Here is a 71,810-nt window from a genome sequence, read left to right on the forward strand (position 1 = left end):
ACCTGGTTCAATCGAGGGATGCTATGGTGTTTTTGGACTCTTATCATATTGCCCAATTTTTGAAGTAAAACGTCCACCGAAGGTACCATGGCCTTGCTTCCAAGTTGTCGCCAACATGCACCGTGTACCCAGAACAAGTTTGGGAAAATAACTAACTGTCACTCCGGGGACCCTCGATCGGGACATTCAGTAACGCCCGGTCTGGTGACATAGTAATGCTTCTCCCCAAACTACATTGTATAATATCTGCTACTTCCTTCCATAGTCTGCCCACTTTAGGACACTCCCGCCACATATGAAAGAATGTTCCCGGACGTCCACGGCCTTTCCACCATAAATCATCTGGGCTGATTTTAGCACAATGTGGGGTAAAATGCCAGCGAAATAGTACTCTGAATCCGTTTTCCGTAAGGGAAGCGGAAATAGAGCACCTTTTAGTATTCAGAAATATCTGCTCCCACTCGTCTTTAGAAAGAGATTTATTCAGGTCTTTCTCCCAAGCTTTAATATAATTGGGGCTACCAGTGTTGGCATTCTGTATAAGACCCATATATCTTGGCGAGCCCTCCCTTGATCCGATCTTCTACCTCACACCACCCCTCGAACTGCAACTTTCCCTGTTTCAGCTCCCCTTCTATAACTTCTTTCCGTATGAAATGACACATTTGATGATAGGGGAATATCTTGGTGGGTTGTAATTGGAAGAGATCTCGGAGGCGATTAAAAGGCATCACTCCCTCCCTATCCCACAACTGTCCCAAAATGAGAATGCCCTTTCTTTTCCATTCCCGGTAGAGGGAGGTATCCCATCCTGGAGAGAATTTCCTATTGTGGAAGTAAGCCCTCGAGCCTATTATTGCTTGTTTCCACTGTGCCCAAGCACGAAATGGGGTTTGCAGAGACGGAGTCATCACTCCCTGCATCCGCCACGTGTCACGCGGACACTTGGTGGATGCAGGGAGTGATCGGCATAGCTCCCAACGCTGTCTGTTCTATGTCCACTCATCGCTGTCTGTTCTATGTCCACCCATCTCGGGGGTTTCTCCCCTTTTATGCCATGCAAAAATCGCGCTGAGTTGCACCGCTGCATAATATCCCTGAAGCCGGGGAATCCCCATACCGCCCCTCAACTTGTGATTATAAAGCACATTTTGGGCTACCCGGGGGGGGGGGGGGGGGGTCTCCATTTCCATATAAATACAAATAAACATTTCTGCCAGCATTTTAGCATCTTTGTAGGAATATGTATCGGGAGTGATTGGAATAGATAATTGAATTTGGGAAGAACATTCATTTTTATCGTTCCTATTCTCCCTGCCCAAGCAATGGAATAATTCGTCCAATTGTTCAGGTCATGGAAAATCTTGGCTGATAAAGGGGTATAATTCAACTTAAATAACTCTTCCAGTTTATTACTGATTCAAATGCCCAAATATTTAATATGTTTCCCAGCCCATTTGAAAGGAAATCGTGTTTTCAAGCAGGCAAGCTGTTCTGCAGGCCGAGATATATTGAGCACTTCTGATTTATCAAGATTAAGGCGGAATCCGGACACCGAACCAAAAGCCTGCAACATATCCACTACTCCGGTGAGAGATTGTTGGGGCTCTGATAAGGTGAACAACACGTCATCTGCAAATAGGGACATTTTATAGTCTGTGTCCCCAACTCGTATCCCGGTAACAGATGCGTTGCCTCTTATACTCGTAGTAAACGGTTCAAGAAACAACGCGAACCACAAAGGAGACAGCGGACAACCTTGCCTCGTTCCCCTACATATAGGAAAAGGTTCTGAGTAAACGCCATTCACTTTAACTTGAGCCTTCGGGTCTTCATATAATTTAAACAGCCAATTGCCAAATTTGGGGCCAAAGTTCATTTTTTCTAAAGTTTTAAATAAGAACACCAGTGGACCATGTCAAAGGCCTTTTCGGCATCTACAGCAAGCAGCACTGCCGGTGTATCATGTTGTGTAGCCCACCAAAAGTAAGTCTATGATCTTCCAGACGTTGTCTGCAGCTTTCCTCCCTGGGATAAATCCTGCCTGATCAGGGTGTGTCAACTTTGCCATAACTCTATTGAGGCGGTAGGCCAAAGGTTTTGCTAGAAATTTTCAAATCGAGGTTAATTAGAGATATGGGTCTATATGACCCACACTCCATGGGATCCCGACCCGGCTTGGCTAATGTGGTGATCCCTGCCACATTTGCACCCACTGGTAGTGATTCGCCCCCTTGCAAGGCATTATAGACCGCCATTAGCTGGGGAACTAAATGGTTCCTAAACTTTTTATAAAAAAAAAGCCCATGTAGCCATCTAATCCTGGGGCCTTGTTGGTCTTAAGCTCTGTTATTACTTGCTGAATTTCCAAGGGGGATATACCAGTTTCAAAAAACTGTCTTTCCTCCTCTGTGAGCTGGGGTAACTCAATTGTGGCTAGATATGATGCAGATCTACCATCCTGGATATTAGAATCAGCTGCATACAAGGTGCCATAAAATTGTTAAAATCGCTCTTGGATTTCTGCGGTTTAGTCTGTATTGAGCCATCCGCGGCCCTTGTGCGTGTAATTTGGTTTTGGGCTATTTGTTTTTTCAGCTTGCGTGCTAAAAGTCGCCCGGCCTTATTTCCCCACTCAAAATGTTCTTGTTTTACCCGCTGAGGTTGAAAGGCAATATCATTGGCCTGTAACTCTCTCTGGCTTGTTGTAATTGGGCATAGATATGTGAGGATAGAGATAGTTTATGCTGCCTTTCCAGCTGGGAAATTTTAGCATTCAGTGTAGCTATTTTCTCCATTTTCACCTTTTTTCGGCAAGAAGCTTGAGATATGAAACTACCTCTGAGAACCGCTTTTAAGCAATCCCAGAACAAGGATTTGGAATCCGTGGATTCCCCATTAAAACGCTGATATTCCTCAATTGCAGTTCGTACTGTCTGGCAGAAAGATTCGTCCCCCAGCAAGGTGTAATTTAATCTCCAATATCTAATCCCTCCCTTTACATCTTGTAAATTAATTTTTAACCAAATCGGTGCATGATCTGACCACGTAATGGTACCTATATCCGTCTCCCTAACCATAAGGCAAATTACCCTATCCACTAAAAAGAAATCAATCCTAGAATAGGAATGGTGTGGGTGAGAGAAGAATGTGTAGTCCCTTTTTGTAGGGTTTCTATGACGCCACACATCCTGCAAGCCTCTTTCCTTAATAAGCGTCTTAAGGCGGGTTCGCCCCATCTTGGTCCCCACCCCACAGCCGGAGGAATTATCTATACGAGGCTGGATAGTGATTTTAAAATCCCCTTCTAGAAGCAAATGTCCCTCTACTACTCTCTATAACAGGTGCCCCAAGCGATAGAAAAAAATACGAAATGGTCAGAATTGGGAGCATATATGTTTAACAACGTATATTTCTCCTGATTCATTTCCACTTGCAATAATAAATACCACCCCAGTGGGTCTTCCAGAGATTTTAAGACTTGACACTGTAGGTCTTTAGGCAATAGTATGCCCACCCCTGAGTATCGTGACAATTTAGAAGCCGCAGCATGGTATTGGTGGGGAAAAAGAGGCCAACTAAGCAGCCGTTCATACCGGCGTTTCAATGAGTTTCTGGAGAAACAAAATATCAGCTCTCAAGTTTTGGGCCTCAGTTCTCAATAGTCGTCTTTTCTGTGGACTATTTAGCCTCTTATCATCAAGAGATAAAATTTGGATTGACATCATTCCTAAATTTTTTTATTTTAGATTTTGCTTTTTGCAGCACTTCAAAGTGGATTACATTCAGGTACTGGAGGTATTTCCCTATCCCCCAGAGGGCTCACAAGCTAGGTTTGTACCTGAGGCAATGGAGGGTAAAGTGACTTGCCCATGTGGGATTCTCCAGGTTCATAGCCCACTGCTCTAACCACTAGGCTACTCCTCCACTATCATGAGAAATGAGCCATCCATATTCTTAAATTCCATGCTGCAGCCTCCAACGCGCAGAGCGCCATCTCCCAGGCTGGCCTCACACCGCTGCATTCTTGCTGCCCATCTGTAAGAACACTGTGCATTTCTAACATGAAGATTGTTATCCTGTGTGACTATATAACATGCTAAATTCACATTTATCCCCATACCCTCCTCCCCCGCCCCCTCTGAACTTAGTAGCCCCGCATCCCAGTTCCCAAACCATGTCTGCTTGAGCTAATGAGGGCGTGGCCATCCACGGAACCTGCTCCTTCCCCCCGTGACCAACAATTATGAAACATCAACTGTAATAAACATAAATTGAACCTCTGATATATTGGGAAATATTTTATTTATTTATTTATTTATTTAACAGTTTTAATATACTGGCGTTCAATGGTGACATCACATCAGTTTACAATAAACAGAGAACTACGCTTAATTAGCACTTGACAGGGAACGTGAAAAGATCAATAACAAAATGTAATACTAAATAGGCTGTAAATATATACAATAATGAAATGTAATACAAAATAGGCTATATATATATAATTTACAAGATGACTAGAGCTAAGTTACCTATTAGTTACGATGACTAAGACTAAGTTACATGGAAAATATGTCCATAACGGAACCACTTCTTGAAGCTGATTCTCCCGAACTTGAACTGAACTGTCACAAACAATTTCTGTAGTGGCGACGTTCAACCTTTCCCTTTGTTCTGTTCCAGTCTGTCACCCTCAGAGTTTCTATGTGGTCTTTTTCCACCTTTACTGACCCGTTGCCATCTTGGAGTGTCCACTGGTGCCATATAATGACCTGGCTTCTCGGTCCCTGCCATATTCACCATGTGAATTGTTTTGGCTTTCTTAGTGATGCCTGGAATGGCCCTAGCAATGCCAAATAGGAATATCCATCTGTAACGTATTCCCTCCTTCCTCAAAACCAAAGTGATATCTTTAAAGTCCATTCTTCTTTTCAGGGTGAAGGGGGAAATATCTGCAAAAATCATTATACGATGAGATTCCCAATCCCAGGTCTGTTGTTTTCTGGCCACCATAAGAACATAAGAAATTGCCATGCCGGGTCAGACAAAGGGTCCATCAAGCCCAGCATCCTGCTTCCAACAGAGGCCAAACCAGGCCACAAGAACCTGGCAATTACCCAAACACTAAGAAGATCCCATGTTACTGATGCAATTAATAGCAGTGGCAATTCCCTAAGTATAATTGATTAATAGCCATTAATGGACTTCTCCTCCAAGAACTTATCCAAACCTTTTTTGAACCCAGCTACACTAACTGCACTAACCACCTCCTCTGGCAACAAATTCCAGAGCTTTATTGTGCGTTGAGTGAAAAAGAATTTTCTCCGATTAGTCTTAAATGTGCTACTTGCTAACTTCATAGAATGCCCCCTAGTCATTCTATTATCTGAAAGTGTAAATAACTGATTCACATCTACTTCTTCAAGACCTCTCATGATCTTAAAGACCTCTATCATATCCCCCCTCAGCCGTCTCTTCTCCAAGCTGAACAGTCTTTCCTCATAGGGGAGTTGTTCCATCCCCTTTATCATTTTGGTTGCATTATGACATTTTCCGTTCTATTAACCATTCCCTTCCTAATAATTCCTAACATTCTATTTGCTTTTTTGACTGCTGCAGCACACTGAGCCGACGATTTTGCCTAGATCTTTTTCCTGGGTGGTAGCTCCTAATATGGAACCTAACATCGTTTAACTACAGCAAGGGTTATTTTTCCCTATATGCAACACTTTGCACTTGTCCACATTAAATTTCATCTGCCATTTGGATGCCCAATCTTCCAGTTTTGGAAGGTCCTCCTGTAATGTATCACAGTCTGCTTGTGATTTAACTACTCTGAATAATTTTGTATCATCCGCAAATTTGATAACCTCCCCCATCGTATTCCTTTCCAGATCATTTATATATATATATATATATTGAAAAGCACCGGTCCAAGTACAGATCCCTGAGGCACTCCACTGTTTACCCTTTTCCACTGAGAAAATTGACCATTTAATCCTACTCTCTGTTTCCTGTCTTTTAACCAGTTTGTAATCCACGAAAGGACATCACCACCTATCCCATGACTTTTTAGTTTTCGTAGAAGCCTCTCATGAGGGACTTTGTCAAATGCCTTCTGAAAATCCAAATACACTACATCTACCGGTTCACCTTTATCCACATGTTTATTAACCCCTTCAAAAAAATGAAGCAGATTTGTTAGGCAAGACTTCCCTTGGGTAAATCCATTTGACTGTGTCCCATTAAATCATGTCTTTCTATATGCTCTACGATTTTGATCTTGAGAATAGTTTCCACTATTTTTTCCGGCACTGAAGTCAGGTCTATAGTTACCCGGATCGCCCCTGGAGCCTTTTTTAAATATTGGGGTTACATTGGCCACCCTCCAGTCTTCAGGTCCCTAGGATGCATACCATCTGGTCCAGGTGATTTGCTACTCTTTAGTTTGTCAATCTGGCCTACTACATCTTCCAGGTTCACAGTGATTTCATTCAGTTCGTCTGAGTCATCACCCCTGAAAACCATCTCTGGAACTGGTATCTCCCCAACCTCAGTAAACACGGAGGCAAAGAATTCATTTAGTCTTTCTGCAATGGCCTTATCTTCCCTAAGAGCCCCTTTAACCCCTCTGTCATCTAATGGTCCAACCGACTCCCTCACAAGTTTCTTGCCTTGGATATATTTTTAAAAAGTTTTTATTATGAGTTTTTGCCTCTATGGCCAACTTCATTTCAAATTCTCTCTTCGCCTGTCTTATCAATGTTTTACACTTAGCTTGACAATGCTTATGTTTTATCCTATTTTCTTCAGATGGATCCTTCTTCCAATTTTTGAAGGATGTTTTTTTGGCTAAAATAGTCTCTTTCTCCTCACCTTTTAACCATGACGGTAATCGTTTTGCCTTCCTTCCACCTTTCTTAATGCGCGGAATACATCCTCGTAGGCTGGCGTCCGTGGTCAGCAGGATCCAGGTCGGCGAGGATAGTCTCTTTCCCTGGCTCAGGTGGCCGTCTTGTAGCCACCAGTGTAGTTGGGTTCGAACTTTGCCCGGGAGCGATAGACATACGGAGTAGTTCTGAGATAGTGGGCTCCATCGCGATAGGAGTGAGCGCTGTAGGGGCCTCATATGAGCTCTTGCCCATGGTACTACTTCCAGTGTGGATGCCATGAGACCGAGGACTTGTAGGTAGTCCCATGCTGTGGGGCGATGTTTGCTCAGCAGGGTTCGCAACTGGTTCATCAGTTTTAATCTCCTCGCCGGTGTCAGGATGACCTTGTCTTCCTTGGTGTCGAATCAGACTCCTAAGTATTCGAGGGTCTGTGAGGGTTGCAGGTTGTGTTCACCACCCATCCGAGGCTCTCCAGTAGGGTCTTGACTCTGTTGGTTGCCTGGCAACTTTCCTCTGGGGATTTTGCCCTGATCAACCAATTGTCTAGGTAAGGGTATACGAGGATTCCTTCCTTCCTTCCTCAGTGTTGCCACCACTATTATCTTGGTGAACGTCCGGGGTGCGGTGGCTAACCCGAAGGGTAATGCCCGGAACTGGTAGTGACGGTCCAGGATTTTGAAGCGTAGATAGCGCTGGTGTTCCTGATGAATTGGGATGTGTAGATAGGCTTCCGACAGATCTAGGGATGTGAGGAACTCTCCAGGTTGTATCGCCCTTATTACAGAGCGTAGGGTTTCCATGCGGAAGCGGGGGATCCTCATGTGGCGGTTGATCGACTTGAGGTCCAGGAAGGGCCTGAACGTTCCCTCTTTCTTGGTGATGATAAAATAAATGGAATAGTGTCCAGTATTTATTTGTTGCAGAAGCACTGGGGTTATGGCCTATAGGGCCAGTAATCTGGTCATAGTAGCCTCCACTGCCGCCCTCTTGGAGGGGTCGTGGCAGGGGGATTCCACGAACTTGTCCTGAGGGGTTCAGAGGAAGTCCAGGAAGTATCCCTCTCGAATGATGGTTAGGACCCACTTGTCCGAAGTTATCTCGACCCATCTGTGGTAGAATAGGGCAAGTCTGCCCCCTATGGCTTCTTCCTTTGGTCAGGTCGGCCGAATCTCATTGTGGGGTGCGGTTGGGGCCAGGGCCCGAGCTGGTTCCCCTTTTGTTGTGCTTGTTCTGAAAAGACTGGTTCCTGCCTGTAGGACGAGGCGCATGATAAGAGTTTCTGTATGGATTGAAGCGCTGCAAACTTCTGCCCCTGGAAGATCGGGGAAAGGGTCGTTGGTGTTTCTTATTCCTGTCCTCCGGTAGTCGCGGCAATGGGGACTCGTCCCATTTGTTAGCCAGTTTCTCTAGTTTGCTGCCAAACAGGAGGGATCCCTTGAAGGGCATCCTTGTGAGTTGCGTTTTGGAAGATGTGCTGGCCAACCATCTTCGGAGCCAGAGTTGCCTCCTGGCTGCCACAGCTGATGACATACCTCTAGCCGCTGTGCACACCAGATCAGAAGCAGCATCCACAAGGAATGATACTGCTGGTTCCATGGCTTCCCCAGGGGTGTTGCTCCTGGTCTGTGATAGGCAGGCACGTGTCACCACGGTGCAGCAGGCCGCTATTTGGAGGGACTTAGCGGCGACATCAAAGGATTGTTTAAGGGTGGATTCCAGACGTCGGTCATGAGCATCTTTGAGCGCTGCACCTCCCTCCACTGGGATGGTGGTGCGCTTCGAGACAGCACAGACCATGGCATCCACTTTTGGGCATGTCAGAAGGTCTTTGGCCGCCGGGTCCAGAGGGTACATGGCTGCCATAGCCCGTCCCCCTTTGAATGAGGACTCTGGAGCACTCCTTTCCAGGTCAATTAGCTGCTGGACGGCTTGTAACAGAGGGAAATGTCGGGAAGTCTGGTGGAGACCCTCTAGCAGGGGATTCGTCTTAGGGTCCCCTGAAGCGCTTGTGCCCAGGATAGCGAGCTCCTTCAGGTTGTGGGTGACCTGGTCTGGGAGCTCGCTCTTGGTGAAGAAGCGTCTCATGGTCCGGTGAGGCTCTGTCCCCGGGGGGCGTTCCCCCTCTTCTAGGGGCTCTGATTCCTCTTCAGAGTTATCTGTATCCCCATAGGTGGAACTTCTGGGCGGTGGAAACATTTGTCTGGGCCTAGAGGGGCCTGGGACATAAAGGACTTCTGGTGGAGGCTGTGGCTGTTTTGCCGGAGGCTCCATCTGCATGTGAACGAAGGTGTGTAGGCCTCTGAAGAATTCCACCCATGAGATGGATGCTGGGTCCAAGCTAGGGGGCGCTGAGTCCCTGGGGGTCCCCGTTTGAGTGGGGAGTCCTGCTAGAATTTGCTAGGTCCGGGGTACTCATTGAGGAGCTAGTACTCGTCCCTGGGTGGGACTGGCCCTGGGCTGGATCTCCCAAGGCCTCCTCGCACTAGACGCACAGGGCGTTGGCCTCTTTGTTTTGTGCGGCTCTGATGTGACATGCTGGGCAGAGGCCTTGAGCCTTGATCTCCGTTTCCAGTGGTGCCATGGATATAGGCGCATAAATCTTTATGAGCTTCGGTGCGTCGAAGATGTGCGTGCGGGTTGTGTGCGCGCAGGTGTGCGCCTAAGCCGCAGTTATGCGCTCGGCCCAGTAAGCTCGTGCATCTTATACACACGGCACTTGTGCGTGTAACCTTATGCGCACATGTATTTTGTGCACCTAACTAGCCTTGTGCGCCCGGGTCGAGGCAGCGGATAGAGTGGCGAATAGGGCCAAAATGGCGACGGCGACCACGCGGGCAATATGGCGACCACCTCGGAGGGTCTCCACGTGGGAGGACCCTTGGATGTAACCGGGGCATAGCCCTGCTAGGGCGGATCAACCCGGCAGCACTGATCCCGGCCGGCGACCTGTGTGACTCCTCGAACTTCAGAGACTGGAGTCTTAGAAGAAGATTTCTACCTTACCTTGTCTTCGGTGCTTCCCGGTTTCGTTCCGGGCAGTCTCCGGCTGCGGGGGGAGAGGGCAAATACCTTCACCGCTGTGCTCGAGGATGCACCCGCTGCCTCTCAGCCGCGCCCGAAGTCCGGGGCTAGGTCCCCGCCAAGGATCAGCTGCCGGACCGAGGCTTACCTCCGAGGGACCATGGAAATCACCTCGGAAATTCTCAACTGGGGGAGGAACCCGAGGGTATCACCGCAGGAGAGCGGGACTTGTCTGTAGAGGTAAGTTTTCTCCTGAATTTGGGATTTTTCTCCGCTGGATTTGTTCTAACGCTGTGAGAGAGTGCAGGTAGTGCTATGGAGACGAAAAATACTGAAGAGCTGCACTTCCTGCAGGGTGTATGTACTAGGGCTGACGTCAGATTGAAATCTGATCCGTATCCAACTGCTATCAGGAGTGCACTATACCCATTGGTCCTGATTCCATCTGCTACACCCTAGAAAAGCTGCTTTTTTTTGCTTTTATGTCAGCCACCTCCTTTTAGAACCAGATCTTACTATTTTCCACTGCCAGTTTATTTCTAAAACAAAATAAAACTTTTCCTTATGAAATTCTCTACTTATATTCATTTTCTTTTGTATTAATTTTATTTTGTTGTGAGTTACCTGGGAGACTACATCTGGTGAGCTGGTGTCTTAAGGAAACCTCTTTAGCCTTACACACTCGCACTACTAATGTGACCATGCCATATGCAGTTTGCTGCCTCAGGGGATTTACAGTTTGCTGAGGACTTTTGTGCTGGTTAGGTTGGGTGAAGAATAGGGAGCAGCACGTCTCCTCCCGCCTGTGCTCACCAGGGTAAATAAGATATTTTTTCTTTTAGGACTGTGTGGGGGAGAGAAACTATGAACTGAAAATCTCCTGGTCTAACCCAGCCTGGTCATTATTATTATTGTATGAAACTCCTCTCCTGATCTCTTCGAAAAGAAAACTTCCAGCCAGTGCCATTCATGTTACAAACTCTCTGTGATGTCATCAATCTGTGCCGTCACTGTAAAGCTCTGCCCGTCTCCTGTGTGATGTCATCAGTATGCGCTTGGAAAGGGGCGGGGAGAGATCAGAGCCCGGGAAAAGGAACTCGTTTCCCTTCCTCCAAGATCTGAGTTTTTATTTTCCCCTATAACTGCAAGGGGCAAACACTCAGCTCCTCCCCAGCCCCCTTTTTATGTCTAATCCTGAAAGCAGCAACAGCAGAGAGGAAAATGCCTACAGGAGCTTCTGCTCAGGTAGGAGATTGCCCCCAATTTCCTTCCCTCTCCATATTAACCCTGGTGGGCAGATGCACGAGCAGCCATGTGCGCCCCATGAAGTATTTAAATAAGAAGGAAATCAGGCAAGGGTAAGAGAGGGCGCGTTAAGGGGGAAATTTGGGCCTATGCAATAAATTTGCGCGCATGCAATATTTAAATTAGGGAATCGCTTTAACAAAGAGGCGCTAGGGACGCTTGTGCCTCCTTGCTAAGGAGAACCCGATCAGCGTCGGCGGTCCGCCAGTTAGGAAAATCGATGCCGAGTTTATCGTGCCCAGCCAGGGGGTTCAGGAAACAGACGCTTGTCATTAGAGCGTCTGTTTCCTGCACCCGACTGCCAGTGTTTGGGGGGGGTTCTATTTTTTTAACTTTATTTAATTTTGTTTTTCCATCTACTTAATATTGCAACGATACTAAGCAGGTGGCAGTACAGAAAAGCAATTTTTTCTGCTTTTCTGTACTGGTTTATGGAGCGCTCAGCAATTAACGCCTGCTCCTAGACCAAATTTGTTTTGCATCTGGAATGAATGCTAATAGCCTCAGTCACATGTATTTGCATGTGATTAGCGCAATTAGACTCACTCAGAATTGGAGGTAGGTGCTAATCCCCTTATTGCAGTGTCTCTGATTTGTATTTCAGGTCCCAGTAACGTTTGAGGACATCGCTGTCTATTTCTCCCAGGAGGAGTGGGGGTATTTAGAAGAATGGCAGAAGGAACTTTACAAGAATGTGATGAAGGAGAATTATCAGATCCTCGACTTACTTGGTAATGAGTGACTCTATTATTTTTTTTAACTCATATTTTTGGGAGGGGAGAACAGAAGATACCATTAGTGAGTGAAGCTGGGTCTTCTGCTCCTTGAAACAGCTGGGGCAGTGGACACTACAGAGGTGGTGTTCATAGCTTTTATGTGGGAGAGGGCAGGGAGTCATGGTCATTGCTCAGGGGTGACACCTACTGGTTTAATTCAGGGTCTGTGATTGCAGGATTCCATCATTGAAATGAGCAGACTAATATTTTGGGAGGAGTATAAAATAGGGGATGAAGGCTAACGGCACCAGTTCCAGGTCTGGATCAGAATGAACTCAAAGTACAAAGGTGCAGGAGGAAACTCCCAGTTCACAAAAATAAATAAATAAAAGGAATTCTTAGTAATTGTAGTGAGGAAGGGGATGGGGATAAATGAGGGAGGGGAGGTGGGGGAGGAGTGTAACAGGATAGAAAGGGAAAGTATTTCTTAGTAATTGTAGTGAGGAGGGGGATGGGGATAAATGAGGGAGGGGAGGTGGGGGAGGAGTGTAACAGGATAGAAAGGGAAAGTATTTCTTAGTAATTGTAGTGAGGAAGAGGAGGGGATGGGGATAAATGAGGGAGAGGAGGTGGGAGAGGAGTGTAACAGGATAGAAAGGGAAAGTATTTCTTAGTAATTGTAGTGAGGAAGAGGAGGGGGATGGGGATAAATGAGGGAAAGGGATAGTGAAAGCTAAGCATGATATAGTATATATGACTGGCAGGCCTTCCCAGCATAAGTCCTCCAGCTCCCTCCCCTCCATTTTATCATTTTACATTATTTATTTTCTCCCAATATTGTTGTCCCAAACTAACCCCTATTATGTTATCAATATATTTATTGTTATCTGATTACTGTTTTCCTTTACTCTTTTATCCTTATTAGTTAATCTATTTTTATTGCTATTTGCACCCCTCCCCCTTTTGTCTTGTTCGCTGTATTTCTCTTAGTTCATTGTAAACCAATATGATGTACCCACGAATGTCAGTATAAAAGTGTTAAATAAATAAAATGTGTCCAAAAGTAACCGCCTGGCAAACTGCTGATGCTGGGGGCATTTACAGCTTGTGGAAGATCCTGTGCTTGGGAAGATAACTATGACTTTCTGAAGTACTTATACTAAAGATGGTTGCACTGATTCCATGTAAAACAAAGTGACATTTCACTCTTAAAATGAATTTTCCTAGTGTGTAGCCAGATGGACTCAGGACCAATGGGTTATGTGCTCCCCTGCCAGCAGATGGAGACTGACAGGTCGATACTCTAAGGCCGCTGTAGAAAGAGTGCGGCAGTGCCGGGCGCACCCTCGTTCCCCGCACGCACAGTCCTCTTCACCTACCGCTCGATACTCTATTCAAATTGCTTGCAAATGCAAGCCGCATCCAACCCGTGCTCAACGCGCATCCATGAAGCGAAACCCCTTTTACTGTATAGGCGGAATATTCAGCGCCTATACAGTATCCCGGGGTGCGCTGGTACCTGTCATTTCAAATGTCATTTCAAGTGACATTTGAAATGACAGGTACCAGGAAGTGGATGGTTCTCCTACGCTCGGGGATTGCCAGCCCTCGCTCCCCCCCTCCCGAAGCAAGGCGCAGGGCGAAAATTAAAACAAAAGGGAATAAAGTGTAAAAAAAAAAAGTAAACTTACTGGCGGGAGCCGGCGGGCACGCGTTCGATCAGGCGGCGGTGGGTGGGCGCCCATTCATCCAGGTGGCAGCGGCAGGAGCCGGCGGGCGGGCCCACGTTTATCCGGGAGCCGGCGGGCGGGTGGGCATGCATTCATCCAGGCGGAACCTGAGCCAGTTCCTCTTTTTGGTTATCGGCTCGAAAGGACAGAGATGTCTGAAATGAGTTTCTGTAGGGCCGAAAGTGCTGGGAGCCCCTGGCCTGACCCCTCATGGGCGAGGGGCACTGTGACTTCTTTTTCTTATCTTCCGGTAGCTGAGGCACTGGAGATTCACCCCACTTACTGGCCTGCTTTTCCAATTCACTTCTGAATAGAAGGGATCCCTTAAAGGGCATCTTTATGAGGTTTTCCCTAGAAATTGCGTCCGCTGACCAATTTCGCAGCCATAGCTGTCTTCTGGCCACCACCACTGAGGCTATTCCTCTGGCCAACGTACACACTAGGTCAGAGCTTGCATCCACTAGGAAGGCGGTGGCGGGCTCCATCGCCTCTCTGGGATGCGCCCCTGAGCTATCTGCCTTTCTCGAGAAACAGACACGAACGAGCCACCAGGGAACAACAAGAAGTGATCTGCAGTGTCATTGCTGTCGCGTCAAAGGCTTGCTTAAGGATGGACTCCAAACACCTATAGTGTGCATCCTTCGAGGCCGCTCCTCTCTTTACTGGGATAGTTGTTTGCTTCATGACTGCGCAGACCAGGGCGTCCTCTTTTGGGAAACATAGGTGCTCTTTGGCCGCCGGGTCCAGAGGTACAGGTCAATCAACTCCTGGATGGCTTCCAGCGTTGGAAAATAGGAAGAGGCTTTCCGTAAAGACACTAGGATGGGACTCCTCTTTGGTTCCCACATAGGGTCCGTGCCGGGAACTCCCAGAGTCTTCAGGGTCTGGGAGACCAGGGCTGGCAATTCATCTCTGTGGAAAAACCGTAGCATGGTCTGTTATGGCTCCAGACCTGGAGGGATTTCCCCGTCCTCCAATGAGTCTGCATCCCCATCATCATTCGTGGGGTCTGGGTCCCTGTCAGGGATACCCTTGGTGAGGCGAGGCATGACCCGAGGCAGCGCTGATAGGGCTGGGAGGTCGAGGCCTTTCCAGCTGGGACTCAGACCGGGCAGGGGCAGCAGCCGACTGCACCTGAACAGAGGCTTGAAGGCCCTGAAAGAAATCCACCCAAGAAAAGGCCGCCGGGTCCATACCTAGCCCAGACGAAATGGGGTAGGGGCTGCTGAACTGCCTTCTCCCAGGGAGGACGCAGCCCCTGGGTTGTTCAGATCCAGAATGCTACCAGATAAAGTTGTGGCTGACCCGTCCTCTGACTGGGAGGGGCCGGGCGAAGTTCTGAGAGTCCAGCCCTCCCTGGGCTTCCTCACAGTGCTGACACAGACTGTACAGCCCTAATATGGCAGGCAGCGCCCAAAGGGAGTGTCACTTGTACTTCTTGTTGCCGGGGCTAGATCTTTCTCCAATTGAAAGGTAAAATTTAAAAGTTAAATTTCCTCTTCTAAAGATAGGGAAGGCACAATCCACATCTGCTAGGGAGGCAGAGAGATACTGAATGGCTGAGGTCACTGCAGGGGTGGATCTAGGGTGACGTCAGCTCTGAAACCTGACTCACAGGTCTATACTGTAAAGTGCTGTTGGAGATTCTTCGTCTGCAACTCGCTGTGGGCGCACAATTGGGACGCGTAAAGCGATCCTGCGATACAGTCTCCAGTTTCACTCGTCCTTAATGCTTCTTGAAACCAACGCATAACCCTTTCCGCACGCAGCATGTATATCATATGTAAATGAACGAATTAGCTATTTAGTGAAGGAATTAGCTATTCCCTCCGATACTGTGACGCGCGCTCAGATTATCTCCTTTGTAACCCACTATTTTGCCGCGTCCTTAGCCTGTTAGTTTACCGCCTACCCTCTACCTGGTGTTAGTCCTGCACCATGGACGACCTCCATATATACTAACCCGCTTTCAAACTGCATTCAGCCCTTCTTTTTGCATGAACGATGCTGCACGGAACTCCGACTGCATTAGTTATTTGCTTAAAAAAATTATTTCATCCCGCATGTTCCGTACTGGAGCTGACAGCGGCTTACAAAAAAAATTACAGTTCTCATAAAATGCTAAAGTTGTTTATATATAAATAAATATATATATATATATGAATAAATAAATATATATATAAATACCTTGTCACCTTTCCGAATCCCCCATCTCCACACGGGTGGGCGGGCGTGCGTTCGATCCAGGCGGCGGGAGCTGGCGGGCGGGTGCGCGTTTATCCGGGAGCCGGCGGGTGGGTGTGCATTCATCCAGGCGGAGGGAGCCGGCGGTGAAAGCGGCCTCCGGCAGCCCCCACCGGCAGTGAATGAATACGCGCCTGTGCGACCCGTGCGATTTCGGCGCTCAAGGTGTGTCGTCACGACGCTTTAAGCAAATAACTAATGCAGTCGGAGTTCCGTGCAGCATCGTTCATGCAAAAAGGGCTGAATGCAGTTTGAAAGCGGGTTAGTATATATGGAGGTCGTCCATGGTGCAGGACTAACACCAGGTAGAGGGTAGGCGGTAAACTAACAGGCTAAGGACGCGGCAAAATAGTGGGTTACAAAGGAGATAATCTGAGCGCGCGTCACAGTATCGGAGGGAATAGCTAATTCCTTCACTAAATAGCTAATTCGTTCATTTACATATGATATACATGCTGCGTGCGGAAAGGGTTATGCGTTGGTTTCAAGAAGCATTAAGGACGAGTGAAACTGGAGACTGTATCGCAGGATCGCTTTACGCGTCCCAATTGTGCGCCCACAGCGAGTTGCAGACGAAGAATCTCCAACAGCACTTTACAGTATAGACCTGTGAGTCAGGTTTCAGAGCTGACGTCACCCTAGATCCACCCCTGCAGTGACCTCAGCCATTCAGTATCTCTCTGCCTCCCTAGCAGATGTGGATTGTGCCTTCCCTATCTTTAGAAGAGGAAATTTAACTTTTAAATTTTACCTTTCAATTGGAGAAAGATCTAGCCCCGGCAACAAGAAGTACAAGTGACACTCCCTTTGGGCGCTGCCTGCCATATTAGGGCTGTACAGTCTGTGTCAGCACTGTGAGGAAGCCCAGGGAGGGCTGGACTCTCAGAACTTCGCCCGGCCCCTCCCAGTCAGAGGACGGGTCAGCCACAACTTTATCTGGTAGCATTCTGGATCTGAACAACCCAGGGGCTGCGTCCTCCCTGGGAGAGGGCAGTTCAGCAGCCCCTACCCCATTTCGTCTGGGTTAGGTATGGACCCGGCGGCCTTTTCTTGGGTGGAACTCTTTCAGGACCTTCAAGCCCCTGCCCGGTCTGAGCCCCAGCTGGGAAGGCCTCGTCCTCCCAGCCCTATTAGCGCTGCCTCGGGTCATGCCTCGCCTCACCAAGGGTATCCCTGACAGGGACCCAGACCCCACGAATGATGATGGGGATGCAGACTCATTGGAGGATGGGGAAATCCCTCCAGGTCTGGAGCCATAACAGACCATGCTACGGTTTTTCCACAGAGATGAATTGCCAGCCCTGGTCTCCCAGACCCTGAAGACTCTGGGAGTTCCCGGCACGGACCCTATGTGGGAACCAAAGAGGAGTCCCATCCTAGTGTCTTTACGGAAAGCCTCTTCCTATTTTCCAACGCTGGAAGCCATCCAGGAGTTGATTGACCTGTACCTCTGGACCCGGCGGCCAAAGAGCACCTATGTTTCCCAAAAGAGGACGCCCTGGTCTGCGCAGTCATGAAGCAAACAACTATCCCAGTAAAGAGAGGAGCGGCCTCGAAGGATGCACACTATAGGTGTTTGGAGTCCATCCTTAAGCAAGCCTTTGACGCGACAGCAATGACACTGCAGATCACTTCTTGTTGTTCCCTGGTGGCTCGTTCGTGTCTGTTTCTCGAGAAAGGCAGATAGCTCAGGGGCGCATCCCAGAGAGGCGATGGAGCCCGCCACCGCCTTCCTAGTGGATGCAAGCTCTGACCTAGTGTGCACCTCGGCCAGAGGAATAGCCTCAGTGGTGGTGGCCAGAAGACAGCTATGGCTGCGAAATTGGTCAGCGGACGCAATTTCTAGGGAAAACCTCATAAAGATGCCCTTTAAGGGATCCCTTCTATTCAGAAGTGAATTGGAAAAGCAGGCCAGTAAGTGGGGTGAATCTCCAGTGCCTCAGCTACCGGAAGATAAGAAAAAGAAGTCACAGTGCCCCTCGCCCATGAGGGGTCAGGCCAGGGGCTCCCAGCACTTTCGGCCCTACAGAAACTCATTTCAGACATCTCTGTCCTTTCGAGCCGATAACCAAAAAGAGGAACTGGCTCAGGTTCGACCCGAATTTCCCAATGAAGTTTGTTCAACCCATCCACGGGACAAGGAGATAGAAAAGGGATAGTTGGCCCCCTATCGGAGGAGGGTCGAGACCACTTTGGACATGAATATAAACCCCTGACTAGAGAGACCAATAAAGACCAACTTTGAGTCAAAAAAAAGTGAGAAGTTTATTTATGGAGAAAGGTGTGGTTTCTCCAGAAGCAGCAGGCATTACAGAGCAAATGGTGCATGCCCAAACCCTGTTCAGAGCTCGACTGTCTGTGCAAAGCGTTATAAAGGGTTACCTTCAGCCAATCAACAGGTGTCTGCGTTTGCCTGCCCCTTGTCCAATTAATGAATTTGAGCATATGTATGTACCTGGTTACTATGGGCAGAAGCCTCTGCTGTAATTTCCAGGAAATGAGTCCAGTTACCTTTCGTTTTCACTTAGGTGTGATGTCATCTGTGCTGGCTATGAGTCCACTAAGTGTCGTTTTGTGCTGGCTATTCATACGACATATGAGAAGGATACGCTCTAGAATTTTGCAGCATCCCTTGGGACATATTCATGATATCACCTTGCCACTCCCAGCACAAAAAACTGGCAGTGGAATCTACATTGATAAGGCTTCTCAGTTTGAGGGTTATAACCCCGGTACCTACACCCCAGGAAAATATGGGGCGTTATTCCATATATTTTATCGTACCCAAGAAGGAAGGTTCATTTCGCCCCCATCCTGGAATTCGAGAGCATCAATCGTCATCTGCTGGTAATTCACTTCCGCATGGAAACTCTTTGCTCCGTCATAATGTCCGTACAACCGGGAGAGTTCTTAACATCCCTGGACCTCTGGGAGGCCTACCTTCATATCCCAATCTGTCAAAGACCACCAGCGTTTCCTACGCTTTGTGGTGCTAGGCCAGCATTGAGTTCCAGGCATTGCCCTTCGGCCTGGCAACTGCCCCCAGAACATTCTCCAAAATTATGGTGGTCGTGGCAGTGGCACTGAGGAAAGAAGGGATCCTGGTGCATCCTTACTTAAATGACTGGCTGATCCAGGCAACGTTGTTGGAAGAGAGCTTCCAGGTGACCAGCAGGGTGCGGTCTCTGCTTCAGGAACTCAGTTGGGTCATGAACATGGACAAGAGCAGTCTCAAGCCCTCCCAGTCCTTAGAGTACCTGGGAGTCCGGTTCGACACCAAGCAGGACAAGGTCTTCCTCCCTCCCTTGAGGATAAGGAAACTGATGTGCTAAGTGTGTTGGTTGACGAACACAATGCGTCCCAGGGTGTGGATCTATCTCCAGGTCCTCGGCCTGATGGTGTCAACCCTGAAGATAGTATCATGGGCTGGGGCACACATGCATCCACTCCAATGCTCCCTGCTGTCACATTGGAACCCACTGTCTCAAGACTACTCGATTCACTTCCACCTACTGATGGAAGTATGTTCTCGGGACCAGTGGTGGCTACAGGAAGTGCATCTAAGCAAGTATAAGCCTGTCCCCACCGAACTGGCTAGTCCTCACGATGGCTGGGAGCCTCCGAGGATGGGGAAGATCACTGTCATGTATTGACAACCCAGAGGCGATGGACCTAGGAAGAGGTGTGCTGGAACATAAACCGCCTGGAAGCTCGTGCTGCTAGATTAGCAACAACGGTTGCCTACATGAACGGCCAGGGACGAACCAAAGGCCACCCAGTGTCTCTGGAGATGACCCCCTTATGGAATGGGTGGAGATAAATCTACACGGGATCTTGGCCTCCTACATCGTGGGAAAAGATGACATCAGAGCAGACTTTCTCAGCAAGGGGAGTCTGGATCCAGGGGAATGGGAGTTGTTGACCAGAGCCTTCCAGCTCCTAGTAGATCGCTGGGGCCTCCCATCCATCGACCTACTGGCCACATCTCACAATACGAAGGTCCCATGATTCTTCAATCGCAGAAGAGATCAGTGAGCTCAAGGGATCGATGCCCTTGTCCAGACCTGGCCAGAGAAGGACTTACTGTACGCCTTCCCTCCGTGGCCTCTGCTGGGCCAGGTCATTCACAAGATCGAACGCCACAGAGGATTAGTCCTTCTGGTGGCCCCGGATTGGCCCAGATGCCCATGCTATGCAGACATATTGAAGCTTCTGGTGGAGAGCTGCCTATGCCTCCCCCCACACAGGAACCTTCTCCAACAAGGTCCGATCCTTCATTAGGACCAAGTTCAGTTTTGTCTTATGGTCTGGCCCTTGAGAGGGCTACCTGACGAAGCGTGGATATTCGGTGGATGTAATAGACACCTTGCTCTGCGCGCGGAAGTTCTTGACATCCCTGGCGTACGTGCGGATCTGGAGAATATTTGAGGCCTGGTGTGAGGAACGAGGGGTGCTCCCTCGGATGACCAAGATCCCCCATGATTCTGGAATTGTTACAGGACGGCCTGAACAAATGGTTGTCCCTCAACTTGAAGGTCCATGTGGCAGCTCTCTCCTGTTTCAGAAGCGAGGTGAATGGAGTTCGCCTGTCGACACATCCGGCTTGGCACGTTTCCTAAAAGGAGTTAAACACCTCTGACCACCCTTAAAGTTGCCGGTCCCCCTATGGAACCTCAATCTAGTATTGGACTTCTTAGCAGGTCCTTCCTTTTGGCCACTGCGCGCTCTGTCTCTGCGCCTGTTAACGCTGAAGACTGTATTCTTGGTGGCGATATGCTCGGCTCGTCATATATCTGAACTACAGGCGCTGTCATGTCAGGAGCGTTGCAGCTTGGCACCATCCCTTCCCTCTTGCCAAAGGTAGTCTCGGAGTTTCACCTGAACCAGTCCATTTCCTTGCCGTCCCTAGATAGACGCAAGGGCTTGGAATACTACCGCCTCGTACTCCACTTAAACATCAGTAAGCTGTTTAGTATGGTATCTAGAATGTACAGAACCGTTGCACAAGACTGACCACTTGTTTTTTTTCTTCATGGCGGAAGGAAACAAAGCGAAGCAGCTTTGCGAGCTACCATAGCTTGCCTGGATCAAGGAAGTGATCATGGGAGCTTATGTAGAGGCAGGGAAGCCTTTACCCCTTCAGGTTAAAGCTCGTTCCACTAGGGCCAGGCAGTATCTTGGGCAGAAGCTAAGCTACTGTCTCCTGTCGACATCTGCGAAGCAGTGTGGTCTTCCTTGCACACCTTCTCCAGGTTCTATTGCCTGGACGTCCAGGCTCGAGAGGATGCAGCCTTTGCAAGGGCAGTGCTGACCAGACCGCGGGCAGCCTCCCACACCGTTCGGGAGTAGCTTTTGTACATCCCATTGGTCCTGAGTCCATCTGGCTACATGCTAGGAACTGGAGAAATTACTTACCTGATAATTTAGTTTTCCTTAAGTATAGACAGATGGACTCGGCATCCCGCCCATGGCTGCCCATGAACAATGCCAAGGAATCGCACATGAATCTCAATCCCAAAGATCACCCTATGTCTAGATCAGGGCATCTATAATAGTTACGGTCACCAGTTTTAATCAAGTTTTTAATCAAGTTCTTAAATTGTATTCGTTTTTCAATAGTATGCCCACCATGGCTTTTGAAGAGAATACTGAATGGCTGAGGTCACTGCAGGAGTTATCTAGGGTGACCTCAGCTTTGAAATCTGACTCCGTCTCATTCTGCTAGCAGGAGAGCACATAACACATTGGTCCCGAGTCTATCTGTCTACACTAAGGAAAACAAAATTATCAGGTAAGTAATTTCTCCAATGCATGAGATATATTTGCATACAGTGGAGGCAGTGCTTGCATATGTACCTCGTACATATTCATTGTGGATTCATCTGAAAGCCAGGACTGGAATTGCAGGCCCCTGTTGTAAGTTTGTCTTAAGCTGATAACTTTTTCATTTTTGTATTTAGTACATTTTTTATTTGTATATAGTTTTTAAATATTATTTTAGAACAATATAAATGGTTTTCAGTAAAAAAAAAAAAAAAAAATTGACTTTTTTTTTTTTTTTTTTTTGCATGGTCTGAGGTGCGAATCTTTATGCTAATTTGCCACAATTGCTGCAGAATCTTGAAAAATCTGCAGCAGGAACCTGGGGCTCTGTTAATTGTAGTGAGGAGGGGGAGCTGAAGTGGTGATTTGTGTTTTTAGAGGAGAATCATCCGACTCATGCCCGATATACAAGGAAGGGTCTCAGACATTGATTTTATCTGTAGCGCCCATAATAAACCTGACCAGCAGAGCCTGTGACCTGTATCAGTCCTGGAGGAGATTGGACCCTCTGTGGGCCGTGATCCCTTTTATTAGACTGGGATAAGAATCATCCACAGATGACGTTGGTGCCTGAGCTCTGAGACCCCACAGGTTCCTTCCTCAGGGGAGCACAGAGACTCCGGGGATCCTTACCCCAGCAGGATTGCTGTGAGGCTGAAAGGCTGTAATCTGCATTCAGGTCATGCTTAGTTCATGTATGTGCACTGCACTGTATTCATATGTTCCGAGGGGATACTGAGAAACCTGCTTTATTCCCCCACCTCTGAACCTATAGAAAACGCCCCATTCTGGGGCCCTGGTGCAGCCCACAAGGTATCTGAATGTCTCTCTCAGTGCATCTTTCCCTTCAGTGCAATCCTCCTGCAGAAAATGAGCAGTGATATTATACTGAGTGACTGTGAGAAACCTAATGCAGTGCTCTTACCCCAGGAACAGGCTCCCCGACCATCACCCCTGAGATTATATCCCACATTGAACGAGGGGAAGAGCCGTACATCAGGGATGAGCCGGGATCAGAGGAAGGAGGCACTGGGAAAAGCAGCTGCTCAGGTGAGTGCAGGAATAAGAGGGAGCGGGGTCAAACTGCTGAGCTGGAGAGTGGAAGTGCAGAGACCCCTTCACAAGCTCCTCTGCAGATCTCTGTAATCACTCACAGGGTGTCTGGGACAGGCAGTGCTTGTGTCTGGGTCATTTATTGACATTCAGATACCCAAAGCCGCAGAGTGTGTGATTTACATAACATGATCTGTCCCACAGTGCGTTTCCAGCCACCTGCGGTACTGTCAGACAGCACAGCTGGGTTACTGTGAATGGCACAGCCATTAGTTTTCATGTTTAACTTTTATAGGCGCCGGCCATATCAGACTTGTGCTGATTAACAGATTCATGAATGATCTGCAAAAGGGAGCAGTGACTGAGCTGATAAACAGTGCAGATGAGAGAAAATTATTCAGAGGAGTTAAAACTTGAGTGTAATGTGAGGAAGTGCAGAAGGAGTTAGTGAGAGAGGGGACTATACTCCGTGTCCATGCAGGGTCCCTTCGGTCTCTATATTTGGAGCGCACCGGTCATGGTTCCTCACTCTACTGTTTCTCTGGTCTTTCACTGAAACTTTTCAATGCAGGATCATTCATTGTGGGACCCTGCAGTCTTGTTCTCTGTTCATAATTACTCCTAGGTAGGTTTCTCAGTCATTTTTCTTTAAGTTTCTGTGTTTTTCTCTCTGCTGCTTTGGTGTGTCATTGGTCATCGATCGTTCAGTAGCCATCAAGTTTGACTTTGCTTCCCTAGTTTTCTGGTCGCCATGGATAAGCAGGCAGAAGGCTTCCAGCAGTGTCCTTGATGCGCCAGTGTCATGTCTATCACAGCATACGATAGATGTGCACCCCATGATAATGTCTCCTATGCCTGACATCCAGGGGTCTCTCCTGTGCATTACCATGACCTCTAGGGGATGATGGTCCTGGCTAGAGCTTATGGATTAGCACTTCCTGGCACTGGCACATGATTTGGAGGCATTGATGAAGGACCCAGGAGCTGAAGCGTACGCTAGTGATGTATCAGCATTCACTGCCTCGATGTCAGACATCAGTAGGGACCAGAAAGACAGGTCATCAAGTGTCTTCCCATTCACAGAAGGCAGCAGGTTCTGTCTCTTCGAGTCCAGCAGTGAGAAGTTGTGCCAGGGTCCTGCTGTATTCATATCCTTCCGATACCACTAGTTGCAAAGACTCAGTTGTAGCTGAAAGAAGATAGGGGGTCCGTGATACTCTTAGCCCCATTTTGGCCTGAGACAGATTTGGTTCCCACTCCTCTGGGAGATGTCCTTAAATTTTCCCCGTCAGGCTGGGGGCTCCCCAGATCTCATCACTCAGGATCCGGGCTGGTTGCGCTGTCCCAACATCAGGTTCTTGGTTTTCACTGCTTAGATGTCGAGGGATTGACTTTGCAACCCCTTGATCTGTCAGAGGATGTGTCTCGAGTCCTTTTAGCTTCAAGAAAGGATTCCACTAGGAAGCCCTATGGACTTAAATGGACATTGTCTGCAGAATCGAGTCCTTAGAGCAGAGCTTTCCGAACTTTTCATGTTGGTGTCACACTTTTTAGACAAACATAATTTCGGGACACAGTAATTCAGTCTACTAGCAAACCAGAGGTTAAAGGTTAAATGAACGAAATGTATTTCAACAATTTATGTATGTTTCCTTAAATATATACATATTAAAATGTTTCATGACACAACCTATCTTGTGAAAACCTTTCATTTATAATAAAATATATAATATTCCAAGATTAATGTTATTGTTCTAATTTATGAGTAACAATAATAAAATATTCAATTTACCTCTTTAATGAGATGTATGAGCTTAATGGGATGAACACAGCTTTTGAATATTTGGTGTTAATAAAAAAAGTCCAAAGGGTCTTCTGCGTAATTTTAAAAAGCTGGTCAGTTTCACACTATAAAATCATTTGATAGCCTCATTCAACTAATACTATATGGCTATGAAAGTGCAGTCTGGAATATATAGGAAGGGACAGAATGTCAATATAAATCCTGCACCTCCAGTTCTGTAACTCTGTGCATCCACTGAAATTCCCCCAAATACTGGAGCTTGGATGTTTCCCTTACAGCTCATCATACATGGTTCGGAGAGAGGTATCTTCAAAGGATACTAATGATGCATTAGAATTAGGGCATCCCGACAGTGAGGTTCCAATAATTAGAAAAGTAGTCCAAGTGCCTGTAACTAAAAACTCACCTGAGCTAAAAAGTTCTAACTTATCCCTATCAATTAAAAAGCAGAATGAAAATACAAACAAAAAACAAACTTTGAAATGTTTGTATGCTAATGCCAGAAGTCTAAGAAGTAAGATGGGAGAATTAGAATGTATAGCAGTGAATGATGACATAGACTTAATTGGCATCTCAGAGACATGGTGGAAAGAGGATAACCAATGGGACAGTGCTACACCGGGGTACAAATTATATCGCAATGACAGAGAGGAGCACCCGGGAGGCGGTGTGGTGCTTTATGTCCGGGATGGCATAGAGTCCAACAGGATAAACATCCTGCATGAGACTAAATACAAAATTGAATCTTTATGGGTAGAAATCCCTTGTGTCGGGGAAGACTACAGTGATAGGGGTATACTACCGTCCACCTGGTCAAGATGGTGAGATGGACAGTGAAATGCTAAGAGAAATTAGGGAAGCTAACCAAATTGGTAGCGCAGTAATAATGGGAGACTTCAATTACCCCAATATAGACTGGGTAAATGTATCATCGGGTCACGCTAGAGAGATAACGTTCCTGGATGGAATAAATGATAGCTTTATGGAGCATTTGGTTCAGGAACTGACGAGAGAGGGAGCAATTTTAGATCTAATTCTCGGTGGAGCACAGGACTTGGTGAGAGGTAACGGTGGTGGGGCTGCTTGGCAATAGTGATCATAATATGATCAAATTTGATTTAATGACTGGAAAAGGAACAGTGTGCAAATCCAAGGCTCTCGTGCTAAACTTTCAAAAGGGAAACTTTGATAAAATGAGAAAAATTGTTAGAAAAAAAACTGAAAGGAGCAGCTACAAAGGTAAAAAGTGTGCAAGAGGCGTGGACATTGTTAAAAAATACCATTCTAGAAGCACAGTCCAGATGTATTCCACACATTAAGAAAGGTGGAAAGAAGGCAAAACGATTACCGGCATGGTTAAAAGGGGAGGTGAAAGAAGCTATTTTAGCCAAAAGATCTTCATTCAAAAATTGGAAGAAGGATCCAACAGAAGAAAATAGGATAAAGCATAAACGTTGGCAAGTTAAATGTAAGACATTGATAAGACAGGCTAAGAGAGAATTTGAAAAGAAGTTGGCTGTAGAGGCAAAAACTTTTTTTTCCCTGTACGTACCCGGATCAGTCCAGACTCCTGGGTTTTGCCCCCCCCTCTAGCAGTTGGAGACAGAAGTTTATCAAACAAACCTATGCCTTATCTAGGCTGGTGCCCCCTACAGTCTGGCAGTATTCTTCTGTCTCCTAGCAGGTGGAGAGGGTACAAAACCTACAATCTGTGCTGAGGCCTAGTTAGTTGTTTAAAAAAAAAAAAAAGGATAGTTTTAGGTAGTTCGGTAGGGGACTGAGACCGCAGTTGCTTGCCTGCAGGTCCAGTCACTCGCCTCCCAGGGAGTGGTGAGGTCCTACGGGGACCATCCCCCCTGCTGTTCGAGGCCGCTGAAGTGTGGGCTGGGTGCCCTTGCCAGCATCTATTTCTGTCCTGGGGGTGACACCGGGGAGCCCGGTTCACTCCCCCCAGGTGGTCCCGGAGCCGGCGGCGAATGATAACGGTAGTACAAAAAAAAAAAAATAGTTTTTTCTTCTTGCTTATTTTTTTCTCTCTTGGCTGTTTGCTTTTGGTTACCTTGGTGCTCCGATCGCGTTGGGGGCGCTGGGAATCGGTCGCGTTGCCCTTGCCTTCTCTCCCTCTTTCTTTCTTTACAGGGGGGGGGGGGGGGCATGCCGCGACGTCCGGTCTGCCGTGCTTGCGGCGCGGCCCGACACCTCTCCTGAGACATCCTCTGTTCTAGCTGCGTCTCCGGAGGCGAGGAGGTGTCGTCACTCCCGGAGGGAGTGCGCGGTGGAGAGCCGGCACATGCCGCGGCTCCGGGGAGCATGTCGGGTGCTGGATTAGGCCCGTCTCCGCAGAGCGCAGGAACAGGTGCCATTTTGGGCTCTGGCGTGCCGGCGGCGGGAACGTCCATCATTTTGTCTTCTTCGGGGCTCGCGATTCTGGCACCTCTGACGGGGAGGGGAGGACTCCCCGCCATGTTTATCTCCTCGGCGCAGAGTCCCTGAGGGGGACAAGTCTGCGCGGCCACCCTGAGCTAGCGATTCAGAGGTCCCTGAGGAAGAGTTCATCTGATTCATTCTCCTCTGAGTTTGTGCTAGTGATGCATAAAGCCTTTAAGGCGAGGCGCCTAGCCAGGAAGAGATCACGGGGGTCTCAGGACCCAGGCCCGGGGTCGGAGTCTGGGAAGCGGGCCAGGCCCATTCAGGTGTCAGATCTCCCCCGGGGAGGGCCCGGCCTCTCAGACTGGGGGCCCCTCGGGGGGGATCCCGATGCCACCTCGGACTCCGATGACCCAGATGAGCAACAAACGGACCAGGATCCGCCGTCCCAGCCTCCAAGGGGTATTGAAGGGGACGGGGATCAGGTGGCCAGAGCGGTTCCCATGCGGCAGATGGGGATGACCCCAAAGTAGTTTGGTTGTTCCGCTGGGATGAGTTGGGGCCCTGGATACTGGCGATTCTGGGGGAGTTAGGCATAGAATTGCCGCAAACGGAGTCCAGGTTAGGGAGCATGGATCCAGTAGTTTTGGGGCTCCGAGGTCCACCTTCTGCCTTTCCCTTGCATTTTTCAGTGTCGGATTTACTTTTCAAGGAATGGGATACCCCAGATTTCGGGCTTAAGGTGGCTAAAGCCATGGATAAGCTCTTACCCTCTGCCTGAGGACGCACTCGAAATGTTAAAGGTCCCTAGGATGGATTCGGCGGTGGCAGCAGTCACGAAGAAGACCACCATCCCGATGACCGGAGGGACGGCTCTTAAAGATTTGCAAGATCGCAAGCTGGAGATACAGCTTAAGAAGATATTCGAAGTCTCCGCGCGGCTATCTGCAGCAATTTCTCATTGCGTGCAGGACTTCGGTGGGTGCAACAGTTGTTGGCCAATGCTCTCTTACACAGGAAGCAGCACTACAGGTGGGCCGCTTAGAGGCGGTGATTGCCTATAGTGCCGATGCCTTTTATGACTGACTTCGCACTTCAGCACGAGCCATGGTTTCGGCGGTGTCGGCGCGGTGTTTGTTGTGGCTGCGCCATTGGGCAGCGGATGTGTCGTCTGAAGCTCGGTTGGGCTCGCTGCCGTTTAAGGGCAAGTTGTTGTTCGGAAAGGAGCTGGAGGATTTGATTGAGTTGCTAGGCGAGAGCAAGGTACATCGCTTGCCGGAGGACAGACCTCTGTCTAGAGGGGCTCCGGCATCGCGGTTCCGTTTTCGCGGCGGCCGGAGGCCTCGCAATTCGCGGGGGTCAGCCTCCTCCTTTCGACACAGTGCCACCCGGCAGCAGTCGTACTCTCAGTCCTTTCGCGGGCGCCGTTTTGGAAGGCCAGGGGCCGGTATGAGTGCGCAGAGTGGTAAACCTTCCCAATGATAGGCAGCCAGTCCACTCCTCGGTACCAGTGATCGGCGGCAGATTAACATGGTTTTACGAGGAGTGGACCAGGATCACTTCGGATCAGTGGGTCCTAGAGGTGATAGGTCAAGGTTACGCGTTAGATTTTGTACAGCGGCCCCGCCAGTGTTTCACAGTGTCGCCGTGTGGGTTTTCCGAGAAACACCGGGCGGTACAAGAAACGATACGGCATCTGCAGGATCTCGGCGCGATAATACCGTTTCCGTCGCACGAGCTCCGCCGAGGCCAGTATTCCATTTATTTCATGGTTCCAAAGAAGGAAGGATCTTTTTGTCCGATTCTCGAACTCAAAAGCGCCAACAAGTGTCTGAGGGTCCCTCGTTTTCGTATGGAGACCCTGCGGTCGGTCATTGCCTCGGTGAGACAAGGGGAATTTCTCGCGTCTCTGGATCTCACGGAAGCGTGTCTTCATATCTGAATCCGCGCAGTGCACCAACGATACCTCAGGTTCGCCGGGATGGGTCAGCATTTTCAGTTTCAGGCATTGCCGTTCGGCTTGGCCACCGCCCCTCGGACGTTCACCAAGATTATGGTGGTGGTAGCAGCGCACCTTCGCAGGGAAGGATTTCTAGTACACCCGTACCTAGACGATTGGCTGATTATGGCAAAATCAGAACGTCTTTGTCAGGAAGCAGTTCACCGGGCTATCGACTTGTTGCAAAAGCTCGGCTGGGTCATCAATACGGCCAAAAGTTACCTGGTACCTTCTCAGTCTCTGGAGTTTTTGGGAGCTTTGTTTGACACTCAGAAGGGAATGGTGTCCCTCACACAGGACCGCGTGCTCAAGTTACAGTGCCAAGCCAGGTGGTTGTTAACCAAGCCCATGCCAATAGTCTGGGACTATCTACAAATGGTGGGATCCATGACTTCCACGCTAGAATTGGTTCCCTGGGCTTTCGCTCATATGCGACCTTTACAGTCAGCATTGCTTTCCCGCTGGAATCCGGTGTCGGAACAGTTTCATCTACCTTTACCTCTAACACAGTCGGCTCGGTCCAGCATGGATTGGTGGCTATGCCCAGTCAATTTGAGCCGTGGAGTCCCGTTGGCGGTTCCCTCCTGGACAGTGATCACCATGGATGCCAGCCTGTACGGGTGGGGGGCAGTGTGTCTCCGAAAGTCAGTACAGGGCACTTGGTCTCCGCAGGAAGCAGCTTGGTCCATCAATCGGTTGGAGACCAGGGCAGTGCGTCTGGCCCTTCAGGCATTTCTTCCGCTGGTCTGAGGCAAATCGGTCAGAATTCTGTCGGACAATGCGACCACAGTGGCCTACATCAATCGTCAGGGCGGAACCAGAAGTCAACCAGTTGCATGCGAAGCCCGGCAGCTGATGGCTTGGGTGAAACGACACCTGAGCAGCATTGTGGCATCGCATGTTGCTGGGGTAGAGAACGTCCAGGCGGACTTTCTCAGTCGCAATCGTCTGGATCCTGGAGAGTGGGAACTCGCAGATGTCGCGTTTCAACTCATCTGTGCCCGGTGGGGGACACCGGCTCTGGACCTGATGGTGACATTCAAGAATATCAAAGCTCCGCGCTTCTTTGCTCGGCACCGGGAAACGGGAGCAGAAGGCGTAGATGCACTGGTATTACCCTGGCCAACAGATGTGCTCCTTTATGTATTTCCACCGTGGCCTCTCATCGGTCGGACGCTACGGCGCATAGAGTTGCATCCGACGTCCATGATACTCGTCGCACCCGAATGGCCGCACAGTCCTTGGTTTGCGGATCTCCAGAACCTGGAGCTGGAGGAACCCATCTGGTTTCCGTATGTACCGGATCTTCTCCATCAGGGACCCGTTTGTTTCGACCAGGTTGAATGCTTCTGTCTAGCAGCATGGCTTTTGAGTGGGGAAGGCTGAAGTCCTGGGGCTACTCTTTTGAGATCCCGCAAGGCTTCTATGTCCTTAGCTTATGTGCGCGTCTGGAAGGTTTTTGAGACGTGGTGTCTTGGTCAGGATGTGAGGCCCACTCGTGCTTCCGTGCCGGAGATTTTACACTTTCTTCAGGATGGTTTGACTAAGGGATTATCGTGTAGTTCCCTGCAGGTGGCGGCTCTGGCGTCTTTGCGTGGTCAGGTTCAAGGTGTGTCGTCATCGCATCCAGATGTGATTCGTTTTCTTCGGGGTGCTAAGCATTTACGTCCACCTTTACGTAGTCCTTGTCCTTCCTGGAATCTGAATCTGGTGTTGAAGGCTTTGTGAGGCGCTCCCTTGAGCCTATTCGCAAGTCTGCCTTAGAAGATTTGACACTGAAGGTGGTGTTCTTGGTGGCAATTGTCGCGGCAAGGCGGGTTTCCGAGCTCCAAGCCCTGTCTTGTCGGGAGCCCTTTTTGAGAATTTCGGATACGGGGGTATCACTTCGTACAGTTCCCTCCTTTTTACCTAAGGTGGTATCTGCGTTTCATCTTAATCAGACGGTTGAATTGCCTGCGTTTCCCAATTTGGATAGAGTGGATCCTTTCTATAAGGATTTGCGCAGGTTGGATGTGCGTCAGGCACTGTTGCACTACCTGGCGGTGTCTAACGCCTTCAGGGTATCAGACCATCTGTTTGTGCTTTGGGGCAGACCTAGTCAGGGTCATGCTGCGTCCAAGACTACTATTTGCCCGCTGGTTGAAGGAGGCAATCAGTTCTGCGTATCTGTTGCAGGGCAGGTCTTCGCCAGTGGGTCTCAAGGCCCATTCCACGCGTTCCCAGGCTGCGTCCTGGGCGGAATGCCACCATATGTCCCCAGAGGAGATTTGTAGGGCAGTGACGTGGAAATCCTTACACACATTTGCCCGACATTATCGCCTGGATGTCCAGGCTCCAGGCAGCGGGAATTTTGGTACAGGGGTGCTCAGAGCGGGACTCTCCGGATCCCATCCCATTTAAGGTAGCTCTGGTACATCCCAGGAGTCTGGACTGATCCGGGTACGTACAGGGAAAAGAAAATTAGGTCTTACCTTTGTTAGTTTTCGTTCCTGTAGTACCACGGATGAGTCCAGAGTCCCGCCCATTTATTCTGCTATGACAAGGGAGAGTCTGGAATGATTGGTTTTTTTCCTCTGTCCTTCCCAGCTTCTTCCATCGATGGCTCGGGTTCTGTTCCCATTTGGGGGGTTGTTGAGCCGGTTCTTGTTGTTAGATTACTGTATATAGTTAATTTGGAGTTTGATTGGGGCTTCACTCTGTTTGACATTAAGTAATACTGCCAGACTGTAGGTGGCACCAGCCTAGATAAGGCGGAGTTTTGTTTGTAAACTTCAGTCTCCATCTGCTGGGGGGGCAAAACCCAGGAGTCTGGACTGATCCGTGGTACTACAGGAACGAAAATTAACAAAGGTAAGACCTAATTTTCTTTTTAAATATATCTGAAGCAGAAAGCCTGTGAGGGAGTCAGTTGGACCGCTAGATGATCGAGGGGTTAAGGGGGCACTTAGAGAAGATAAGGCCATCGTGGAAAGATTAAATTATTTCTTTTCTTCGGTGTTTACTGAAGAGGATGTTGGGGAGGTACCCGTACTGGAGAAGGTTTTCATGGGTAATGATTCAGATGGACTGAACCAAATCACGGTGAACCTAGAAGATGTGGTAGACCTGATTGATAAACTGAAGAGTAGTAAATCACCTGGACCGGATGGTATACACCCCAGAGTTCTGAAGGAACTAAAAAATGAAATTTCAAACCTATTAGTAAAAATTTGTAACCTATCATTAAAATCATCCATTGTACCTGAAGACTGGAGGATAGCTAATGTAACCCCCATATTTAAAAAAGGCTCCAGGGGAGATCCGTGACATTACAGACCGGTTAGCCTGACTTCAGTGCCAGGAAAAAATAGTGGAAAGTGTTCTAAACATCAAAATCACACAACATATAGAAAGACATGGTTTAATGGAACAAAGTCAGCATGGCTTTACCCAAGGCAAGTCTTGCCTCACAAATTTGCTTCACTTTTTTGAAGGAGTTAATAAACATGTGGATAAAGGTGAACCGGTAGATGTAGTGTACTTGGATTTTCAGAAGGCGTTTGACAAAGTCCCTCATGAGAGGTTTCTAGGAAAAATAAAAAGTCATGGGATAGGTGGTGATGTCCTTTCGTGGATTGCAAACTGGCTAAAAGACAGGAAACAGAGAGTAGGATTAAATGGACAATTTTCTCAGTGGAAGGGAGTGGGCAGTGGAGTGCCTCAGGGATCTGTATTGGGACCCTTACTTCAATATATTTATAAATGATGTGGAAAGAAATACGAGTGAGGTAATCAAATTTGCAGATGACACAAAATTGTTCAGAGTAGTTAAATCACAAGCAGATTGTGATACATTGCAGGAAGACAGTTAGGCTGGAAAATTGGGCATCTAAATGGCAGATGAAATTTAATGTGGACAAGTGCAAGGTGATGCATATAGGGAAAAATAACCCATGCTATAGTTACACAATGTTAGGTTCCATATTAGGTGCTACTACCCAAGAAAGAGATCTAGGCGTCATAGTGGATAACACATTGAAATCGTCGGTTCAGTGTGCTGCGGCAGTCAAAAAAGCAAACAGAATGTTGGGAATTATTAGAAAGGGAATGGTGAATAAAACGGAAAATGTCATAATGCCTCTGTATTGCTCCATGGTGAGACCACACCTTGAATATTGTGTACAATTCTGGTCGCCGCATCTCAAAAAAGATATAATTGCAATGGAGAAGATACAGAGAAGGGCTAGCAAAATGATAAAGGGTATGGAACAGCTCCCCTATGATGATAGACTAAAGAGGTTAGGACTTTTCAGCTTGGAGAAGAGACGGCTGAGGGGGGAATATGATAGAGGTGTTTAAAATCATGAGAGGTCTAAAACAGGTAGATGTGAATCGGTTATTTACTCTTTCGAATAATAGACTAGGGGGCACTCCATGATGTTAGCAAGTAGCACATTTAAAACTAATCGGAGAAAGTTCTTTTTCACTCAACGCACAATTAAACTCTGGAATTTGTTGCCAGAGGATGTGGTTAGTGTAGCTGTGTTTAAAAAAGGATTGGATAAGTTCTTGGAGGAGAAGACCATTACCTGCTATTAATTAAGTTGACTTAGAAAATAGCCACTGCTATTACTATTTATTTTATTTATTTGAGGTTCTTTATATACCGCCATTCGTTTAGTAACATCATGTCGGTTCACATTTAACAATATTTTAGCAGCAGCACTAGAACAGGTAGCAATTAGCAGCAGTGCTTTACAATTAATGTTCAACTTAAGAAAAGACCATTAGGATATTATAACAACGCTAAGTTTCTAACAACGCTGAGAAAGAGCGAAGGAAAAGTTGATACATGGCAATGCAAACAGGGAGGGGGTGTCTGGGGGGAAACTGAATTTGAAGGAAAAAGATATTTACATTAGATTAATACATAGAGTAAATACATTAGATTAATACATAGAGTAAATGCATGAAGTCCATTAGATAACTAGGTGTCAAATTTAAAAGGAGGTAAAAGGAGTGTCTTAGGTAACTCAGAAGGATAAGGCATATTTACAAAAGATTAGTCTCAGGTAAAAGCATGTGGGGAATTGTTGGATATAGGGATACTAGCAATGGTAACATGGAATAGACTTAGTTTTTGGGTACTTGCCAGGTTCTTATGGCCTGGATTGGCCCCTGTTGGAAACAGGATGCTGGGCTTGATGGACCCTTGGTCTGACCCAGTATGGCATGTTCTTATGTTCTCAAAAAATATTTTCAAATGCTGGTGTCACCTCACAGTAACATCAGCACAAACACCTTCCTCTGCCAGGCACTTTGTGAACTAACACAAAACCCTGCAAAAAAGACACTCAAACTCTATACTGCAATCCCATTGTAACATAACAGTAATAACACCAAGGACGCAAACAACAATAACCCTACCTGTGAAAAAGCAAGGGTAAATATTACACTGGGTCCTAGAATACCAATACACCACCTACTGAGGAAACAAAACAAACCAGATTGCTATAGATCCCTATGCTAGCAGAATCTCTCATCATGGTCACACACACAGAGCAGAGACAGACCCTCACCAAATACAGAATACAAAATAAAGGAGCACAAATTAGACAAAAACTGAAATGGAAACCCCAAGAAGCCAGACTCTCTGTATTAACAATGGAAAAACAGAACCACCATTCCTCATAAAACAAAGTCAAGAAACATAAAGCATCAGTTATAATAGTAAAACCATACTAATAAAAGAATATTTTAAAACTACTGATAAATAGAATTTCTAATAATTAAAATCATATACATTTTTTACAAACCCCAATAAAATATTTAAAAACAGCACATATATATCAAATAACACCCAATAATTAAAACTAATAAGGATTTTTTAAAAACCCTGATGTCCATACGTGGGAGCTCTTGATTTCCAGTCACCCTGATATTGTCGAGGATTAGGAGGTTATCCTCTCTCTCTCACACATACACTCACATGTCCATTCTCTCTCACACATACACTGTCACATACTTACACATTCATGCTCTGATACCCACCATAACCTCTCGCTCTCACAGACACTGACACACTCTCCTCCTCCACACACACATCCCGCAGCCATCTGCGACCAATGGGCGCAACACCTACTCTCTGTTTCCTGTCTTTTAACCAGTTTGTAATCCACAAAAGGACATCACCACCTATCCCATGACGTTTTAGTTTTCGCAGAAGCCTCTCATGAGGGTCTTTGTCAAAAGCCATCTGAAAATCCAAAGACACTACATCCACCGGTTCACCTTTATCCACGTTTATTAACCCCTTCAAAAAAGTGAAGCAGATTTGTGAGGCCCCTGAGTAAATCCATGCTGGCTGTGTCCCATTAAACCATGTCTTTCTATATGTTCTGTGATTTTGTGTTGCGAGTGCAGCCTTCAGGGGCTGATGGAGTGGGCGAGGTGCGCATCACTTGGCTCTTAGGAGAGCGGAACCTTTGGGCCACAGGGGGGCTCAGGTCAGGACATGAATCGCACCCGTGGTGAGGCGTGTGTGCGGGAATGGGCATCACAGGAGCAGAGCTGGACGGAGCTAGGAGCACAGGCTCCGAAGTGGGACTTTGGTTAGGACTCGGAACATTGGAACTCGGAACGTAGAGACGTAGGACAGGGAGGCGAGTCCCTCAGGTGCCCTACTCAGCACGTGGGGACTGGCTCAGGTAGTCTCGTAGCGCAGGTTAGTGGAAACCCCTAGGAGTCGGAACTAGGAAGTCAGATGAAACCTTGGAGTATGGGAATTCCAGATAAGAGCAGGGGGAATCCCCGGAGCCACAGGTCCCACCTCCTGGTGCATTAGGACCGGGAACATGACGCAACTTGGAACATCAAGACATCGAGGAACATCTTGGGAAGGACTGCAGGACTGGGAACAGGCATCGGGAGCTGGACTCACGGACATCCAAACTTGGGAATTAGACATCAGGATCCGAACTCAGGACTCAGACTCCAGATGAAGAGACGTCTTCAGGAGCATCTGAGCTGATGTGAAAACAAAGCTGGAATGAAGCAGGGACCCTCTTACAGGGCTGAAGAGGCAACTCCCTGGAATGAGCTGTCCAGAGGACCACGCCTGGCTGGCCCCATAAGAACGGGGAAGAGCCCCAGGCTTGCCCCTTAGAAGGAGCAGTCAGAGGAAGTCTGCAGGACCCTGGACAGCGGCCCTGCAGACGCTGAAGCAGGAAGGAGGCAGAGCAGAGTAAGCAGGCCTCCGGGCAGGCCCCGATAACATCGGTGGCATCCCGCCGCATTAAAGAGGAAACAGAGCAGGCCTCCGGGCAGGCCCCAATGAGGAGCAGCGGCCTCAGCCGCACAGGAACCCCAAAGGATGCGGCCTCCAGACCGCGGCACCAGATGGCGGCGTTGATGGCTTCCTGGGCTCCTGCCGTGCCTGCAAGATGGTGGCTGGGCCGCAAGGTCCCGCTGTCGGCGGCTCTTGCCACGGGCAGGAGAAGCAGGCTGTGATCCCACCGGCCCGCTGGGGAGGTAAGAGGTGGCTCCAGCCACAGGCCGCATTGCAACATTTTGATCTTTAGAATAGTTTCCACTATTTTTCCTTAAAGTGTAGGTAGCGGCTCTAGGTTGCCTTCGTGGTAAGATTGGTTCATCTATTTCTGCACATCCCGATGTCCTTCGCTTTCTTTGAGGGGTGAAGAATTTTCGACCTCCACTTCAACAAGTTTGTTCGTCCTGGAATCTTAATCTTGTCTTCAGGGGTTTATGTGAGGCTCCTTTTGAACCGCTTCGGAGAGCGATTTTGAAGAACTTGACTCTTAAGGTGGTTTTTCTAGGAGGATTTCTGAATAGCAGGCACCGTCGTGTCGTGATCCTTTCTGTCAGATTTCACAGTCGGGAGTCTCTTTTGAGAACAGTTTCTTCCTTCTTCCCAAACGTGGTCTCCGCGTTCCACGTCAATCTGACTGTGGAGTTTCCGGCCTTTGCTGGGCTGGATGCGTCTACTCCTCATGCGAGGGAACTCAAGTTGTTAGATGTCAGAAGAGCTTTGTTACTTTACCTCAAGGTAACAACTGACTTCAGGAGCAACCCAAAGTGGGGTTTTCAGGCTTCTAAAACTACCATTGCTTGTTGGCTTAAAGAGGCTACTGGTTCCACGTACATTCTATGAGGTCGTCTGGTTCTGGCGATAATTTGTGTTCATTCTACGCACTCTCAGGTGGCCTTGTGGGCGGAAGCTCAGCTCGCTTGTCCCCAAGAGACCTGCAGAGCAGTGACTTGGAAGTCACTACATACTATTGCTAGACATTATCGGCTGGATGTGGGGGATACAGGCTCCCCATCTTTTGGCGAAAGTGTTCTGCAAGTGGGACTCTCAAGGTCTCACCCTGTCTAGGGAGCTTTGGTACATCCCAGGAGTCTGGACTGATCCGGGTACGTACAGAGAATGGAAAATTGATTCTTAACCTGCTAATTTTCATTCCTGTAGTACCAAGTATCAGTCCAGAACCCGCCCATTCTACTGAGGGGGAGAGTCGTCCACTCATTCAGTTTTTTATAGCAGAAAGGATTTTCATATATTCATGTTTTGTAAATGTTTTAAAGTTGAGACGTTTGTCCATTTTGGTGTGTTTAGCTTGGATATAGATAAATACTGAGGAACTGCAGGTGGCACCTGTGGTTAAGTAGCAGTGTCAGTAAAACTTTCCTTTAATCTAATTGGTTAACTCAATGTATTCAATTCTGCTATAAAGCAAATTCTACACAGCTTATGTGGCCAGTAAGAGCACATCAAGTGCGAGCAACAGCCTCTTCAATTGCCCATTTTCATGAATTTCCAATCGAGGACACTTGCAAAGCATTGACGTGGTTGTCAATTCATCCCTTCACGTCCCATTATTGTCTGGATCAGCTATCAGCCTCCTCGGCTTCAGTGGGCACAATAGTCTTAAAACACATGGCAAACAGTTGAAGGCTGTCCATGAGGATCCTGGGTTACAAAAACAAGAGAGGAATGCTGAGCTAGAAGCACATAACTTCGCAGCAACCGTAAGCTTTGGACTCCCAGAAAGCGTGGCTGATTCAGTCTGCTTATCGATTGGGGGGGAAAAAAGCAAGTTTGCTTACCATAAACGGTGTTTCCCTAGATCGCAGGATGATTTAGCCGTGTGAACCCACCCTCCTCCCTGAACAGCCCTCGACCCCCTGGTGCATAATAATCGCTTTATTCCAAATTAAGGAAAGTTGGAGGATTGCACGGGAATGACTGCGCATGCTTAATAGAGCAAAACTCTGAAAGCTTGGCGAGATGTCTCTGCCCCCGTGCCATCGGATGATGTCGCCCCCAGAAAGCATGGCTTAAAATCATCCTACGTAAAACACCAATTATGGTAAGCAAACTCGCTTTTATTGGAAATGGATAATTAAACAAAAAAAAATTAAGGCAAAAAATAGAGTCCCTGGCATTGATGACTCCTAAGAGACTTATCAAAAAAGTAGCCACTTCTTGATTGAACTTTTTATTTTATTATTCAGTACAGATTTTGGTAAGAATAAAAGAATGATAAAAAAAAAATCAGCCAATTATCATTCTTTTGAAGTCCCTGACGGTGACTATTTTGTGACTCCTATTTTATGTCTTAATTTTTTTGGGGTTCTATTAACCAATTCCAAGAAAGCTTATGGCTGTATATAATAAAAACTTGTGTTGTAATTAGGGACAGTGGTCAGGATGAAATCTAGATGGACCTTGCAGGGAGAGAATAGCCTCCCCAGCGGAAAGTTAACACACGGAGCTCTGATTGATAGCCTAGCATTGCTCTGCAGGAAGAAATCTGAGCCACACAGGTCTAGCTCAGGACTGCTTGAACAAAGAAATCCTGATTGTGCATACCTGTCTTCTGCACATATATATTCCCTTTCCTAACGCTAAATTCCTTGGAACAGATGCTACAATCCATATAAATTACAATTTTATTAGGCCTGGTGAGTTACATAAAGCAATGTTCTTAGGATTTTATACAGCGGATGGGGCAGAAATGTTCAGTCCTCAGCTTCATCCTCTTTAGATCCAGTGATGTGCTCTTGTGTTTCTCATTGACTGGTCCATGGACTGGCACTGGTCCCCAGCAGCATTTCTACTGCTCTGCAGAGTTACGGTAATTGCAGGAGGACAAGGAGGAAGCAAGACCTGCTCTGCAGCTGCACCCACTGCACTGCATCCTGCACCCCCAGCCAGCAGATCCTCTTCCTAAGTCCCACCCTCAACCCTGCAGGAGCACCAGGAGGAAGCAAGACCTGCTCTGCAGCTGCACCCACTGCACTGCATCCCAGCCAGCAGATCCTCTTCCTAAGTCCCACCCTCAACTCTGCAGGAGGACAAGGAGGAAGCAAGACCTGCACTGCAGCTGCACCCACCGCACTGCATCCCAGCCAGCAGATCCTCTTCCTAAGTCCCACCCTCTCCCTGCAGGAGGGCAAGGAGGAAGCAAGACCTGCTCTGCAGCTGCACCCACCGCACTGCATCCTGCATCCCAGCCAGCAGATCCTCTTCCTAACTCCCACCCTCAACCCTGCAGGAGGACAAGGAGGAAGCAAGACCTGCACTGCAGCTGCACCCACTGCACTGCACTCTGCATCCCAGCCAGCAGATCCTCTTCCAAAGTCCCACCCTCAACCCTGCAGGAGGACAAGGAGGAAGCAAGATCTGCACTGCAGCTGCACCCACTGCACTGCATCCTGCATCCCAGCCAGCAGATCCTCTTCCTAAGTCCCACCCTCAGCCCTGCAGGAGGACAAGGAGGAAGCAAGACCTGCTCTGCAGCTGCATCCACCGCACTGCATCCTGCACCCCAGCCAGCAGATTCTCTTCCTAAGTCCCATCCTCAACCCTGCAGGAGGACAAGGAGGAAGCAAGACCTGCACTGCAGCTGCACCCACTGCACTGCATCCTGCATCCCAGCCAGCAGATCCTCTTCCTAACTCCCACCCTCAACTCTTACATCAGCCCTAGGAGCTAATTCCAAGGTCCATATTCTGGAAGGAAAGCTGAATGGTAATGAGCCAGGGTGAGACTTAGCATCTGCTTGGCTCTCAGACCCTGTCTCCCTTATAAATTCCAGGAGGGAGTTGGAGGCACTGCGGGGCCTGGGAGCAGAGCGTGCAGTGACGTAGTCTCATGTCTACTGTTTAATATTCAGCTGCAGCTGCTCCCCTCCCAGGCCTGGCCACAACAGGGGAAAAAAAGTCCACAGGGCAGGGGGTATTAATTGTAGTAGAGTTGCTGGCTGGTAGGGGAAGAAGGAGATACGATAAACTGGTGGCTGGCTGGGAGGCAAAGAGGTGGAGGGGTTTTCCATTCTGTGGATTTAACATTTGCTAGTCGGGCGAGGGCTTTATTTTAAATAAGAATAACTTTTTTTTTTTTTTTTTGGAAAACAGTTTTCTTAAATTGACTAATTACCTTCTTAAAAAACGACACAGACCAGCTGCAGGGCTGACCCATGAGATTAAAGAGTGGGTGGGGGAGGGTGCTTATTCCCCACGTCCCACTCTTTAATTTTCAGGGCCCCTTCTCTCCTACCAGTGCCACAATCACGCCACAGAATTTAAGGAAGGTAACCGGCTGGTCCCTGGCATGTAAAAGGTTGAGAAACACTGCACTAGCTCACTGGGAATGCTACAGATAGGTTACGTGGTTGCTTTACACCCCGTTCCACCTGATGTGTGTTAATGCTGGGAAACCCTTGCCATTGTCTCTGTGAGTCTCTCTCCCATCAAGTAATGTCTGGCATTTGGTTTTTGGTTTGTTTTTTTTTCCAGAAAATGATGGGTGCAAGAGAAGAAATAAGGAGACACATCCTGAGGAACCCACAGAATATCTGGAAATGATTAAAACTGTCTCAGAGGAAGAGAGAAGGGATACCTGCCCATGTTGTGACTGGGGGAAAAACAGCTGGACTCGGTTTAAACCAGAGGAGAGTCCGATAAGCCCAGCAGGAGACTCTGAGAACGTGACTTGCTGTGGGGAAAGCGTCACCAGGAAGCAATCTCTCACACAACTCCTGAGAGTGCATCCTGGGGCGAGACCCTTTTCATGCAGCGAATGTGGAAAAAGTTTTACAAGTAAAGTAATATTAAAAGCTCACCAGAAGAATCATATAAGAGAGAAACCATTTCCTTCTAGTGAATGCAATAAAAACATCATTTGTCCATCACAACTAAAAAACCACCAAAAGAGTCTTACAGGAGAAAAATCATTTAAACAGGCTGAGTGTGGTCAAGGTGAGCTGAAAAAGTATGAAAGGACCCACGTGGGAGAAAAACAATTTGCATGTACTGGGTGTGATAAAAGCTTCCGTTGGAGATCACAACTGAAAATGCACCAAATAATCCACACAGGAGAGAAACCATGCAGATGCACAGAGTGTGATAAAAGCTTCCGTTGGAGATCACAACTAAAAATGCACCAAATAACCCACACAGGAGAGAAACCATACAGATGCACAGAGTGTGATAAAAGCTTCCATTGGAGATCACAACTGAAAATGCACCAAATAACCCACACAGGAGAGAAACCATACAGATGCACAGAGTGTGATAAAAGCTTCCGTTGTAGATCAGAACTGAAAATGCACCAAATAACCCACACAGGAGAGAAACCATACACATGTACAGAATGTGATAAAAGATTCAGACAGAAACGGTATCTGAAAGAGCATCAAGTAATACACACAGGAGAGAAACCATACAGATGCACAGTGTGTGATAAAAGCTTCCGTTGTAGATCAGAACTGAAAATGCACCAAATAATCCACACAGGAGAGAAACCATACACATGTACAGAATGTGATAAAAGATTCAGACAGAAACGTTATCTGAAAGAGCATCAAGTAATTCACACAGGAGAAAAACTGTTTACATGTATGGAGTGTAATAAAGACTTCGGGAAAAAATCTCGTCTGAAAAAGCACCAAGTAATCCACACAGGAGCGCAAAAGGTACCATACACTTGTACTGAGTGTGATAAAAGCTACGGCACAAAACGTCTTCTGAAAAGACATCAAATAACCCATACAGAGAGAAACCATTTACATGCACTGACTGTGATAAAAACTTTTTTTGGAGATCATCACTGAGCAACCATCAGAAATTTCACAAGAAAGTCAAAACATACAAATGTACTGAATGTGATAAAAAGTTCAGGAAAGCTGATCTGATAAAGCATAAAATAACCCATACAGGAGGGAAACCATTCAAATGCATTGAGTGTGATAACTGCTTTCGTTGGAGATCAGAACTAATAATGCACCAAATAACCCACACAGAAGAGAAACCATTCGTGTGTACTGAGTATGATAAAGCTTCGGGCAGATATCTATTCTGAAAGAGCATAAAGTAATTCACGTGGAAGAAAAGCCCTTTACATTTATCAAGTATGATAAAAATTTTGGGACAAAATCTTGTCTGAAAAAGCATCAATTAATCCACACAGGAGAGCGAGAGAAACCATACACATGCGCTGAGTGTAATAAAAACTTCCGTTGGAGATCAGAACTGAAAATTCACCAAATAACCCACACAGGAAAGAAACCATAAACATGTACGGATTGTGCTAAAGCTTCAGGCAGAAATCTCACCTAAAAAAGCATGAAATATTGCATAAGGGAGAAAAACCCTTCACATGTAGTGAGTGTGGAAAAAAAGCTTCAGGACCAAATCTCTTATGAAAAGGCATCAAATAACCCACAATGGAGAAAAACCATTCGCATGCACTGAGTGGAGATAAAAACATGCATTGGTGATCAGAACTGAAAATGCACAGGAGGGGGGTGCTGTTGCCACTGACTGAGATGAATGCTTGAGTGTGGATCTCCTGACCCTCCATAGCTGAATCCATTGTTTAGCTTGGCAATTGGTGCGGTTTTTGGACTTTTGTGCCTAAATAAGGATTGCTGTAACCACCCAATGGCAGCCAAAAGGAAACTGGCAGACTGGAAACAGTTTTCTTTTAGTAAGCACACATCTGAGATTTCCAGGGAAGATGGTGGCCAGGCCACGACTGATCCGGAAGGCCGAGAGGGGGAAAATGAGCTGCAAGTTTTTTCTCTCTGCGGCTCTGGAACTACTGACTTAACCCTCGAGACATGAGCTAAGAGGATGGTTTATGGAACTCCGGTCCGATATGAAACAACATAAGCTTGATTTATTGGCTTCGATATCGGAAGTGAGGGAGGATATGACTGCACTCTGGTCTCAAATGGATGAGCTAGACTTTCATGTTGAAAGTCAGGTCGACTCACTTACTTTCTGTTGCTCTGATAAAGTTTTATTACATACCAAATGTGCGCTTATGGCTGACACATTGGAGGATCTGGAAAACCACTTGCAGTGGTGTTAACTTATGGATTCGTGGAGTACTGGAGACTCCGGCCTATGCAGATTGCACAGCAGTGGCCACAAAAGTTTTTGAATTTTTACTTACTGCTGGCGGAGGTGGTGCTTCATCATACATTTATTCAATTTCGAACATTAAAATCGAACGAGCCCATAGAGCTATCGTTAGGTATGCTCTAAAGGCCTTCTTATGAGTGGCTATGGGAGGGGGACACACTTTTTTACCATTTTCAATTATCTCGCCCCCTCTATGCAAGCACTATGAGCTGAAGGAAATGACAAATACCCTGGCGCCGAAAACATTCATAGCGAATGTTTTCGGCGCCAGGGTACTTGGCAAAAGGCACATCGTATAGGGTCAAAACTGTCGCGGAAGCAGTGGGGGCTTTCAAACAGGTGAATATTCCTGTCAACGTTGTGGTGCCTGAAATGGTGCTCGGTGTGCTGAAGGTGGCCGCCTACCCAAGATGGCGTCGGGGCTGGAAAAGGAGGCAAACTGCGACACCATTCGTCGGGCTCCTTCCCAGCCATATCTGAACAGGGTTGAGATTACTGCTTGATATCTCTGGCAGTTGGGGAGCTCAATAGCAAAAGGTATATTGTGTTTGCGGTTTTGGGGGGGGATTCAGGTCGGGAGCTCATCTTTGTCGGCTTGCCTAGGCCCGTCAGGAGTGGAGAGAGCTGCCGAATGGGTGAGGCAGATCGCGTTTTGATTGGGGGGGAGGGGGGGATGCTTCTTATTTTGTACGGCCTTTATACATTCTGTGGGGGGAAACGGGCTTTCACTTCAGCATTTTTTTTTATAATTTAAAGTTTATTAGCAACACAACATGCCATGTTACATACAAAATATAAACGTATTACTTTCCATTAATGTAACTGTTTCGAACGGCATGTGTGAAAGATGAAAACTATACTTTTGAAATACTGTACGGTGCATTACAACAATGTGAATTATATTAAATAGATAAAATAAAAGATATAAAATGTTGTATTGGCTTTCATTTATTTATCATGTGGTTATGCATGTATCTTTTTCAACTTCCCACCTCCCTCCCCCCCCATGATAACGTTTCAAAACCGCCTCTTAGTATAAATAATAGCTTTATTTTACAAAGTCAAATAATACAGGGGGTACCCTGGGTATGAGGGGAGGGTTGTTTGCATCCCCAAGTACAGATTGCTATACAACGGCGAGTACATCAGGTAGGGAATCTCCCAGGTAGTAAAGGTACTACTTATATCTAGCACTTGATGTCTGACTGACCCCTCTTCTTCCAGTTAATGTAGGGCTGCCATACTCTTTTGAAACTGTGCAAGCGGTCACATCTTATAGCCGTTAACTTCCCCATGTAAAATACCTTTTCCAACCTGGAAGAAAAGCGACTCATGGAGGATACTTCAGTATTACGGCACCGCAATGCTGTTTCGCAAGTGACGGCGGAAATCACCTGATGTATCCATCTTAACACATATAAAGATCCTGCCTCAAAAGGAGCACACTTTAGGGTCTGTGGGAATAGTTATGCCAGCTGCCCTGTAGATAAAAGCTCGGCCAGCCTCCCAAAACTTTGTCACCTTCGGACACTCCCACTACATGTATGTAAAAAAAAGTCCCTATCTGTCCGTGCCCTTTCCAGCAAAGACTGTCTGTTCCCCTATATATTTTGCATATTTTTTTTCTGGTGTGAGATACCAACGGAATAGCCCCTTGTATGCATTTTCTTATATGGTGGTTGACACTGAACTTCTGCTAATAGCAATAAAGATTTGATCCCACACGTCATCCTCCAGGACTCCTCCCAGGTCTCATTCCCATGCTTGTTGGAAGGGTGCCCTACCCTGAAAAGTCCCCTTAATAATAGTAAGGATTCTAGTAATTGGTTTGGTAACTCTATTGGATTGGGAACATAGGTTTTCAAACAGAGATTTGCCCTTACATAATTCCACTTCTATACGCGCTGTGGTGAAATAATGCAAAACTTGGTTATACGCATAGATGTACGTATCTGGCAGATGATGAGGGTGCTGTAAATCTGAAAAAGTTAAAGTTTCTGCCTATCCCATAATTGCTCCCATTTATAGAGGCCTTTAGTCTCCCATCTGGTAACTACACTTGCTTCATTACCCGTTGGGAATAAATTATCATATAAAAAAGATGTCAAATGGTTTGCTCGTTTATTGCCTACTAATCTGATTTTCCACTTTTCCCATATGTGAAATATTAGCTGCATAAAGGGAGATAGAGAGTACAAAGATCTACGCCCCCTCTGCCAGGCCCTTATGTATAGTGGTGGCGCAATTCTAGTAAGTGAGTCTATCCTTGTCCATGGTTTGAGTAGGTCCCCAGAGTGACAGTGAAGGAACGCACTCGACTGGGGAGGCTTCAAAATACCAGGTTAAATTAGGCACCTGAAGTCCACAGAGCTTCTCTTGAAATAGGGTGGCACGTCCCACCCTGGGTGGTCTCCACTTCCAGATAAATCTAAACAGCTTACGCTGCCAGTGGGTCAAAGTGGCATCAGGCTAGCTATCGGGAGTGTTTGAAAGAGATAGATAAGAGGGGCAGCACATTCATCTTCACTTATTGCTATTCTCCCAAACCAAGAAAACATCCCCCTATCCCAGCGGGTCAAATCACTTTGGAGATTGCGAAACAGTGGATTATAATTTAGTCTGAATACATCCTGATATTCTGGCCCTATTTTGACACTGAGATATTTCACCCAATCTCTCGCAACTCGGAAAGGGAGAGTGCATGCAATATTATCAAAGTGATTTGATTCCACTGATATACTGAGAAACTCGGATTTGTCTTCATTAACCTTAAAGCCCAAACTCCCCCAAATTCCCTCAAACCATTAATAAGCGCAGCAAGGAACACTCGGGTTCTGTGATTGTGAATGAAAGGTCATCCGCAAACATAGAAATCTTATAATCACTAGGTCCCCTCAGCAAACCTCAAACTTCTGGATTTGCCCTCACCCTTGCCTGCAAATGGTTCGAGGGAAAGGGCAAAAAGAAACGGTGACAGAGGGCACCCTTGCCTGGTACCCCTCTTTACCAGGAAAGGAGCCACATATTCTCCATTGACCGTTAGGCTCCCCCGTGGATTTTCATATAATCGCTGTATCCATTTAATTAAATTGGGACCTAGATTAAATTTGTCAAGAACTTTAAACAAGTATGGCCAATGTACCCTGTCGAAAGCTTTTTTCAGCATCGACACCTAATATCACCAATAGGATGTCCGCCTTTTTTGCTTGCCAAATTATCTCCAGGACTCTCCTCAAGTTGTCTGCAGCTGGTTGGCCTGGAACAAAATCGGATTGATCTTCATGAATCAAAGACGGAGCTACCGTTACCAGCCTGTAACATTTTGGCCAAACGTTTGAGGTCAATGTTGATCAGAGAGATGGGACGGTAGGAACCACACTGTGTGGGATCCCACCCATTCTTGGCCAAGATTGTTATACCAGCCAGGTTTGATTCGGGAGATAGCGATCCCTCCTCCCTCAATGAGTTAAACATAGCAAGGATGGAATCATCTCTGCTTCGAATACTTTGTAAAATTTGGCAATGAAGCCATCAAGCCCTGGGGATTTACCCACCTCCAGCACTTGTATCGCCTGGTACAACTCTGCATGGGTAATCTCAGCATTAGGGAATCTTTGTGCATCATCAGGGAGGGTCAGGAGCTCCACCCCCATTAGTCATTTATAATTGAGGAGCCCCCAGACTTGTCAGCTGCATAGAGATCAGTATAGAAATTTGTAAAGCGGGCACTAATTTCTTCAGCTGTGCATAATAATACCCCTGAGACATCTTTTATCTTAGTGATATGTGACTGAGCAGCTCTTTCTTTTAATTTATGAGCAAGAATGTGTCTGGCTTTGTTCCCAAATTCAAAATGTTGCTGATTTAGCAAATCCATCTGAAAGGCCATTTTTGCAAAATCTAAAGTTTGGAGATCCTTCTTAGCAGACATAAGTTCCTCTAGTTTCCTAGGGTCAAGGGACTGTTTATAACTAAGTGATAGTCGTGCAATGTGTTGGATCAGCTGAGCCCGTCTAGAATTTCTTTCTCTTTTAAGAAAACTAGCTCGAGAAATCAGCTTCCCTCTGACTATTGCTTTAAGGCAATCCCAGACGGTACTGGGAGAGATTCCCTCTCTGCAATTGAATGTCAGGTACTCTCTTATTTCACCTGATAAGGATTCAACAAAAGGTTTATCATTCAAAAGACTATCATTCAGTCTCCAGTAGGATTTCCCTGCAGTTTTAGTGGGTAGATTAATTCCTAACCAGATTGGAGAGTGATCAGACTATGTGATAAGCCCAAATGGACATCTCTACAGTGAAATCTACTAGCTCTTTGTCAATAAAGAACATGTCTAGGCGTGAATAAGTACTGTGGGCATGGGAGGAGAATGTGTAATTGCGCTGAGTGGGGTTCTGTAGCCGCCAAATATGCTCCAATCCTCTTTCAGAAATCAAATGTTTAATGGCCTGTCTCTGTGCTCAAAGTCCCCTTCCCCCATCACTCGAGTTGTGTAGAAGGGGATACCTAGTCAGATTGAAGTTGCCTCCTACTATCACGTGGCCCTCTGCCCAAGTCTCTAATAAGGTTGATATATTTTGCAGAAATATTCCCTGATCTGAATTGGGTCCATATATGTTAAGAAGAGTAAACAGAGTTGTGCCAATCATAATTTTGAGCGCAATGTATCTACCATCAGGATTGCTCCTGCTATCCTTAACATCAATCACCAATGTGCGTGCAAAACGTATACCCACCCCTCAGTATTTCTTTTTGATTGAGGATGATGCTAAATGTTGTTGAGAATAAAACTTGTCCCAAAGCAAACGTTCTGTACGCTTGAGCAAGTGTGTCTCCTGGCAAAAAATTACAGTTGCCCGACCCTTCTTCGCCTCCTGAAATAGTGATTTCCTCTTGTAAGGGAGTTAATCCCCTTTGTATTAAAGGACATTATTCGTAACTCAGTCATCAGTATCTTTGGTTGTAATCTGTGATGATGTTATGCCCAGCATATATCGAACACCAAAGGAATGCAAGAATTCATGCAAAAAACAATTTTGTTTTATTTTAACACGGCAACTCCAGTGCTCAAATGCCAAACACAATTAGTTCTTTTTAAGGTCCCCTTTAGGCTCCCCCGTGGATTTTCATATAATCGCTGTATCCATTTAATTAAATTGGGATCTAGATTAAATTTGTCAAGAACTTTAAACAAGTATGGCCAATGTACCCTGTTGAAAGCTTTTTTCAGCGTCGACACCTAATATCACTAATGGGATGTCCGCCTTTTTTGCTTGCCAAATTATCTCCAGGACTCTCCTCACATTATCTGCGGCTAGTTGGCCTGGATCAAAACTGGATTGATCTTCATGAATCAAAGACGGAGCTACCTTTGCATCAATTCTAAGTTGGGACCTTTAAATTCTTTGCATTCCTTTGTTCGACATTGAGATATATTGGAGTGCAGCAATTTGCTCCGTATCTTTGTGATTTGGGATGCCCAGGATACTAGAGTTGATCATCCCCTGTGGACCTCCAGTCGGAGGAGTGCGTACGTCGTCGTGCTCAACCCTCCACCCCTCCCCTGGCTCAACCCTCCAGATAACAAATAACATGCTATAACAGAGAAATTAGACACCGAATATTAATACTATTATATGACACCAGTTGTAAGGTCGCTGTGGAATTCAAGTGTCCAAACTTGGAATCCACAGAATAAGTCACTATCAGCAAATCATCCAGGACAGTCTTTAAGATGCATGGATCCGCTTGAGTGGCGATGAAGCCGTTTGCCTCCCTTATCCATACGTTGCCATCTTGGCGTCTCGCCACGAGACCAGATGGGTCTTTCGCTTCCTGACGTGGCATTAGAGCTGGTGATGTTCATGCCCACTGCTTATAGGATATCTCCCGCTTCTTCTGATGAAGAAATCCTTGATATGACTCCAGCTACCGTGAAGCTTAAGCCGAAGGGAAATAATCATCTGTATTTGACATTGTTGTTACGAAGTGTGGTCACCACATGTCTGAGTTCTCTCCTCTTGCGGATGGTAAGAGGAGCCAGGTCTTGGTATACCTCTATTGGATTGCCTTTCCACATAACTGGGCCTGCTCTAGGGGCTTTCGTGGCAACTTCTTCCTTCTGCGTGTAGCTGTGAAAGCATACTACTCTATCTCTCGGCTGGTTAACTCGTGGGGCGCCTAACGTCCTGTGGGCCCTTTCCAGTTTCACCTCAGCTACCGTTCAGGAGTATTCAGATGCCAAACCCAGGATCTGTGCACAAATGTTGTTTATCACTTGTTTACAGTCCGAAAATTAGTCGTCTCAGGTATTCCTCTAAATCTCAAGCTTGCTCTGCGGGACCTGTTCTCTAAATCTTCCAATCTGTTTTATTTATTTATTTAGAGTTTTTCTATACCGGCATTCGTGATTAGAAACCACATCATGCCGGTTTACATACAACGAGGGGGTGTGAACAAAAAACGGAACATAAACAAGTGCAAAGAGATCAAAAGTTACATTACAACAAAAAACGGATCTACAAAAGTTTTCCTTTAACAGCACTGCGGCACAGATGGCGCTGGGAGAGGCAGACCGGGAGCAAGTCGGCCATGCGGCCACGGATGTAGCTCTGTATTAGCTTGTAATAGTTTTTATCTTGCGCTAGTTTGAAGTTGGAAAGTTCTGAGGCCTGGTCTTCCAAGCGAGTCTCTGTCTCCTCCACTCTGCTCCCCAGTGCAGCCAGATCCCCAGCAATCTCTATTCTCAGGTCTTTAATGTCCTGCTGCAGCCCTGACATGGCCCCCCCCGAATCTCTCCAAACCAGCTGAGGAAATCTGCCCGACTCGGCGCTTTTTCTCCCGCGCTGTCCCTTCCGCCCACGCTCACATCCGTGGCCACATGGCCGACTTGCTCCCGTTCTGCCTCTCCCAGCGCCATCTGTGCCGCAGCGCTGTTAAAGGAAAACTTTTGTAGATCCGTTTTTTTTTTCTGCGGAGCGGACATTGCAGCTGCACGGGCGGTCTGCAGGGCCGAAAAACCGGTGCAATCAGCTCTTCAGGGTCTGGATGAGGAGGGATTTATGTGAGCCGGGGCAGGAGCTCAGAATCAAGCGGCCACTGCCGACGGTGACGTCACTTCCTCTCATTTCAGCATTTTTTTTTAATTGGGCTCTGTGGGTGCTTGGAGGCGGGATGTGGTGTCTCAATTTTCTGTGCGTGTTGAGTCCCTTAGCGACTCAAAAGATGCGGGAGTGGTAATTTTAATTTCATTCTAGCAGAAAAGAACCCTCTTTGTTAAAGTTAATGCGGTGCCTCTTCGTGGACCTTCATACTAGGCGTCATCAAGATAGATGTGTGCAAGACATCTATAAATCTTCTGCCTTATTTTTAATCATTGGCTTATAAATGATACTTTTTATAGTTCTTATATTGCATTTAAAAATGTTTAACAACATATCCAGATGTAAGTATAGTTCAAGGAAAGAACTTATCTGAGAATCGATGGCTCAACACCTGACAGTAAATCAAAGACACTTCCACAAGTGCATGAATTCTCCCAAATGCAGAGATGTTCCCAACACGGGGCCTCCATGCCTTATGTCAAATGGTGGAACTCCCAATGATCTAAGAATTAGTTTTGTTGTCAACTGAAGTCTATTTTGTCTTTCTCTTCAATTTGGTTATCTTATTTCTTACTTTTCTTATTGACTCGATTTCTTATAGTTCTCTAGAGGGGAATTGGATTGGATTGAGAGATCCATTTGTATTAACACTTCTCCTATTTCTGTATTTGCCCGCAGGCAATTGATGAATGCCCTTTTCTTTTATATTTCAAATGCTGAATGACTATGCTACACCCCTTTGTATGTATTTGTTGCAAGTGTTTGGGAGGGATAGGAGTGGATGGGGGAATTTAATTCTAAAGAAACTAGCATAGCATGTTACAGACTGTAGATATATCTGTGCCCATAATAACTCCTCGCTCATTACTTTTTTTTTTTTTTTATCATGAGTTAGTCGCATCACTCTAATGGTGTCTTTTATCCTTCCACAGAAAAGGGGAGATTATGAATATAAAGGGCATCATATCCTTGCTCTTCAGCCAGATAGGAATCATTTGTAAACAATAGACTTTTTTGGGTAAAATAATTATTTTCACCAGAACCACACCACCCCAAAAGTGGAAGGGGAAGAGATTTCCATCTCAGAAGCATAGCTGCACTCTCTTCCAAGACTGAAATAAAATTCAGGGAATATAATATAGTAACATCCCATAGTAATAATGGCAGATAAAGATCAGATGGTGCATCCAGACTGTCCAGAAATTTGCTTCTGTTAGTGAACTGCCCCCCTCTCAGGGAAGATGGAGGTTGAAGAGCATGCTTCCATTTAAGTGAACTGCAGCAGAAAAAAACGAGGACAATGCAGCTCTGTAACATGAGCTGCCAGCCCAGGAAACCCACAACAGATTAGAAAAAGTTGCCAGACCATTTAGATATTCAGGTAGGGAATTTTGCATGTCACAGCTCCCTGGACTACTGTTGATAATTTCCAGTGAAAGATCAAAATCCTAAATTACAGAACTATGACTGGAAAATTGGAGAATTCTGAATGAGAGAGGGATTTGTGAGAAAATATATTCTCCCCCTGACTAACAAGGGGAGACTTGGGTACCCAGTAACCAGACAACAGAAAAAAAGCCAGGCAGGATGGAAGGGAGTGCAAACATTCTCTTTCCATGGTTTTGTCTTGGTCTTGGCCTTTTGGCTGAGAGAAGGTGACTCATCAAGGCTGGGTACAGCAAATGACTAGTCGTGAACCTAGTGGAGCAGTCATGGAAAACCCTCCTACCAAGGGAGATGATCCTGGGTCCCCTTTGAGCAAGGGGAGCCCAGCAGCACATCTGGAGGAGCAGTTCTTCTTGAGCAAGGGGATCCCAATGATAGATCTGGAGGTGGTCCCCCTTGAGGAAAGGGGACCCCAGTGGCAGAATTGAGTGGTCCCCCAGGAGGAAGGGGACCCCAGCAGTAGGCCCAGGCATACAGACGGGTTCCCCAGGAAGGCATGGATGCCAGCAGCATTGCAGGAGGTGGAGTTGGGTCCCCCAGGGGGTGTGGACCCCAGTGACAGAACAGGAGGTGGAGTTGGATCTCCAGGAGGGCATGGATCTCAGCCTTGGCACGGACCTTTCAGCCAAGCGGAAGCAGCACAGAGGAGATGGGTACTAGCATTTTCAGATGCCTAGATTGAATTAATTTTTAATGTCACTGTTCAGGACTATGAGTTTGTTTAGAAAAGACATGGTGTGAAAAGCATCACTATAAAAATATTCTTTAAAAAAAAGGAGGGTTTTCTGACTCATGGTTTCACGGTCTTGGCATCTGAAGTCTTTTCCTCCTTAATAAAAAAAAGTCTGGATGTTGACAGGGTGTTTAGAATAGTTTTAGGTGCAATTTGTTTGTTACATATATTGACATTGCACCGTAAGCCTCAGTATTTTATTGGAAACTGAACAATGCCAGGACTTAAAGAAATCACTACAACAGAGGCTTCATTAAAAGGAGCAGAAGAGGATGTCAAGGTCTTACTTTTGCAGGCCCCCCCCCCCTCCCCCCCATCAGGTAGGTGCTATGCTGGAGCCTCGATTAAATGCTTGAAGCATGGCATGGCTGGTTGACATCACATGACAGGGGAAAGGGCCCTGGAGATTGCAGCACAGTCCAATAGTCCAGCTGCTGCTCAGTTCTTCTTGGTCCTCACCAAGCAATTCTCACAACACTCCCGCCTCTCTCCACTTCTCCTCTCACTCCCCACTTTCCCCTCCCCTACTGCATCCTGTAGGCAGAGGTAAAAAGAGAAGTTTGGGGGGGACAATGGTGCTGGTAATGTGGAGGGGGGAAAGGGAGATATCTGGGCAGGAGAGAAAGAGAAGGGGTGGTCAATGTGCTGGAGCCACTGCCACTAATGAAGGAGGGAGCACTGTTCCAGAGTTGCCACCACCAAAAGGGGAGGAGACGGGCACCAATTTCAGTTTTTGCACAGGATGCTGTTAAGCTTAGCATTGGTCCTGGTCCTGGTTATATTGAAATGCAGTGAGGAATATTTCAGAGCGATTCCTAGTCTATTTTGTTCTGTCTGGTGCAATATCAATTAACAAACATCATTAAATGCATTGCCTACGGATTTATACTTAAATCTCTGAAGTGATGCACAGATTAAAGGTCAACAAATCAATAGTCATAATGAAGGGGTCTGAACGCTTCAACCTGACAAAGGACTTCATGTACCAGAATTCCCTGCTTCATGACGGGTTTACTTACAGTCTGCAATACAGCTGTAATTAGGACATTGAGAAACTCTCTGTCAGCACATTGCACATTTTCATTTTTTGGCTTCGCTGTTCTTATTCTCTGATAAGCTTTCACTGCTGTAACCTAGAATAGAACAATGGATGTATTATGTGAAGGGCTGTATTACTGCAGACTCGCGAATTCCTTTCCAGAACTGCAAGTCCCAGCAGCCTCTCCTGCAGAACATGGGAGAAGTTTCACGAAAGTTCCAGGGTGTCTAGAGAGGGGGTCAGTAGCCCCTTCAGCCGGAATATGCTTGCTCAGCAATGCTTAGAACGCATGTGTAAAAGATAAGAACTGTAAAGTGCATAAGAGTCTGCTCCTGGAGGGGAGGGGCATGCAGTTGTACTGAGCCTTTGTCTTAGCTGCATCTTGCTGGCAATAAAAGTCTATCTTTACGGATCAGTTGTCTGGACCTCCTTACTGACTAAAAAGAGACGGTTACATTTGGCGAGCCAGCCAGGAGGTACCGGGGACGCTATTTTAGCCCCCCAGTTGGTCCAGGGGATTTTGTGGCGGAGTGATCCCCCAGACTTGCCTGGTGAGTGGCCACCGCTGAGTTCAGTGATCAGGTATCTGAGGGGGTCATTCCACGGAGATCCTCTGAGACCTTTGGGCTGGTGATCTGGGAAGAAGGCTTTCGTGACGATCGGAAGAACCCTGCAGGCGAGTATTATGGGAATGATGGGAAAAGTGAAGAATAGCTAAAAGAGTAGCAAATAACCGGTCCATCCGTGAGGGGACCGAGGGGGCTTTGATCACACCCCAAGCGGTGGTTTGGTAGGAATTGCATTCCGAAAGCCACGCGCATAAAAAGAGGAAAAAGAAGTAACGCATACGATAGTGGGAATAGGTTTCTTGTTGTGTGAAAGTGACCCTTTTGTGTCTGACGGATACGGACCCCTTACCTATCCGTCTTCCCTTCCCTCCTTTGTCTGTGAATTCTATCCTGATGGGAGGGGGCGGTTCGACTCCATTAAAAGTCATGACGGAACACTATAGGGAAGTGTTCGATAGACATAAATGTACAAAGCCCGGAATGATTCAACAATGTACCCATAGGTGGCCCAGTTTGTGTGTAAACTGGCCTCCGGTAGGGACTTTCGATTTCCAAACGGCCACAAGGGTCCAGAATATAGTTATACGAGAAGGGAATCCGGGTTGCCCTGAGGATTAACCGTACATAACTGCTTGGATTGCAGTTATTGAAAATCCTCCGTCGTGGGCAAAGAAGCTAGTAGAGGGAGCCGCCCTCGTAATGGTAACTCAAGTACGCAAAATGGGGAACCGGAAGTCCCCAGTGTCTGTCTGTCTGTAAGGTACCTGTAAAAAAAAAAAATTCTACTGTGGTAGATCGGTTAGACAAATTTCTTTTTGTGATCAAATGCATTATTTCTTTTGATAACTGCTATCTGTGAATTGCAAGCACATGTACCAGGGATTTTTTTAATTGTTTTAAACCCTAATAAGAAGAGTTTTGGTTTACAGATGCTGCACAAGACTACTATACAACTAATTAATTTACAGTGTTAAGTTAAAATACTGATTTGATTGCTGAAGAATGCATTTACTGGTGTTGAAGTTTAGAACTTGATGGCAGTTAAGGGTTAACGGCAGAGATAATTACAGGAGAGAGGAGGGGATCGAGCCAGAGAGAGAAGAAAAAAAAAAAAAAAAAGGGGACATTGGGCTAGCCTGGGTGAATGAAGACAAAGAGAAAGAAAAATTGTTTCGTTTGTTTTAACAGAACATTATTGAAAGTTAGTTCATGGTGTGCGTATGTGAATAAAGATAGAATTGTGGTATGTTAATTAAAAGAAATTGTAGCTCCGAGTTTCTGCTGATTAAATTTATTCTCCAAGGTCCTTGCTAAAACTGTCTGTAATCTGACAAAGGATTGCTACTTGCAAAGAAATACCAGAACCAAGGGTCCCTTACAAATCATTTAGTGCCTTATGATGCAGGCTATTTTTAAGACATTTTATAGCAGCAAATTAATTGTTACAGTACAAAGTGGAATGGTGGTGCGTCCCACTGCGCGTCAGTACGTAGTGCGTAGGCATTCAATATGGCTGTGCGTTTCATGCTGGCATTGCTAATCAGAAGTTTTAGTTTTCTCATATCTTCTATCCCAGTGTCCTCCCTATGCTTATCTTTCTATTCTCTAATACCATGTTAATTATTGTTCTTACTTGTCTCCTATATATTATCTGTTATTTAAAAGTTACATTGGAACGCATGATAAAGTATGAACTCTCTTTTGCTGACGCAGTTTATTTTGAAGCTGTCTCTGGGAAATTTAGAGAAATGATTAAAAAAAAACCAGAGAAAACAAAGACTTAATATTAAAAATTTTGATTCAGTGGCAGGCGCAAGATAAGGATTATTGGAAGTTGTGGGCAAGAGAAGGGGCCACTATGCAAGATTAGGAACAAGAGCAAATATGAGTCGACCCAAATGATAAAGTGGTGGCCCCCCCCCCACACATATATATATATATATTGCAATTATGTTCTTTTACCACTGGTGGGGGCTGGGCTCTGGCTATTACCATATGTTCTTAGTGTTTGCAATGTAATTGATACAAGGCTTCCAAGGGTTTGATCATCACTCCTGCACACCTAAAGCGCCCCCCTTGGATCCTTGCCTGCAGATCCAGGTTTACTTTATTGAATTAACCCAATGCCAAACTTACAAGTAAGAAGGAAGCAATGTTTTGCAGCTTCTCAGCCTCGTCAGAACTGATTTGCCTCCAGGCGCAGGTCACCTATTCAATTTCCAGATGGACAGTGATCTTTTCATCGTATTTTGAGATGTATGGGAACAGGGATCAGGAAGAGAAGAAAAGGGCCCGTCCCTGCAACCAGGAACTTAATAATAGAAACCCGACATCCGAAAGAAGCTGCAGAAGGCCGAAGGCTTTGAGGGCATGAGCCTCAGCCAGTTAAAAGCTATAGCAGACCAGGTATGTGGAAATAGAGAAGTGGAAGAGAAAAGAGAGAAGCAAGTAGACATATGAAGGAGAAAGTGACTGTTAGCCGCCGCTCTCGAGGACACTCGGACGGGAAGGAGCCAAGACAATGGCAGACCGCGAAGAGGAGGGGGAACAAGACCCCCCTTTGGGAAAGAATCAGTGTGCGTACTGCAAAAATGAAGGCCATTGGAAGAGAGACTGTGAAGAATGGCAAAAGAAATACGGGAGCCCTGCAGTGAATACTAACGACAAAAATGGACCTGCACCGACACAAAGGGGCCGAGGAGGAAGGAGATCGGACAACCCCCACTGGCAGATGGCGGGGGGAGGCGACAAGGAGCATACAGCCTGAAGAGACCGGGAGGGAAGAATCCCCACTGACCCTCTGGTGGAGATCCACGAGGTAACACAACAAAAATCAGGGGCCTGTTGGACTCAGAGGCCAACGATCTGTCATGACTGCACCAATCGGCCCCCCCGACGAAAGAGACTGTTTTTATAGTGGGCGCCTCAGGTCAGGTACTCACTGCCCCTCTGCAGAAAGAATGAACTATACAAGTAGGCGGGACCATGGTATCCCTTATCTGATGGAACCTGCTGTGTAAGCCTCAGACCACATTGAGATTTCAACCAACAGGGGAAGTTAAAGCCTCCTTCGGGGACCATCCAGTGATACTCATCTGTCCCCTCCAAGAAGAATGGAGACTACATCTTCCCATAGTCGAACGAACCATCGAACATCGATATGAAAACAACACCCCCCTCAACAAAAACGAAGACAACTGATGGATAGCGTGCCTAAAGTATGGTCCGAGCAGAACCCGGGAGGAATAGCTATCGACGCTACCCCCATATGGATAGAGATGAAACAGAATGCACAGGTGATTAATCAACCTCAATACCCCATTCCATATATGGCCAGACAAGGAATCCAGATACACCTGCAAAGACTGTATGATTTGGGCATTCTTCGGCGAATCCGATCTGCTTGGAACACCCCTTTGTTGCCAGTAAAGAAGCCTGGATCTAATGACTATCGACCAGTACAAGACTTAAGAAAAGTGAATAGTCAAGTAGAAGATCTAGTAGCCCTCGTGCCAAATCCATATTCAATCCTTGCCCAAGTCTCTCCTGCATCGAAGTGGTACAGTGTCATTGATCTCAAAGATGCCTTCTTCTCCGTCCCGGTGGCGGAGGAATGTCAAAAGATTGTTGCTTTCACATGGGAAAATGCAGATACTGGAGTAAAGCAGCAGTACACATGGACTCGGTTGCCTAAAGGGTTTAGGCACTCACCTACGCTGTTCGGTGAGCAACTGGCAAAAGACTTAAAGATGTATCAAGTAAAGTATGGGCCAGTCATACAATACGTGGATGACCTTCTGTTGTTTCGAGAGACGTACCTCGAATGTGCGGTATCCACTCTTCAGCTGCTAAAGATGTTGTACTCAAAAGGGTATCGTGCAAGTAAAAAGAAAGCTCAAATCTGTGAATTGGAAGTAGAGTATTTAGGCTTCCAAATACGTGGAGGAACCCGATGTCTGGGGATTTCTCGCACCAGTTCTATAAGAGATCAACCTGTACCCACTTGCAAGAAAGAGCTCCGGGCGTTCCTTGGAGCTGCAGGATACTGTAGGCTGTGGATTGCTAACTATGCTGTTATGGCCCAACCCCTATACGACAAGCTGCGGGGTAAAGAGGCAGAATCTCAACCCTTCCAATGGGAAGGAAACGAACTGGCAAGCTTACGTCAACTAAAAGAAGCCTTAATTGAACCACCTGCTTTAGGATTGCCAGATGTAATGAAACCATTCCATCTATTCGTCGATGAAAAGAAAGGAATGGCCATTGGGGTATTGACTCAAACTCTAGAATCATAGGAACGACCTGTTGCATATCTGTCAAAAGGAATGGACAATGTTGCAAAAGGATGGCCAGGTTGTCTTCGAAGCATTGCGGCTGCATGCTTACTAATTCCAGAAGCAGTCAAATTAACTTTTGGTCAAACTCTGAATGTAACAACTCCCCACACCATTCAAGGACTGCTAGAGACCCATGGACCAAAATGGATGACTAATTCACGTCTCGTCAAGTATTAAGCCTTACTATGTGAAACTCCTGAAATTCAAATACAAGACAGCAAAAACTTGAACCCGGCCACTCTTATGCCGGCACCTGAACCAGTTGCCCATGATTGTGAAGAAGTCATGGCTACAATACATTCCAGTAGACCAGACCTGAGGGATCAACCCTGGCAAGGAGCTTGGACTTTATTCACTGATGGGAGCAGCCATATCATTCATGAGATACGTTCTGCTGGATATGCTGTTGTATCCGAAGATGAAATCGTTGAGGCTCAACCTCTTCCCCCAGGAACGTCTGCACAAAAAGCTGAACTAATTGCCCTTACTCGAGCTCTGCAGTTGGCAGAAGGACAAACTGTAAATATCTATACAGACTCTAAATATGCCTTCCTTACAATTCAAGTGCATGGAGCATTATAGAGGGAAAACAATTGAACAATGCATCAGAAGTACGTGAATTACTAGACGCAGTTTGGCTACCTCGCAAGGTGGCTGTAATGCATTACAAAGCACATACCAGGAAATCAAACCCTATTGTCAAGGAAATCAGAGAGCAGATGAAGCAGCAAAAAGGGGCAACTCGGGAACCCTTCCAAGCAGTATTAATTGCATCGAATCATCAGGCTTCAGGCAGTCCTGGAGCTCATCACCAACGACTGCTTTCGCTCTTAAACTCTGGGCAAAACAAAATACCAAAATTATGACTGCAGTGTACCAGAATAGATTGGTTTTAGATTACCCTCTGGCCCAGGAAGGAGGGTTTGTGGAACATTTAACCTCTCCAATTGTTGTTTACAGGTAGATGACCAAAACAAGGTTATCCAAGACATCACTGATCGCATGGTCAAGATGGCACACGTCCCTGTCCAGCAATGGAATAGTGCTTGGGACTGGACCAATGGATTCCGTGGTTGGTTTTCCATGATCGGTGGATTTAAGAGCTTGTTTGTTATCCCAGCCAGTTTAATTCTGTTTTGTTTTTTAGGACCCTGAATTATTCCTTTCTTGCTCAAACCGCCTTCGTCGGGTGATGAAGGACATTGCTGAACGCAATACAGCCACGCAGCTCCTGTTACTGTACATGTATTCCTCTGAGCCTATAGAACCTGTTTAACCATCCTCATGTTTTATCCTGGGCCATCTTCCCATACATGACAAGTTCGGGCTACAAAGGGGGGTGGAGCCATTAGGGCCCATCCGTCTCAAACCCGTGAAGAAACCATCGGACTGTTTGGGAAATTAGGGCCCCCTGAGAACTCAAATTGCTAATTTTTCTTGTTTCTGTTTCTTTCAGCTCCACAGTTGCGTTGTGATGGTGTGATACTTTTCATAAAGAATGATAAGTATCAAAGGGGGGAATGAAGGGGTCTGAACGCTTCAACCTGACAAAGGACTTCATGTACCAGAATTCCCTGCTTCATGACGGGTTTACTTACAGTCTGCAATACAGCTGTAATTAGGACATTGAGAAACTCTCTGTCAGCACATTGCACATTTTCATTTTTTGGCTTCGCTGTTCTTATTCTCTGATAAGCTTTCACTGCTGTAACCTAGAATAGAACAATGGATGTATTATGTGAAGGGCTGTATTACTGCAGACTCGCGAATTCCTTTCCAGAACTGCAAGTCCCAGCAGCCTCTCCTGCAGAACATGGGAGAAGTTTCACGAAAGTTCCAGGGTGTCTAGAGAGGGGGTCAGTAGCCCCTTCAGCCGGAATATGCTTGCTCAGCAATGCTTAGAACGCATGTGTAAAAGATAAGAACTGTAAAGTGCATAAGAGTCTGCTCCTGGAGGGGAGGGGCATGCAGTTGTACTGAGCCTTTGTCTTAGCTGCATCTTGCTGGCAATAAAAGTCTATCTTTACGGATCAGTTGTCTGGACCTCCTTACTGACTAAAAAGAGACGGTTACAATAATGTGACCCTTTTTACTGGACGAAATTACTACATTTCTTAACTAGCTTTGGGGCCGATGCAATACAGTGCGCTCAGCCGAGCGCACCGTTTAACCCACAGTCGGACACGGGATAAATAGGTGTTAATCCACCCCGTAATGCGTCCGATGTGGAGTGAATGAGATAGCGCTCATCATATGCATGTGAATGAGCCTATTAACAGCTCGATCCAGTAAAGTCCGTGGGAGAGCGGACTAACGCCCGCTCTCCCGGCGCGCGCACCGGCCCCTCGCCGGTGCGCGCGATCCAGTATTTAAATTAGGTGACGCGGTGCAAACGAGGAAAAAGAGGCGCTAGGGACACTAGCGCGTCCCTAGCGCCTCCTTTTGGCCTGGAGCGGCGGCTGTCAGCAGGTTTGACAGCCGACGCTCAATTTTGCCGGCGTCGGTTCTCGAGCCCGCTGACAGCCACGGGCTCGGAAACCGGACGCCGGCAAAATTGAGCGTCCGGTTTTCGGCCCGACAGCCGCGGGCCGAATTCAAAATTTTTTTTTTTTTTTTTTTACTTTTGGGGACCTCCAACTTAATATCGCTATGATATTAAGTCGGAGGGTGCACAGAAAAGCAGTTTTTACTGCTTTTCTGTGCACTTCCCTGGCGCCGGAAGAAATTAGCGCCGACCTTTGGGCGGCGCTAATTTCTTAGAGTAAAATGTGCGGCTTGGCTGCACATTTTACTTACTGGATCGCTCAGGAATACCTAATAGGGCCATCAACATGCATTTGCATGTTGAGGGCGCTATTAGGTGCCGCGGGTGGGCCGCGTGTTTTCCTCCCCTTACTGAATAAGGGGTAAGGGAAAACATGCGTCCAGAGCAGGGTGACAGTGCGCTCCGACGGAGCACACTTTACTGGATCGAGCTGTAAATAAATAAATAAATATTACTCCTTCATATATTAAATAAATAAATATTAAATAAATAAATAAATATTACTCATTCACTCCGAATGCAAAAAGATAAATGTGCTTTTCTGTACTTTTTTTTAAAGTAAAAAAAATAAAATAAAATAACTCTTGCTCGGTTTTCATAACCAGCCGTCTGCCAGTAATGAAAATGGCCGCCGATAAACTCCGCGCCATGCGTGCGTTACAAAAGCGGGCATTGAAAATTCAGTGCCCGCTCTTTCAGCTCACATAATTGCATCGGCCCCTTTCTGCATCATTCCTCAGGTTCCAAACAGAATGAGTAGGTCAGAGTAAAAGATGGGATTTTTCATCACAGGCACACAAAGGTTGGAAAATTATTTAAAGTTTGATGAGCATTTCTGTGCTAGCTGGGTTGAGTCAAGGGTAGGAGTTAGCAGGTCTCCTCCAGCCTGCGTTTACCAGGCTAAATAAGATATTTTTCTTTTAGGACACTGTGAGAGAGGGAAACAATGAACTGAAAATCTGGTTTAACACAGCCTGGTCATTCCTGCATTCTTATTGTATAAAACTCTTCTCCTCTCCTTGGAGTCTCTGGGAAAAAGAAAACCGTAAGCCAGAGCCGACTCTGCCACAACTTAAAACATTCTCTGTGATGTCACCGGTCTGTGCCCTGACCATGTGTGATGTCATCAGTCTGTGCCCTCCGTGTAACGCTCTCCCCTGCCCATATGTGATGTCATCAGTCTGCGCTCGGAGGAGCTGCCCTGCAGAGTTCGACGGAAGAAGGAACTTGTGTCCTCTCCCCCTGTAAAAATCAGGAGGCAAACACTCAACTCTTCCCCAGCCCGAGAAAGAGCCCCCAGCAGAGAGGAAAATGCCTGCAGGAGCTTCTGCTCAGGTAGGAGGTTGCCCCCAGCGTCCTGCCCTCTCTAATATAAACCCTGGAGGGCCGATGCAGGAGCAGCCACGTGCCCTGGGCGCCCGATACATATTTAAATGGGAGGGAAATCAGGGCGGCGTGAAAAGGGGCGCCCTAAGGTGGGAATTGTTCGTTTGTACTGCTCAAAGAATTCTATTGCATTGGTGCTCCAGTATTGCAATGGGCACTCCCGAGCGTCCGTTTTAACCGGGTTTCTTTCTGGTTATTTTGCTGAGGTGCCGAAGTTTATTATATCTTGTGCCCAATTGCTAAGGGCTTCTAAATCATGCGGCCTTGAGAAAAGTGCGCTTCTTTTTCATCGAATCAATATAAATATATTTTTCTCCACTGCAAGCAGTAAATTCAAGAGTTAGGATGATACTAAGGAGGGGAGGACACATTTATCACAGCTTTACCCCACCTCGGAAGCCGGAGTTAAATTGCCTGCGTTACAAAATGTGCATTGGGCTATAATAATGACTTCATCTATATGCAATTTAGATGTGCTGGAGGCTATTGGGTACGTATTTGTTAAGGCGTACGTTTTGGACGCGCTAATCTCTTTTCTCCATTGGATACTATTCTTGTGCACCCACAATATATACCAAACCGCGAGTAAACCCTTGTGCTAGGCTGGGCACACCTTATTGCATCAGCCCCTAAAATCATAAGAAATGCCAGGCTGGGTCAGAGCAATGGTCCATGGAGCCCAGCATCCTGTCTCCAACAGCTGCCATTCCAGGTCGCCTGTATGTATCCTGCAAATCCCAATATGAAAATCTCTACAAGAAGTAAGAGGTGGAGAAATCAAAGTTTGACTGGCTAATAAATATTTTTGGATCTGTCATCCTCTTCTCTCTCCCATCACCTCGATCCAGTTGCCCCCATTTATTCTTCCAACCAACCGGCCTCCTTCATTTATCTCCTCCTCCTCTTTACTGCCTGCAGCTCCCCCTGAAAGTCCTCCCTGCTTTTTTTTTAGCTGTTGCAATCAGCCTCCTGTCTCCCTACCCAGGGTCAGGTTTAAGATTATGTTGCTCATAAGTAGAGGATTAGGATTGAGTGGTATTGCCCTAGAAATCAATGAGTGGGGTAACTCCAGGTTTTGCGTGTCTGCAGAATTTGGCACCATAGGCATGTACTTATGATGCACATCCTAAATCCCTCTCTGCTCCCACCACTGCAGCCAAATCATGTGGCTTTGTTTACTGTAAACAGCCCCCCTCCCCCCTTTCTCCAGTGATAGTGTGGTCATAATAAGGGATTTGTATCAGCCGTATTATAGTTGGACAGATAGTGGGTTAGTTTGGTTTTGTTCCATTCTGCTTTGACATTATGTAAGACTGAGTGACTGTGGGTGACACCTTGGTATATATGTCAGGGTTGTTTGAAAAAAACTTCTCTGTCTTCATCTGCTGGAGGGGAGGCAAAACCCAGGTGTCTGGACTGATCCATGGTACTACAGGAATGAAAATTATCAGGTAAGAAACTAATTTTCCTTTATGAAACACTGCAATCCTGCCCTCTCTATACAAACTCTTCTGCAGCTTTCTAACCTGAGACACTGCAGAGTCAGCCCTGACTTTAATAGGACCCCGTGCAGACCTGGGGTGAAGAAAATGAGAGAGATCAGGTGTCTCAGATTCTGTCTGTTACTGGTTTCCAGTTGCTATAATTTTGCTCTGGGACTGTACGTTCTGTGACAGTGAATTAGATTTATATTTATTTAAATATTGGAAACCTTCCCCCTGCTGTCCTGATCCCCAGCACTGGGAGGTCTCCTGATGCAGAAGGTGCTGAGAGTTTCTGGTTTGTGTTTCAGGTCCCAGTAACCTTTGAGGACATCGCTGTTTATTTCTCCCAGGAGGAGTGGGGGTGTTTAGATGAAGGGCAGAAGGAGCTTTACAAGGATGTGATGAAGGAGAATTATCAGACCCTCAGCTCACTTGGTAATGAGTGACTTTATTTTTTTTAACACATATTTTTGGGAGGGGAAGAACAGAGGATTATATCATTAGTGAGTGAAGCTGGGTCTTCTGCTCCCTGAAACAGCTGGGGCAGTGGATGCTGCAGAGGTGGCATTCATAGCTTTTATGTGAGAGAGGGCAGGGAGTCATGGTAATTGCTCAGGGGTGACACCTAGTGGCTTCATTCAGGGTCTGTGATTGCAGGGTTCCAAAAGGTGAACCTGGTGTATGACCCCCATCCCGTAATCCCCAGGACCATCATTGAAATGACAGACATCGGGGATGAAGGCTAAGGGCACCATTTCCAGCCTTGAACTGAATAGGTGCAGGAGGAAACTCCAAGGTCATAAAAAGAAAGTCATTCTTAGTAATTGTAGTGAGGAAGAGGAGGGGATGGGGATAAATGAGGGAGAGGAGGTGGGAGAGGAGTGTAACAGGATAGAAAGGGAAAGTATTTCTTAGTAATTGTAGTGAGGAAGAGGAGGGGATGGGGATAAATGAGGGAGGGGAGGTGGGAGAGGAGTGTAACAGGATAGAAAGGGAAAGTATTTCTTAGTAATTGTAGTGAGGAAGAGGAGGGGATGGGGATAAATGAGGGAGGGGAGGTGGGAGAGGAGTGTAACAGGATAGAAAGGGAAAGTATTTCTTAGTAATTGTAGTGAGGAGGGGATGGGGATAAATGGGGGAGGGGAGGTGGGGGAGGAGTGTAACAGGATAGAAAGGGAAAGTATTTCTTAGTAATTGTAGTGAGGAAGAGGAGGGGATGGTGATAAATGAGGGAGGGGAGGTGGGGGAGGAGTGTAACAGGATAGAAAGGGAAAGTATTTCTTAGTAATTGTAGTGAGGAAGAGGAGGGGATGGTGATGAGGGAGGGGAGGTGGGGGAGGAGTGTAACAGGATAGAAAGGGAAAGTATTTCTTAGTAATTGTAGTGAGGAAGAGGAGGGGATGGTGATAAATGAGGGAGGGGAGGTGGGAGAGGAGTGTAACAGGATAGAAAGGGAAAGTATTTCTTAGTAATTGTAGTGAGGAAGAGGAGGGGATGGGGATAAATGAGGGAGGAGAGGTGGGAGAGGAGTGTAACAGGATAGAAAGGGAAAGTATTTCTTAGTAATTGTAGTGAGGAAGAGGAGGGGATGGTGATAAATGAGGGAGGGGAGGTGGGGGAGGAGTGTAACAGGATAGAAAGGGAAAGTATTTCTTAGTAATTGTAGTGAGGAAGAGGAGGGGATGGTGATAAATGAGGGAGGGGAGGTGGGAGAGGAGGGTAACAGGATAGAAAGGGAAAGTATTTCTTAGTAATTGTAGTGAGGAAGAGGAGGGGATGGGGATAAATGAGGGAGGGGAGGTGGGAGAGGAGGGTAACAGGATAGAAAGGGAAAGTATTTCTTAGTAATTGTAGTGAGGAAGAGGAGGGGGATGGGTATAAATGAGGGAGGAGAGGTGGGAGAGGAGTGTAACTGGATAGAAAGGGAAAGTATTTCTTAGTAATTGTAGTGAGGAAGAGGAGGGGGATGGGTATAAATGAGGGAGGAGAGGTGGGAGAGGAGTGTAACAGGATAGAAAGGGAAAGGATTTCTTAGTAATTGTTGTGAGGAAGAGGGAGGTGAGGGATAAATATTATTTTAAAACAGTATAAATGGTTTTCAATAAAAAATTTACTTTTGTTTTTAATAGTCTGAGGTGCGAATCTTTATGCAAATTTGCCACATAATTGCTGCAGAATCTTGAAAAATCTGCAGCAGGAACCTGGGGGCTCAGATAATTGTAGTGAGGAGGGAGAGATGAAGTGGTGATTTGTGGTTTTAGAGGAGAATCATCGGACACACTCCCGACATACAAGGAAGGGTCTCAGCCATTGATTTTATCTCTAGAGTCCATACTAATCCTGACCAGCAGAGTCTGTGACCCATTCCTGCCCTGGAGGAGATTGGACCCTCTGTGGGCCCTGATCCCTTTTTAAAAGACTGGGATCAGAATCATCCACAGATGAAGAGGGTGTGTGAGCTCTGAGACCCCACAGGTCCTTTCCTCAGGGGGAGCACAGAGACTCCAGGGGATCCTGAACCCAGCAGGATTGCTGTGAGGCTAAAAGGCTGTAATCAGCAGTCAGGTCTTGCTTAGTTTATGTATGTGCACTGCACTGTACTCATACATGTTCTGAGGGGGATACTGAGAAACCTGCTTTATTCCCCCACCTCTGTACCTATAGGAAACGCCCCATTCTGGGGCCCTGGTCCAGCGCACAAGGTATCTGAGTGTCTCTCTCAATGCATCTTTCCCTTCAGTGCAATCCTCCTGCAGAAAATGAGCAGTGATATTATACTGAGTGACTGTGAGAAACCTAATGCAGTGCTCTTACCCCAGGAACAGGCTCCCCGACCATCACCCCTGAGATTATATCCCACATTGAGCGAGGGGAAGAGCCGTACATCAGGGATGAGCCGGGATCAGAGGAAGGAGGCACTGGGAAAAGCAGCTGCTCAGGTGAGTGCAGGAATAAGAGGGAGCGGGGTAAAACTGCTGAGCTGGAGAGTGGAAGTGCAGAGACCCCTTCACAAGCTCCTCTGCAGATCTCTGTAATCACTCACAGGGTGTCTGTGACAGGCAGTGCTTGTGTCTGGGTCATTTATTCACATTCAGGTACCCAAAGCCGCAGAGTGTGTGATTTACATAACATGATCTGTCCCTCAGTGCGTTTCCAGCCACCTGCGGTACTGTCAGACAGCACAGCTGGGTTACTGTGAATGGCACAGCCATTAGCTTTCATGTTTAACTTTTATAGGCGCCGGCCATATCAGACCTGTGCTGATTAACAGATTCATGAATGATCTGCAAAAGGGAGCAGTGACTGAGCTGATAAACTGTGCAGATGAGAGAAAATTATTCAGAGTTGTTAAAACTTGAGTGTAATGTGAGGAAGTGCAGAAGGAGTTAGTGAGAGAGGGGACTATACCCCGTGTCCATGCAGGGTCCCTTCAGTCTCTATCTTTGGAGTGCACCGGTCATGGTTTTGTCACAGGACAAGCAGGATAGTAGTCCTCACATATGGGCGACATCACAGGATGGAGCCCGATCACGGAACACCTCTGTCAAAATTTCTAGAACTTTGACTGGTACCTCCTAGGAATGCCCAGCATGGCACTAAACCTGCAGCCAGCAGGGATCCCCCTTCAGTCTTCTTTTTTCAGCGCAGCAGTAGCCACGCGGGTTAAGGAGCTCTTAGAGATTCCTGACAGAATTTTCCTCATGGAATTACTTCGAACTTTCATACCCCACAGGGGTCCCCCTCTTCAATTTTTACTTCCGTGGTACTCCGGTAAGTTTTTTACCGATTCCGGTCGATTCCCGTCGAATTTGGCCCTCGCGGCCTACTGGCCGTCGACCGCACCGCAGCTCAATTTTTCAAAGGCCATGGCGTTGGGGTTCCGTCAGTGCCCATAAAGTCTGTGTAATATGCCTAGGGAGTGAGCATGATGTCCTGACTTGCACCAAATGTGCCTTAATGACACCAAAGGGTCGCAAATCCAGAATGGAGAAGATGGAGCTTCTCTTTCGTTCTCAGTCTCCGACACCGTCTATTGCTTCGATGTCGTCCGAACCGTCAACGACTTCCTGGCCATCGACTACCTCTGCTCCCCCTCAGGACCGAGGCGATTGTAGGGAGAAGCATCAACACCGAAAGCCTCGGACCATCGATGAAGGAAAATCATCGACCTCACCATCGTCTGAGCAGTCATCAAAGAAACCCCATCCAGAAAAGGCATCGACCTTTCTGAGACCGGGTCACCGAGGCAACCCTCACCCAGATGGATATTGGGAACCGCGACACCGCCTTTAACAGTGATCCCTCCAGCTACACCTCTGCCTCCTTCTTCTGTTCCGGAGCCGGGGCTGGTTGCTCCAGAAGAGCTGGACCATATGTTTCAGGAGGCCATTGACAAGGCGATGCAAAGGTTCCATTTCCTCCGATGCCGACCCCGGTACCGATTGCGGAACCGATCACCGATCTCATTCCGGCAGCGCTATCACCGCTGCTCTCGAGGATGGAAGCGCTTATAGCCATTTTTCCACCGATGGATCCCGGGTCACCGATGGCTCCGGTGCCTTCTCCACTTGCTCTGTCATCGGGAGGAGAAACACCGTTCCGTCTTCTTCCATCGGGAGTCCTACCGATACCGCAACCATCAATGCCGGTGCAGCCATCAGCACCGCCGTTCCGACCATCGATGACCTCGATGCCCTCATCGGTGCCTCCAGTAGCTCCCTTGATGCCTTCAGAGCCCAGACCGAGACCTTCTGGAATACCTTCGTCCCCCTCTCAAGTTCCTAGAGAGACAGGTGCTGATCCCTATGACACCTGGACCGATGATTCGTCTCCAGACACCGATGATTTACCAATACCATCCTCTCCTTCTGAAAGCAGGAAGCGTTCTCCTCCAGAGGACTTATCCTTCATCAATTTTGTGAAGGAAATGGCTGAACTGGTTTCTTTCCAATTACAGACTGAGCAAGATGATAGACAACAGATGATGGAGCTGTTACAATTTCTGGATGCTCCCAAAGAAATCACCTCCATCCCTATCCACCAAGTTCTACTGGATCTTCTCAAGAAGAATTGGGACTACCCTGGTTCAGTAGCACCAGTCAACCGGAAAGCAGATACCACATACTTGGTCCAGTCAGCTCCAGGGTTCCAAAAACCTCAGCTGGATCACCAATTTGTGGTGGTGGAATCTGCCCAAAAGAAGGCACGATGCTCAAAGCCCTATTCTTCCTTCCCTCCAGGCAAGGAACAGAATTTCCTGGATGCCATTGGTTGGCGAGTCTTCCAGGGATCAATGCTCATCTCTCGGATCGCCTCTTACCAGCTTTATATGACCCAGTATAATAGCGTCTTATTCAAACAAATACAAGACTTTGCAGAGTCCCTGCCTCAGCAATTCCAGGAACAGCTACAAACCCTGGTTCACAAAGGTTTTGAAGCAGGAAAACATGAAATAAGGTCCTCTTATGAAATCTTCAACACTGCTTCCAGGGTTTCTGCAGCTGCGATTTCTGCAAGAAGATGGGCCTGGCTTAAGTCTTCAGACTTGCGCCCTGAAGTCCAGGATAGATTATCCGATCTGCCCTGCATCGGAGACAGTCTGTTTGGTAAACAAATCCAACAAACGGTGGCGCAACTCAAGGAGCATCATGAGACCCTTCGCCAACTCTCTCTGATGCCTTCTGAATATTCGACCAAACAACCATTTAGGAAGGACATCAAAAAGTTGTTCTACCGTCCATAGAAGTCCTATCCACCACCGTTTAGAGGTCGTTCCACAAGGCCTTTCCAAAAGGCCCAATCCCGAAAACCTCGTAAACAAAAACCACAAGCAGCTCCTTAGCTGGGCCCTGCTTCTGGTTTTTGACTCCTGCATAGAGAGCAGCAGCCAGCTTCCACTGCCGCATGTACCAGTAGGAGGTCGATTGTGCCATTTCATCAACAGCTGGCACTCAATCACTTCGGACCAGTGGGTCCTAGCCATAATCTCTCAAGGGTATCACCTGAACTTTCTCTCCGTCCCATCAGATTCCCCACTTCGGCTGTCATGGGGAACATCAGACCATTCACTACTCCTGGATCAGGAAGTCTCCCTCCTCCTTCAATCCATGGCAATTGAACCAGTGCCCTACTCTCAACAGGGCCTTGGATTCTATTCCCGGTACTTTCTAATCCACAAAAAGTCAGGCGGCATTCGTCCAATCCTGGACCTGCGTGCCCTCAACAAGTACCTCCAACGAAAAAAGTTCAAGATGGTGACCTTGGGTTTCCTCCTTCCTCTTCTGCAAAGAGGAGACTGGCTCTGCTCTCTAGACCTCCAGGACGCTTACACTTACATCGCAATAGCTCCGTCTCATCGCAAATTTCTGCGATTCCTAGTAGGCCAAAGCACTATCAATACCGAGTGCTTTCATTCGTCCTAGCATCTGCTCCACGAGTCTTCACCAAGTGCCTCGTAGTAGTAGCAGCATTCCTCAGGACTCAAGGTGTACACGTCTACCCCTATCTCGATGATTGGTTGATCAGGGCTCCCACTCAGCAAGCTGCTCTGTCGTCCCTACGTCTTACTTTACACACTCTGATTTCGCTAGGAATTCTCATCAACTACGCAAAATCCTGCTTAGTCCCATCTCAACCTTTGTCATTCATAGGGGCAGTCTTGGACACCTTGCAGGCAAAGGCATTTCTACCTTGACAGCGAGCTCTTGCTCTTTTCTCTCGCACACCAGCTACAGTCTCAACACCGCTCAACTGCACGCCATTTCCTCATCCTACTGGGACACATGGCATCCTTGGCCATGAGAGTCATGCAGTGGACTCTTAAGGTCACAATGGACTCCGTCCATTCAACCACTATCAACCATTGTCCACATCACCGACCCACTTCGTCAGTCTCTAGCTTGGTGGAAAAATCAGATCAGTCTCCTCCAAGGCCTGCCCTTTCAGGCTCCAAATCCTCAAATAACTCTTACCACCGATGCTTCCAACCTCGGTTGGGGAGCGCATGTTGCAACTTGCAAACCCAAGAAGTTTGGTCTCCAGAGGAAGCCAAACACCAAATAAATTTCCTGAAGCTACGAGCAATCAGATATGCTCGCCTGTCCAACCAGTTCATCCTGATTCAGACAGACAACCAGGTGGCCATGTGGTACATCAACAAGCAGGGAGGAATGGGCTCCTACCTTCTGTGTCAGGAAGTTGCTCAGATATGGGCGGAGGCCTTGTCCTACTCGATGTACCTCAAGGCCACCTTCTTGCCGGGAGTGGACAATGTGTTGGAAGACAAGCTGAGTCAAACCTTTCAGCCGCACAAGTGGTCTCTCAACCCTACTGTAGCGGACTCAATATTCCAGTGTTGGGTTATCCTCACATAGACCTCTTTGCATCACATCAAAACCGCAAAGTAGAGAACGTTTGCTCTCTCACTCGCAGCTAACACTCACAGCCAAGAGACGCGTTCTCCCTCTCATGGGCCAGTGGTCTCCTCTATGCATTCCCTCCACTTCCACTTCTCTCAAAGACTCTCGTGAAGTTACGTCAGGACAAGGGAACCATGATCCTGATAGCTCCTCACTGGCCACGCCAAGTGTGGTTTCCGATTCTTGAGGACCTCTCCATTCGCAGGCATGTTCCCCTGGGAAAGGACCCGCTTCTGATCACCCAGAACGACGGGTGCCTACGCCACCCCAATCTTCAGGCCTTGTCCCTGACTGCCTGGATGTTGAAAGGTTAATTCTTCAGCCTCTCAACCTTTCGGAGCCAGTTTCCCGTGTCCTGATTG

At 46.9% G+C, this 71,810-nt stretch overlaps 2 protein-coding genes across 2 annotated transcripts in view; both read left to right on the forward strand.

Moving 5' to 3' along the window:
* Positions 1-10,942: 10,942 nt before the first annotated feature.
* Positions 10,943-44,313, forward strand: LOC115085883 (gastrula zinc finger protein XlCGF26.1-like). The gene is made up of 4 exons (XM_029592421.1): positions 10,943-11,159; positions 11,824-11,950; positions 22,663-22,782; positions 40,755-44,313. The coding sequence occupies exons 1-4, from the start codon at positions 11,136-11,138 to the stop codon at positions 42,068-42,070; spliced, it is 1,587 nt and encodes a 528-aa protein (XP_029448281.1). The 5' UTR covers positions 10,943-11,135; the 3' UTR covers positions 42,071-44,313.
* Positions 44,314-62,354: 18,041 nt separating this feature from the next.
* Positions 62,355-71,810, forward strand: part of LOC115085880 (gastrula zinc finger protein XlCGF26.1-like) — a 21,400-nt gene continuing 11,944 nt past the window's right edge. Inside the window, exons 1-3 of the mRNA XM_029592415.1 lie at positions 62,355-62,495; positions 64,339-64,465; positions 66,850-66,969. Of these exons, the coding sequence (XP_029448275.1) occupies positions 62,472-62,495; positions 64,339-64,465; positions 66,850-66,969 (271 nt within the window). The 5' untranslated portion in view covers positions 62,355-62,471. The remainder of the gene's footprint in view (positions 62,496-64,338; positions 64,466-66,849; positions 66,970-71,810) is intronic.

This window comes from Rhinatrema bivittatum, chromosome 2 (genome assembly GCF_901001135.1).
Source record: "Rhinatrema bivittatum chromosome 2, aRhiBiv1.1, whole genome shotgun sequence".
NCBI classification, from domain to species: Eukaryota; Metazoa; Chordata; class Amphibia; order Gymnophiona; family Rhinatrematidae; genus Rhinatrema; species Rhinatrema bivittatum.

What these genes read in the sequence shown, in the direction of transcription:
- LOC115085883 (XM_029592421.1), top strand. Translation starts at nt 11,136, where the DNA reads ATGCCTACAGGAGCTTCTGCTCAG. An exon ending in TCAGATCCTCGACTTACTTG is followed by an intron (nt 11,951 to 22,662) that starts GTAATGAGTGAC and finishes CTCTTACCCCAG; the next exon opens with GAACAGGCTCCCCGACCATC. An exon ending in TGGGAAAAGCAGCTGCTCAG is followed by an intron (nt 22,783 to 40,754) that starts GTGAGTGCAGGA and finishes TTTTTTTTCCAG; the next exon opens with AAAATGATGGGTGCAAGAGA.